The sequence below is a fragment of the Pinus tabuliformis genome, chromosome 1_1, assembly GCF_031772625.1.
Source record: "Pinus tabuliformis cultivar Carrire ecotype Pingquan chromosome 1_1, CPIR1, whole genome shotgun sequence".
Classification (NCBI taxonomy): Eukaryota; Viridiplantae; Streptophyta; class Pinopsida; order Pinales; family Pinaceae; genus Pinus; species Pinus tabuliformis.
Window position 1 is genome coordinate 230,349,695 of NC_142297.1, and position 72,089 is coordinate 230,421,783.

A 72,089-nucleotide genomic window follows, 5' to 3' on the forward strand; every position below is an offset into this window, starting at 1 on the left:
AACATTTTATAGGTTGCATATTAGGGACTATTAAGATTCACCAAGGTTTATAAACTTTTAGAGAACTTTCCATCCCTAAAATTTTCCCTGGTTCAAATTTTTGCAAAGATTTGTTGGAATTGCAAGTTTGAGCTATATAGTGTATACACTTTAACTACTCCAAGAACTTTCCAAAGCTTTAAATCCATTTATACATTCCAACATTAAATCCATTTATACATTCAAAACTACAAATTAAACATTAAAAAATAAAAGGGGCATTGAATCCATTTATGCATTCAAAAACACAATTTAAACAACAAAAAATTACAATGTCATAAAAAACTTATTGTATGCAAGTTAGAAAGACAAAAACATAGAACAAATAGACTAAATATTACAAATGGTTTCCATATTATAGATTATGCCCTTCATAATAACTAAAATGAAGACGATTACATTCGTACATAATAGATAAGGCTCATAACTAAAATGAAAATGACTACATACATACATGGCACATACAGTTTGACAAAGGGCATAGCTAAAATGAAGATGACCGCATTGTAACTCTTTAAAAGTGGGGATAAACACATCCCCTCTAATTATAAGACCATATGATTAACCCATTTTAGCCAAGGGATTATTTCGAAAAAGAGGATTAGGCTATGGCTAGAAAGTCATGATAAAAGAGGTAAAGGCCAAGATGGATTTAGGAGATATCAATCAACTACGAATCACCTTGTTACTCTTGAGATTATTGTGGAGGAGTGTTGATATAATAAAATTGATCACTTATGTTGTTTCATTGACTTTAGAAAAGATTTTGACACTATTCCCATGACAAACCTATGAAAGAGGCTCAAAGAGATAATGGTTCTTCTTGAGTTGAGGGGTTATATGAGAACATTATTGCTAATCTCAGGACCATTGGGGGTTCGTTAAAAGAAATTAATTGTAATATCAGAGTCGAGCAAGGGTGTCGCTTGTCCCCTACCCTTTTTGGCAAACACGTTATTAAAGCTAGAAGAGTGTTTGGAAGATACAGGTTGTGGTAGCCCCACACGCATTAGTATATAATCATAATTCTTTTCCTTTATGCTAATGATATTTTTCTTTTGGAAAGGAAACATTATGATCTTGACAAACAACTAAGAATCCTCCAATATTTTGTTCCAATAAAGGTGTGACTATTAATATTGACAAAACAAAAGTCATGATAATAAAATCCAAAAGATCACATATAATATGGCAAATGAAAATGTGGTATAAGTTCATATAAATATCTTGGAATTGATATCCATCACAAGCTCAACTAGAATTATAGAATTCAGAAAAGGATAAATGGAGGATGGAAAGCTTATTATGAAATTGAAAACTATTGTGAGTCAACAAATTTTGAGATATGTGATAAAGAGAAACTCTTCTTTGAGACTCTTGTCACTCTTGTTATATTATATGGATGTGAGCTTTGGGGATATAGTAAATCCAGTGAGTTGTGGAGGAAGATAGAACAAATTCAAAAGTAGTTTATAACCAACAAGATAAAGATCAAAACAAATACACCCTATCCTATTCTTCCGATCAAAGCAATAATTTCCCATATTTAAAGCACAACTATGATCTAGGTATCTTATGTATAAGAAGAGGTTAAAGAACATGGAAGACAAGAAGTTTCCTAAAATTGCTTCTAACTCTAGCCAAAAACACCACCTTTGCCTCAAGTGGGGATGGAATAAGGATTCACTGGCTAGAAAATTTGGGGATAAAGGAGGAAATCATTTTACAGAATAAGGATACAATTAAAAATAATATACAACAAATTTTAAGGAGAAATTGTGGGGTGATAAAGAGTTATATGGAAAAATAAAACTACGATATTATAATGATGTGATCAACCCAAATCTTGAAAATCTAAAATATCTCTATGTCTTGGCTAGTGTAAAGAAGAAACTAAGCATTGCTAAAATAAGAGAAAATTATCATGAGCTCCATCATGAAATTGGGCACTAGTCAATTTTGAAAACACAATGGGTTGAAAGGGTTTGTCACTTTGCGACATTAGGAGTGTTGAAGATGGAAATCATTTCTCTTAGATTTTTCAACTTATACTCACATTAGTTCAAAATTCCAAAATATTTGTCACACCACCAACCTTCTTGACCTTCTAACTCAACAAAACCTATGGTGATGTTGGAACACTTTTTCTAATGTTTTTTGAGCATTGAAATAAAATTCTAAAGGATTTTAAGTAATATCTTACTTTCTAGGTCCAATAGACAATTTTGTCTTAGTGGGCATTATTAATCATATATGTATGTATATATATATATATATATATATATATATATATATATATATATATATATATATATATATATATATATATATATATATATATATATAGATATGGAAATATTAACGCAATGATTAATTCAAAAAAGGGTGCGATTGTATCTCTCATGTGAGAATTAAAGTTGATATAATAAAATTAATTTACATAGTAATATAATATTATGAATTAGATCCCAACATGTAATTGAATATCTAACCTAGTCCATTACTAACCTTAACTCTAGTTTTTCCTAGTCATTTCCTCTCAAGCCCTTCCAATCATTGATCTAGATTCAAGAGTGGGCAATTCCCCCCAACCCCTCTTCTTAATGTCAACAAAGTTGCTTTCCAAACTTACTTGATTTCCTTGTGGAAATCCACTCATAAGTCACAACCTTTTATACTTCAAATCAATAAAATCCTTTAAGTAAAGCTTCCCACTACTTCTTCTCATCATATGGCATTGTCTTCGATTGACAAAAGTCTCATTCAATGGTTCACTAGTCTTTCGCTCTCCCTAAGAATAATGGATAACAAAATTTCAAGAAAAAATGATGCCCATGATCAAAAGAATTCTCACATATTACTTATGTGGACAACAATTCTACGCCTTTTTTATTGAAAAGGTAGAATATTGAGATCTCATATTTCAAGATGTATTGTCTTTTATGGGAACATGGGTAACAGACATACTACAAAATTTGATCCAAAATTGTATGTGCCCTCAATTATTTTAGTATCGTTTAAATTGTATTGTTTTCCTTTACACTTTTAAAATAAATATCCATTGTGTGTCATTGGAAATTATTTAGGGAAATATATAAATAAATCTAAGCCAAAAGCTAGTATGTTTGCATGTGCAAGAATTTATTTTTGGAAAATAGAGTATTGTTGTAGCAGTTGTAACACCCTCCAAAATTTTGGCCTACACTAAAATTTTGGAGCCTACTTTGGATCATGTGATCGATATTTCCTTATTCACTTATTGGTAAGCTGATCATTTCAAGCTCTCTTCTTCAATATCAAGAGTCGTTCATGCTTCTATCTTTATATAGCAAGTGCCATCTTCGGGCATGGGAGTTATCGCTTGTCATGCAAAGGGAAGTTTTGGTTTGCATAAAGGGGAAATATTTCTGAAAATGAGTTTTTCCCATGATGTAGACATGTTTCACACTCATTTCCAAAGTTTCATACATTATTACACAAGTGTCATCATTATCCTCACAAAGCCTATCGTTGGAGCCGCACTTGTCGTAAGATGCCACAAAGGTTGTTGCATTAAGAGAAGTATGTTTTCATATTTTCTGGACTATGTTATATCACTAAGTTTCCAAATGTGTTGTCACATTCAAGTTCTATCACTGTTCACATCAGTTCCATTGATCCCACACTTAGCCAAATTCTAAAGAATTCCTAGCAACCTAGCCTCATTGAACCTTCCTAAACTACGCACTTCACATATACAACCCTCAAGCTTTTTCCTTGCCTACTGAACTGCGAAATGTGCAGAAAGCCCAACATCCTTTATCCAAAACTGCGTGGAGGCTACCTCTAGTGACCTTCCCTCAGCCGGATCTCACCACCCTCAAGAACTGCGCAGATTTTTCCCCCAAGCCTCTCTACTGCCCAATCCCCCTTTGCCTCTGAAAACTACACAGATTTGTCCTCGAGGGCCTCATCCCGTAGAAGCCACTGCTTGCTTGAACTGTGCAATTTTTTCCTTCAGTGGGCACTGAGCAGTCTTATCCCTCAGTCCAGCCCAATCACTAATCATTCTCCCCCCTGACCTTATACCAGTTCCAACCCAGTTAGTGTATTATCATGCAACATCTTTGACTAGGGGTTTATCAGACTTATGTCATCTTGTCACGAGTGGATTACAGATACATGAATTCTACCAGCCTATGGAAATATGGTTAAGAAGGATATGAAGAAGGAGAACATGTTAGATGATACTTAAGGAGCTGAGGAGAAAAGATAATTATTAGATAAGAATACCAAGGAACCCAGGGTATGGTAGAAGAACTAGACCGAATGACGAATCCATCTGATTCACAACCTTTTGGAGGGTAGATATGAAAAACAAAGCACCTCTTTCACGAAGTTAAAATACACCTCTTAGCGTAGGATGAATGGCAACTTATCATTTTGTCATATCATTATGTCTTCAATGACATGTATGGTTGCAAACACTCAAATTCATTCCATGTGTTTCCTCAAAGTGTTTTGGTCCCTTTCACTTGTTAGATCAATTGTCGTCTTTGGAATGTTTGACTATTATGTCATGTTTGCGAGTCTTTTCTAGCGGTTTCAAATGTCAATATCTATGTATATGATTTGTCTTAATCATGTAAACATTCATCACACTCATGCACAAAGTCTTGAACACTATCGCACAAGTGTCGTCATGACTATCCTAAAGTCTATCTCAACTGTCGCACTTTTCGCTTCTTGTTATGAGACAATCACATAGAGGGAAATGATTTCTTTTTGCTCCAGTGGTCTATGTTGTCGTGTCGTCGAATTATGCTAAGTGTGTAATCACAAGTTCAAGTTCATCACAAGTCTATCTTCCTCCCACGCTTAGCCATTTTTTTGAAAATCTTCCTGACCAAGAAACTCAGCTACACCGGACCCTAAATGAATTGCGCAATCTCATCCCTCATTGTTGTGACCTTTCTTCCTGAAACTACGTAGTGCACTTCTACTGTCCTCTAGGGTAGTTGCACTACGCAATTCCAGAGCTCAACAACCTTCCTTGATCCTCAAAATCTCGTAATAGTTCCTCCCAGTCTGATTTGAACTGCACACTTTGCACTGTCAGTCCTTAATCTTCTCCCATTTCCTACTGGAACCCCGTAATGTGAAAAGAAACCAGCCTCCCTTAGCCTCCATAATTGCGCAAAGGTGTCTCATAGTGTCGTGCCTCATCCGGAGTTCACTGCCCTCAAGAACTGTGCATATTTTTCCTCTAGGCCTCTCTACTGCCCAAGCCTCCTTTCCTTTGAAAACTGTGTAGAATTGACCCCTAATGGCCTCATCCTACATCAATCACTATTGGATTCTACGCAATTCTGACTCCTATTGGGCATTGCACAATTTTTCTCCCCAGTGGGGACTGTGCTGAAAAGTTCCTCAAGCAAGCCTAAGTTGCGCTCTACGCAGTCTCAGTGATCAAGCCCTCTCCCTGTCACTTGGAGCTGTGCAATGCGCTGTTACTGGGCCCTCTCTCCCAACCTGTCACTTGTCTCAGACTCAGTTCATGGATAATACTACATCATCTTAGACTAGGGAGTTTTCAGATTGATGTCATCCCGTCATGAGTGAATTACAGGAACATGTATACTATCAAGGCACAACAAGATGATGAAGGAGAAGAAGGAGGGAGGCATTCCTAGAGACCCACTTGTAAGCAAATTGACAAGAGAACCTACCAAGTGCAAGTGAAGGAACACAAGTGTAACCACTTGGCAAGATTGAAGATCATTGTAGACCCCACATTATCAAGCTATGTAGAGGAGAAAATAAAGCATATTTAAGAACACATCTATCACTCAACAACAACAACGTCTTGAAATTTCCACATCAACAAGCCAGTCCATGTCAGCAGTGTCATGTGAAGTCGTGTAATGAGTTTTCATATGCCTCATCACTACTTTGGGCGATGTATATTTTGGATCAAATGTGTTGTAAAGTGAAAGTCCAATGGACACATGAGAATATGAAGAGTCATGTAAGTTGAAAATTCATAGGAAGTTGAACAATCCTAAGGGTAGTAAAAAATTCACAAGGGGAAGCATCACCCTTTGTTATATATACCCCCTAATTGTATGAGCAAGGGACTTTCACCTTGGCTCCTCCCACAAAGAATTACAGAGACCAACTAGTTCTTTGAGGAGCAAGGAGTAGCTCTAATGTCCCACTGGGCTAGTGATGTAAAATGTAAATATGTGTCTTAGAACTTTTGCTTAGTAACAGAAGCCTTTCAAGGCCAACACATTATTCATGCATGAATTATGAATGTTTGTAAGACTATTCTGTGGACATATGTATTTCTTGTTTTCTTTCACATGTGCTAAGATAGTTGAACTATTTCGGTTATTTTAGTTCTTATCTTGTTGAGAATGTGCTATAATGGTTTTTTATTTGTCCCATCCCTATGGACTATTCCACAGGATACTAGACAAACCTTTCCTCACTTATTCATTATAATTATCGTCACGTCCGTTGTCGATTATTCTGTTGGATGTTAGATAGTTCCTTTTGGTTCATGTGTGTCTCTTCCTGGGTGGTACTATTACCTCTCATTTAGAGGCTCACTTTTCTCCCCCCTTTTTAGTAAGAGAACCTAGACATAGTTGCACTGCACACTCACCAGGGACACTCACCTTGCTTTTCGAAGATACCATTGCATCACTCTCCTATGCTGACAACTAGAGCTAAGACAGATCTTTGAGGATTTGGAAATCAGTCCTTTATACCGGATGGGACTCCTACAACAAACAATGTGAGGTATGATTGGGACTTCATATCAGGGAGATCCCCTTTGTTGACAAATTTCTAGCACAGTCAACAAAATAGTGTTAGAAGGAGGGCCATATGACAACCTATGCCCATTGAGTCTGGTTTGAATCTCTTATTTAAAATGGCTCTTCCCCAAATCATAATCTTGAGATGTTTTTCTAAAGAGCTTAATTTTACCATCCCTGCAGAAGTTATTCATAACTTGTCCGAGTTTAAGTTCGATGGTGAGGGTTAATCAACTTTTTCGAACATTTGTTTCAAGTTTTCCATCTTTGTATTTCTCATATAATATGTTCCAAACATGTCATGGCTATATTACTCACCCTAACATTCGAAGGTCGTGTTAGTCAATGGTGTCATACATTACCCATTGCTTCTATCCATTCATTCAACCAGCTTGCTAGGAAGCTTCACAAACCATTCGATAAGTATAATTGCTAAGATGTTTGTGGAAGAATCAATCGTTTAAGAATGGAGCCTGTTGAATCAGTTGAGGATTTTTCTTATTGATTCCTTCACCTCTGTTGTGAAATTCCTGAAAACATTTGAATTGGTATTTCTTGAAACAAGAGTTTGTACACTTGGTTCATGTCTCTTCATACGTTGAGCCTGAACCTCCTGATTTTCCTTCTTCTCTAACTCTTGTGAATCATGAGGCACCTCAAATTTCATAGGAGGAGCTTAGTAACCCTTTTGTTCTTTGTCCTCCTCCTTTTCTGGTCTCGATGAGGGTGCCTCCTAATGTTGATTGTAAAATTGGGAAATCTGTTAATCAAATCTCCAGTCCATCTTCTCATTCTTCTTCCACTTCAGTGGCGGAAATTACATAATGGCTCATGAAGTCTATATTGAAGACTCACTCCTCCATTCTGCAATATGTTGTCACCATTCACAACTCTAGTCACAAAAGCTAATCCAGATTTTTTTGCCCTCTATCATCTACATATTCTGACTCTGTGTACCATGAACCGCTTGACCAATCTGCTCCATCAACTGGTTCTTCACATTCTTTTGATTCTCAAGCTGCTGGCTCAAATTGCAATCAGGTACAAGGAAGTCATAGTACACGGGTAGAGGAGAAGGAAGGTGAAGATGATTATAATCTTTCCTCTATGTTTTAGAATCTCCCATGTCAAAATAATGAGTCCCCATTCTTGAATGATTCTCAATCTGCTAATCTCGACAAAAAATCCAATACGATTATTTCTTTCAATCAACCCCCAACCTTGGGTAGTGATCATTCTAATGATGATAAATCTATTTCCTTATGTCGTGATGAATGCCCAAGCCCACCATATGATATTTTGGTTTCTCATGAAGATTTTAATTTATATCTAGAATCTGGTTCGGTCAAAGAAGATGTCCATATATAAACTTCCTCTTCACCTCACTATCCCTTGTGTCTTATCGTTCAAAATGCATCTAATTGTGACAAAGATACTCCGCACTCTCTAGTTTCTTCATCCAATGAGTTATCCCCTTGATTGATGCAAGGTAGTGAGGTTGTCCATGATGAAATTGCAAACAATCAAATCATAGAGTACCCTTCCCATTCCCCGTCATCTCTTATCCCGCATGAAGAAAACTCTTCAAATCATCTTGCTCATGAGATCTCACCAATTCATTTATCTTTGAATTTGCAGTTAGAAGAGCCTCTCCAGTTGAACAATCTAGTTGTTGAAATTGAAAAATATGAGAAAAATCTATGACAAAGATGGCTTCTATCCAATGAGAAATGGTCTTACTGAAACCAATAATAACAACTATCCTCAAGCCATGCATGATCTAGTTCAAGCTTCAAAATATGATTCTACAATCCTGGGAAGTTCCAGGACTTGCCAGGGAGTTGAGGCACTTCAATTTCCATTGATGGTTATGTTAGGATCTCGCAACTATGGTAAGCCCCCCGGACTAAATCAAATCTGGTTTCTCTCACACAATCTGTCAATCTGGATGGTTTCACTCAATATGAATTCCCATGTGAAAAATGTTTGGTATTCCAGGTGTGATGTTTCAAATTTTCAAGATTTTACTTATGATCAAATTCAAGAATCTATTGCAGTTCATTCGTCTTCATGCAAATCTATCACATCAAACTCAGGTTGGGAATGTGCATCTCTCATAGAGTCATGGATTTGTGAAGTTGATTATCTCAAGGACTATCTTTGCCCGAAGGAATCATACTTATCTAATTTATCGCTTAATGGTTAGTGTTAGGTCCCTATAATACTATTGATTCCCCCATTACTATTTTCATTGTAGCCCTTATTGTTATTATTGTGCCCCATAGAAGCCCACTATTGTTTTTGTTGTTCCCTTATATTATTATTGTTATGTCAACTTTGATTATACTGTGACCCCTTAGACTCCTATATATAGAAAGGAGGTTTTGTCATTTGCATCATCCAAGAATTGTTCATTCGTGTAATGTAAAGGAGGTTTCCCCCTCGAAGAGGTTGATTTTGAAGTCGTTGATCTATCTTTTCTATCTTTTTGTGAGCTAGTTTCATAACATTTGCTATCAGAGGTTTGGATTCTAGGGTTTCGCTGCTCCAAACCAGGTCATCGTGGCATTTTCGCTATAAATGTTTTCTGCAACATTTTAGAAGCTAAAAAAAACCATTTAAGCTTAAATCTCAATGATCCTCGTGTCCAAATTTCAGATCTTGTCTCGCTATATTTTTGGAGATACGATCCAAGGAAGTTAGGGATTTTGCAGGCTCCCGAATTACATTCCAAACAAATGAGCTTGGGAAAATCATCATAACTTTCTCTTTGAGTATCAGATTCAAATTTCATAAGACGTTATAGAAAGAGGATGGACTGTAGTTTTCTGTGCATTATTTTCATGTCTGAAGGTTGAAACAATGACATGTGGTACTGCATACAAGTTCGCTTTACTGAAAAAGTGTATAATCAGGTCATCTTGGGAGATTGGGCATAACGCTTTCTTGGAGAATCCAATTTTGATTAGACTAGGAGGGATACCACATTTCGTAATTTCAGACCTTGGAGATCCGAAATTTCAGAGATAAATCAGATTCAATATCGAGCTCCTACAGAGCGAAAAAAGGTGTGTAGGTTTTTTAAAATTTTGCATAAGTTTGGTCTTAAAAATTAGTTTGAAGGAATTCAAAGGGCATAGTGAAGAATAATTATCATTAATTGATGCCTCGAAGAAATAAAATGGAAACACATAGTAAGAAAACTGAAATCTCTTGCATGGCTCATGAAGAAGAGGAAGAAATGCAGCATGATATATCAAAATTACGAGACCAAGTGCAACAAATTTCACTCTCACAAAAAATAATAGAAGGTAAGATGGATGGTTTAAAGAAAGGCGTGGAAGATAAGATGGACGGTTTAAATAAAGGCATGGAAGATAAGATGGATGGTTTAAAGAAAGGCGTGGAAGCTAAGATGGATGGTATGAAAGACAACATTGAATATTGGAAGAAGGACATGGAAGGTTGGAAGGAAGGTTTGAAAAATTTGCTACAAGAAAGACTTCCTAATGGAAAAAAGGTAGTAGAGAAAACTCAAAATGAGAAAAAAATAAATGTTAATCATGAGTCAAAGAATGAAAACATTGAAGATTTGAAGAAAGATGTGGAAGGTTTGAAGGAAGGTTTGACAAAGTTTGATCCAAAATGGATCCTAAAAACCCTCTAAGTCTTCTAAGGTCAAAAACTATCACAAAGGATGAGCTTTGAGAAATGGCAGATTACACTATCGGGCCTAAAAAACATGAAGAAATAGTGAAATAACAGAGCTATCGGAAGCTTGAACAACAATGCACAGGAGTCGTCAGATCTGACTGATCAATGGTCTAGATCCAATCGGCATATCACAATCGAAGATAGCAAGCGGAGGCTATCGAAGGCTACTGTTAGCACTCCAGGAAACTCTCCTAGGTTGCAGCTCGGAGATGCCTGGTAACATATAATCTTCAATATTGTTCTCAGAACTATTGGAATGGATGATGGTTTGGATCAAGTTAGATAACCATTTCAGCTCTGTTTTCACTCAATGCATGCATGAACGCTCTCACCAATACAAGGCTTTAGACCACTATTGCTCAATAAGTTATAAATTCAATGGATAGATGGAGAATATTGACTATACTAGTGGATTGCATACATAAACATACATCAATGGCTAGCTACAGGTAGCAAAAGAGAATATTGACTGTACTGGCAGATGCATATATGACCACATATGGATGGCTAGCTACAGGCAGCAAGGAAGCTTGCAAACCTAATATATCAAAGAAAAGATAAGATGACAGTTATCTGGCCTTAGACACAAAGAAAACATGAAAAAATTGTTCAAGTGAAAGCCTAGAACAACAAAGAGAATGGACATTGAACATATAATGGCAAAAGAAGCTTATATTGCTAGAATGAATATGAGAAGTTTGAATGAACAGAGGAGGAATAATCTCCAAAAGTTGAACCTATCATCCTCAAAGCTCCAGCTCATGAAATAAGAGGCCTTGACAAGTCTCCTTCTCCTTTCAATTTTCAATCAGAAATTCAGAAGCTAAGAATACCTATGCCTCTAATTGAACCAGTGAAGAATGAGTCCTTCAAGAAATCTATCCTTGAGGCTCTTGAGCCTAATGCCATCCAAGCCTCCATTGACTATGTAAATCTACAAAATGACCAACCAGTTGTTATTCTCAGCCCAATGATTGAAAATTATGAAGACATCTCCCCATCATTCTATGTTTCTCTGTCTATTCATGATGAAATCCTTCATAATTTCCTTCTGGACACTGGAGCCAACCATAATTCAATGCCCAAGGCTATCATGGATAAGCTCAGTCTTGACATTACCAAGCCTTATCAGTTGGCCTCTATGCAGCTTAAAAAACCAGTTTGCCAGATCACAGAGGAAGGAGGTCCACATATTTGGGACATGTTCTCTGATGGGACTTGCTCTAAGGAAGCTGCAGGAACAGGTGAAGTCCTTTTGTCCCCCACACAAGAATGCATTGATTCATCTTTTATATTAACTTTTTAGGTCACAAATGACACAACAGAGTATAACGCAGACCTTATTATTAAGCAAGTGTACAAAACCTTCCAAGCAAAACATCCAAGGCTGAATGCATACAGACATGAGGCGAAATATAGATCATCTTTGCCTGATAATATCAAGTGCTATAAATTTTTTGAAGTAGGTGATCAAATCAATAGGCTTTTGTATGTCTTTGATGAATTGGATGATATACACATTGACCAAGAGAAAGAATCCTTTCATAGAAAGGTAAAAAGGGTCAAGTTTCAGTTTGGTGACTATTTTCTCAAAAGGAATGCATCAAAGGAAGGAGGAGATGTTTTTGATGGCCCATTCAATGGGCTATTCTTTGAACTTTATTTCGTTTAAGGCTTTCAAGCCTTGGTATTGTAAATATGTTGTTTTCAAGTTTTTATTTCATGTTAAATAGACTCCATGCCCAATGCAACACTAGAAAGAAGATTTAATTTTTGTTTTACAGGAAAGGCATTGATCTGAGATCCTTGAAATCTCACAGAGAGGATTTCATCTCCAGAAGGAGCCAATGTTAGCTTTGCTGACAAAAGGCCTAAAAATGGATCCATGTAGGCTCCTAGAGTCCCTAAAGTTGCTTGAAATCATGCCAATGGATCCATTAGTGCTCTTGAAATCTTCAATTTTCGCTCAAAGATCATCCAATGATCAAAATCAGCGCAAGAGGAAAGCCCTTGGAAGGCCAGAACTACACTATTGGAAGGCAAAAATGCTTGAAAAACCATGAAAAACCCATTATCGTAGGCTTACAATGGGAATGCATAGCTACCATTAGATCTGGACGATCAACGACCCAGATCTAAGCGGCAAATCGCAGTCGGCAGTTGCAATCGGCGGTCGCGGGCAGTGGAAATCGGCATTGGACACCATCGATCAGCGATCGCAGATGATCGCTATCGGTGGGTCACATCTGCGGAAGTATTGGTAGAGGTATTGTGGAATGAGCGATAACGATTTTCGATTCAATGTGGACCATCGATCGCGCGCGCAGATTGATGGCCCACATCGCATCGATGGATCGCTATCGGTGGAAGCCAAAGGGGCGGGGCCTTTACATATACATAGGTGCGACCTGATGGCCGGAATTGACAGAATTATATGCGACAGTTGATAAATTTTGAAGTCTACGTGAAGGCCTATTTTTAATGTATTTAAATATATTTCGCATATTTTCGTATTTCAAAGTAATACAAAGGGAACCAAGGAGTGGCGTTGATGCGATAAGGCCCAGACCCGAAAGGGTCCGGGAAGGGAAATATATAAAGTTTGAAGTCCGGAGGGAGCCATTTTTTAATATATTTCCCGTGTTTTTTACGTATTTCCAAATACAAAGGAAACACGGGACCCGGCCACTTGCGACTTACAACAGCGACCCTAAGGGTGGACCCAATAGATAATTAAACCATTTTTGAGGAATTTTAAAGTCCGAAATACACGGAGATGGCGAGATTTATCAATGATTGCAGTGTTTTCTGTGTAAAAACAGAAAACAGTCATTGGGGCCATTTAAAGGGATTATAAAGGCCCGAAGACCCATTCCACCATATAACAGAGCCCGGGAGAGAGTTTGCCGGGATACAGGGGTTAGAAAGGGAAAGAGAGGGGCCACAACACGCTGCTCGCCCAAAATAGAAACATCATGGGCATCAACAACACAGCTCAGCCAAAGACAACAGAGATCATGGAGCAGACAACGCAGCTGTCCAAAACAAATAGAAATATCAAAGGCCACAATGCAGCTCATCAAAACAAGCATCATGGGGCATTTCTAACACGAGAGAGCTCCCAGACAGCACAGAAAATCACCCAAAATATCTGAAAGCGGTTACTCTGCTGTCAGAAGTAGAAAAATCCGATCCCATGCTTTCCTAGAGGGCATCAAATAATTTAACAATACAGATCAGATAGATTAAGACTCCGAGCCTCTTAGAGCTCAGGAGCATTGTAAACATGTTATAAATAGCTATTAGTAAGATGTAATAGAGGTTCAACTTTTGGGGACTATTCCTCCTCTGTTCATTCAAGTTTATGATATTCATTCTAGCAATATAAGCTTCTTTTGTCATTATATGTTCAATGTCCATTCTCTTTGCTATTCTAGGCTTGCACTTGAACAGTTTGTTCATGTTTTCTTTGTGTCTAAGGCCAGATAACTGTCATCTTATCTCTACTTTGATATATTAGATTTGCAAGCTTCCTTGCTGCCTATAGCTAGCCATCCATATGTGGTCATATATGCTTCTGCCAGTACAGTCAGTATTCTCGTTTGCTACATGTAGCTAGCATTGAGAGGTGTACTTCAAAACATGTTCTTTACTTACCATACTTACCCTCAAGATGTCCATGCATTCTACGGAGTTTGAATGCGGTCCTGATCTTTTCCATTACTCGGTTCCTTTGTCCTTCTCCTCAACTCCTTGGGAGAGATTTCAGCATGTCACATTTTCCTGTAGTCACTGAGAGGTAGACTTGCATAATTTCAACAGACAATGACTACTGCCGGAATGAGGCCCTAGGAGGCCCATCTGTGCAGTTTCTGCATGCAAGACAGACAAGACAACTTGGACAACATTGTGCAGTTTTTAGGCTCAGGGAACTGCTATGGGACAAGGGTCATAGGAAGACACCTCTGTGCAATTTTTGAGTGTAGTGCAGCTGTACTGCTCTACACATTTCTAGAGAGCAGTGTTGGTTGGGGCCTCTACGGGCTACAGGGTTTCAGCTGGCAAAGAAGGCTGGTGTCTCTGTGCACTGCGAGGTTTCAACAAGCAAGGGAGTAAGCTTGATGGTTGCAGAAGCAAAGCGCACATTTTCGGGAAGAGGCTAGTTTTCTTGGAAAAATGGCTAAGTGTGATATCAGTGAAACATATGTAAACATTGATAGGACTTGATTGTGATCGCACACGGACACTTAGTGACACAACGTAGACCATCCACAATGCATAAGACATGTTTTTCTTGATGCAAAAACCTTCGTGACAAAAGTGCGTGAGGTGAGTGTGAAACATGTCTATGTGATGACAACCACTCATACACACATAATTCCCTTGAAGCAAGACAACATTCCCTTTGCACGACAAACAACAACCCCTATGCCCAAAGATGGCTCATGCTGCATAAAGATGAGAATGCAGACAACCCTTAAGATCAAGGAGGGGAGCTTGAAATCATCATCTTACCAACAAGTGACCAAGGGTGATCAATCACAGGATCCAAGGTAGGCTCCAAAATTTTCATGTGAGCCAAAATTTTGGAGGGTGTTGTAGCCGCTACAACACTTGGCGACACACTAGTAGGACTCCAACTCTCTGAATGGACCTTGTTTCGTGAAAATCAAGTCTAACCCTTCCGGAAGTATTGTTCGATTCTTTGATCATCGTGGTTTCCACACTAGCTTGATTGAAAGATGTAGCACCTGTCATGCTCTTGATCGGTCAACACACATTCCAAACCAAGTCAACCCAGTTGTTTCAATTGGGGATGAGGGGTATATTAGTGCACAAGTAATATAACTGTCATAGTTTAAGTTTCATCTTTGGTGTTGTTCCGCTACCAGCAGGCCTAGATAGTACCTTACTGGAGTCACGCAAGAAAACAAGCATCGCTCCACTTCCAACGAGCCTAGTTAGTACCCTAGAGGAGTTACTTGCATCACCTCTCTATGAAGGAATCCTTTCTCTTCTTTTGCCTTATTCATTTTTCATTTTTTTTTTCGAGAACTATGCATAGGCACTTATTTATTTCAGAGGTCAATGAGGTATCCCAACTTATTGAGAGCAGAAGAGGTTGTACCTTCATAGAAGTATGTTATGTATACCTCTGACATACTTGTTAAGGTTTTCCCCCTCACTTTACTCTACTTGACTGAGCTAACAAGGGTTAACCCAAAACAACCAACTAGAGTAGGTGGTGATAGTTAGAGTGCAAGAATTGTGGTTTCATTAAGACTCACTCTGAACAGAACGTATTTTCCATCAAGGCATCATCGACTGAAGACAACAAGCTCTTCATAAAAAGAGATGACACCAGATAACCAAGTGTTGAGAGTTGTACAAGTCCTCGTAGATTTTCCCAGCTTGTTGCAAGAGCCAAACATAGTTTCATGTGAGGCTAACCTACGGGTACAAGCAAGCAAAGAAAGAGAAAATAAAAAAGGAGAAGTAAAGCGAAAGAAAAACAGGTAAGAGAATCAAGAAAGTAAGCAAACCAAACCGAGTAAGCAAGCGCAAAAACATGTGAACAAAAAAACAAAAGCAAAGCAAGAAACAAAGACTACTCCTACTCCTACGCTAACCAGTGCATGGGCCTACTCACGGGAAGTGATATTTCCAATGCAGCCACTGGCGCATTGGATGCCCCATGTTGGTGAAGGCATGGTTCACGAGAAGCACAGTCAAGCGAACCAAAAAACATAAAAGATACAACAATGAAGACCAACACGCTCCGAGTTTTAAAACATCCACATAAAAGAAAAGAGTGAATACACAAGACTGACATTCTGCGGACTTAACATGGTGTTGTGACACACTGCGTGTAGATGATAAACTTGCAAACTCTTTGTACTGTGACATACGAGCGAACATGAGAAAGACCAACAACTTATGCTTTGCAAGCGCGCTCGTTTTGTAAGATTCCTCCAAAGCTTGAGTGATGGGATCATGTGATTCGAGTGGAGGAAGTGAAATCTGGGTTTGGTTGATCTTCAATACGAAGCAGAGAGTGATGAGGAGCCTTGGGTGTTTTGAAAATTTTCTGATCAGAAATGGAACAAACCTCAGGACAGAGAGGGCCTGACATAACAATCAGCCCAGCCTGATGTGCCTCAATAGCTTGCAAGGTTTGCACTCCGTCAATAGGTAGATCATCAGAGACCAATGTCCTAGACATATTAACAACGAGTGAATCAACATCGTGATCAAATGAAGAAGTACAAAGATCACGACAGCCACGATTAGAAAATTTGGGATGTTCATCGGCATCCTCATGATTTGATAAATCTTGCAGAGGGGTAGATGAGAAGCAAGGATGTTCATCCTCTGTGTTTTCAGAAGAGATAGATGACATATGGGATGGATTTTCAGAGGAATATGTGTCCTCTCCGCAATGTAATGACAGACTGACATTCGGTGTGTCATGTGAATGGTCTAAAGTAGAAACATACAGAAATGAGTTTTCACATGGGAAATCAACAGTGGAAGAATCACAAGGTATGCTAGGATAGAGAAGATGAGGCACGGATGGAAGGGAGTCATCCTTCACTACGGATTCTTCTTTAGATTCCCACACACACTCATCATGAATGATAGGGCAAGTTGGCTGCAAAACACCAACTTCGTCAACGACTTTATCCTCATTCACAGCAAGTGTGGAGTCTGAACGGAAGAACACAAGACAATACAGTCCAGAGGATTAGCAAAACGCTTGGATAAAGGTTAAGGTAACAAGTCCACAAGACAACCAACAGGATTTCAAGCCAAATCTGCGTAGATATCAAGAGCAAGAGGGTAGGAGGATGTGACAGTTCAATTGATGTGTGTGGATGTTCTCTCGCATCTGCGGTGGTGGAGTTGTTTGATGTTGGGAAGGTAGACAATCACTTGTGACAACAACTGCGTCCAATTGTGATTGTGTAGCTCCATCATCGAAGTATACTGAGCGGGGTTTGAATGATTCTGAGAATTGCGGATTTTTATATATGTAAAGAAGATACTTAAATATTCCATCGAGAAATTCCAAATCAATTTCATCTTCAGGAAATCTCCATGCGAGATTACAAAAGTGTGTGTGAAACTATTCAATGGATTCATTAGGTGCTTTCCGTAATTTCATAATTTCTTTGTTGAGTGCTTTATGGTTAAAATGATTGAAAGCACGGTCTATCTCTGCGACCAGATGAGGGAGAGATTGAATAGAATTTTTGGGCAGAGTGGCACACCAATGTAGTGGGTGCCCTCGAAGCGTGTATGCAAACAACGCGTAAGTTATGCAACCTTCAAAAATTTGATGCCTTTCACATGAGCCTACTATGCCAACCGCGTGTCTAACTAAGGCTACTTGGCCTCGACCATCGTATGTTTTACTTGACAAGTTATTCTAGAACTCTTCCGATATTTCAAAGTCGTTTCCATAAGACATACACTCCGGAAGGGAAATTATGTGTTTAGTCATGATAAGTATGCAGATATTCAAAACAGATTGTGAGGACTCAGCTTGTCATCTGGCCCTCCTTCTTGTTGGGTGTGGAGCATGATTATTTAGAGGTCTTTGTTTCAGTCGGATGTATACCCCAGGAAGTTTGTACACCCCTCCACGCGGGGGGGGGGGGGGGGGGGTGCGAGGGGGATTTGTCCCCCCCGCGAGGGTTCGAGGGGGTGGATCCCCCCCGTTTGGGGCTCCGGGGGCCAGCGGTCCGCTGGCGGGGGTTTTGGGGGTAGCGCCCTGAAGCTAAAAACAGATGTAAAATTGCCTTGTAAAAGTATAGTAATTTCTAGTCAATCTGGGCCGTTCATTAGGCAGATGATCTGATGGTAGAACTTATGTTTAGTTTAGGGTTTTTTGCCCTAGAAGGCAACCCCTCTCTTTGTATGAGGGCATTGTATTGAGGCTGTGTAATAGATGTGTATTCTCCGTTCGAGAAACAGAGAGGCAAGATTGTGAGAGAAAACAGAGGATATTACAGCGGATCTGTTGTAGGTTGTGTCTCTTCATTTTGCTGGATAATAAAAAGGAAGGACTGGCTATTTGGGGTGGAAGTAGCCCAAACTGGTTGAACCACGTATATCTGTGTCTCTCTGGCTTTATGTGTTTGTGTTTTTCCGCATATTATATGTCTTGCATTTCTCTGTCATATATAATATTTTTCTAACACTTCTAGCGCCAAAAATGTTGAGGGTGCTAGACCCGCTGACATTCAGGGGATCTCCCCGGTATGAAGTGCCATTTAGACGTCACACCATTTGGTGTAGGATTCCCATTCGGTACAATGTTCCAGTTGCCATTATCTTAAGGATATTCCTGAGCTCTTGCTTGTAAGCACGCGAGAGTGGTCTGGTTTGTCTTCAAACAACGAGGTTCGCGTGCCTGGTGAGTGCTAGTGTTACTTGTGTTAAGGTTATTTCACCGCAGAGGGAGAGGTGGAAGTGAGTCTCTAGTAGAAAGGGAAGAGTTCCAACTCTATCAGAGACACACAAAACAACAAGACATGCGTAGCTTCTGGTGGAGTAGTCGACACGGATGCGACGGTCACAAACACACAATGAATCGATAACACGTACAACACCCAACATAATAGTCCACGTGAGTGTGACAGTCGTTATAACAAGTTTATGGGAATGGTTCTGTCTAGTGTTCGGCGAGGTAGCCCACACAGGCAAGACAATGTTAACAACTTATACAACACATTTTCATAAGCATATGTATTATAACAACCAAAATAGTTCAATTGTATTAACACATGTTAAAGCAACATGCATTACAAGTGTTCAAAGAATAGTCTTACAAAAAATTATAATACATGTGTGAAAACGTGTTGGCCTGTTAACATGCTTATGAATTAAGAGAAAGTTCCAGGACACATCGGTACACCATACATCACTAACCCCGTAAGTTGGGCGTTGGAGCCACTGATCGCTCCCAAAAGAAAATATTACAGACTCTCAAGGCTATGTGGGAGGAGCCAAGGTGAAAAGTATTTTGCATGTACAAATGAGGGGTATTTATAGCAAAGGGTAAAATTGGCCCTTGTGACTGCTCAACTTCCTTCATGACTATTTGACTTACATGACTCTTCAACTTTACATGACTCTTCACATTTACATGTGGGTCTCTTGGACTTCCACGTTACATTACATTGATTACAATCGTAAGGCCCACAATAGTGATGTGGCCGAGATGACTCATGACATGACTAGACATGACAGATTTGGTATTTTCATGCTTGTGGTGGTGTCCATGTCGAGCTGTAGTGTTGCTGAGTGATGAATGTGCTCTTGGTGTATCATAGCTTCATCTCCATGTGGCAAGGTGTGTGAAGTATTTTATGGTCATGGTGTTCGCTTGATGTTTGCACGTGCATGTTCCTCCTTCGCTTGTACTTTGACATGCTTCATGTGTTCGTCCGTTCACGAAAAAATCTCCTTGCATGGATTCCTCGTTCATTCGTTTGTGAAACAATCTCCTTGCATGCATTCCTTGTTTGTCTGTTCGGGAACAAATATCCTTGCATGTGCTCTCCTTATTCATCTTGTTCATCGTCACATCATGTCTCATCCATGTACATGTATCTAAAATCATTCATGAAGAGACGACATCAAATCCATAAATTTCCTAGTCTACCATGATGAATTATTCTTCACTTTCGTATGTATGTGACCAGAAGAGAGGACAAGGCTCTTAAAATTGCACAAGGCAGATTTCAAGCCGGGATGCGGGCTTTGGGTACTGCCGGTGAAAATTGCGCAGATTTCAATGGGAGACTGAGATGGGCAATTCGGATGACTGTGCGCGGGATCTGGCTCGGCTAGAGGGCAGATATGCGCAATATTTTGAAGGAAGTAGTGCAGGAAACAGAGGGGTTGGTAGCAAAAACTGTCGAATTTCTTCGGGGAGCTGGCAACGGGATGTAGGAGTCTTGCTTGGAAAAATTGTGCAATTTTTCTAGGGAGATGGTAGCGGGCTGTGGGAGTCTGCTAGGAAAAAAAATGCGCAATTTCTTGGAGGTTGGCCTGCTGAACATCCTTGTGTAGTTTCTGAGCTGAGTGGGATGCTAGGAAGCTGGGTGACTGCTCATGAAAAATCTGCAGTTTTCTGGGTGAGCAGCAGGCCGACTGACTAGGTGACTAGCTGGAAAAACTGAGCAATTTTTTGAGGGAGAGAGTGACGGACACAGTGTGTCTGTTTGGCATATATGCGTAGATTCCTCAGTCAGTGGAGCGGAAAAGCTTTGCAACTTTTGCACAAATTTTTGGGTGAGTGAGTCTTGGGGTCACTGCCCGGTCAAACTCTCCAGTTGACTAGCTAGAGGCTTGGTTGATGTGCTTGCGGGAAGCTCAGATTGAAATGGCTTGCTAAGAAACTTCTATGTTGTTCTGGGTGACAGTCAGTTCTGTCGATTCCAGGATTGCGCAATGCAGGCTGCCTGGGAGACAAACTCAAGATCTGCGCAATTATGTGCAGTAGTACATGATCACTAAGGGCTGAAACTGCGCAATGCAGCTCAGCGAAGGTTCGACTGTTGGAGGGTGATCCGATTGTCAAAATTTCAGCAAAATGACTAAGTGTGTGGGCGAGTGAACTTGTGCATACATGACCTTGCGAATACACACTCCACGTGACTCGATGACAAGAAACCTCAAACCATCAAGCCAACATATACTTAGTGTGACTAACCGACGGTGCGAGCGACAAGCATGACAATTGTAGATCGTTGAACGACCGTGACGACGCTTGTGCGACAGTGCATACAACATCGTGTGTGAGTGTGATAGATGTGTACATGGTGAACACAACTCAAACACAACCTTCAACATCACCAGAAAGAGATCGCAAACATGACATAACAATCACCATGCGGAAACGACAGTTGGTCGAACAAGTGAAAAAGAAGTAAGACATGTAGAAGAAACACATAAGATGACTTTTCACGTTTGTGCACATTTATGTTACTGAGGAAATGGTGATATGACAATGACTAGCAGTCCTGCAAACTCAACTAAGAGGTGTAGTTTGAAAGATGTTCTTTACTTACCATACTTACCCTCAAGATGATCATGCATCCGACAGAGCTTTCATGTGGTCCTGATCTTTTTCATTACTCAGTTCCTTGGTCCTTCTCCTCAACTCCTTGGGAGCGATTTCAACGTCACCTTTTCCTATAGTCACTAAGAGATAGATTTACGCAATTTCAGTGGACAGTGACTGCTACTAGAATGAAGCCCTGGGAGGCCCGTTTGTGCAGTTTCTAAATGCAAAACAAACAGGACAAATTGGACAACACTGTGCAGTTTTGAGGCTTAGGGCACTGTTGCGGGACATGTGTCCTGGGAGGACACCTCCGTGCAATTTCTGAGTGCAGTGCAGCTGGACTGCTCTTCACATTTTTGGAGAGTAGTGTTGGCTGGGGCCTTTGCGGGCTGTGGGGTTTTAGCAGGCAAGGGAGGCTGGTGTCTCTGCGCACTGCGGGGTTTCAGCAGGCAAGGGAGGAAGCTTGATGGTTGCAAAAGAAAAACACACATTTTCAGGAAGCTGGATGAGGCTAGGTTGCTTGGGAAAATGGCTAAGTGTGAGATCAATGAAACATATGTAAACATTGATAGGAATTGATTGTGATCACTCACAGACACTTAGTGACACAACGTAGACCATCCAGAATGCATAAGACATACTTTTCTTGATGTAACAACCTTTGTGACAAGAGTGCATGAAGTGAGTGTGAAACATGTGTATGTGATAACAACCACTCATGCGCACACAATTCCCTTGAAGCAAGACATCATTCCCTTTGCATGACAAACAACAACCCCTATGCCCAAAGATGACACACTCTGCATAAATATGAAAACTCGGACAACTCTTAAGATCAAGGAGGGGAGCTTGAAATCATCATCTTACCAACAAGTGGCCAAGGGTGATCGATCACAGGATCCAAGGTAGGCTTTGAAATTTGCATGCAAGCCAAAATTTTGGAGGGTGTTGTAGCCGCTACAATAGACCCCAAAGCACCAAAATATGAACTGCCCCTAAAATGGATCTTACAAGCCAATATCTCTTTTTTTTCTTAGAAAGGTATGATCATAAATTATATAGTAATCCATTTCAGTTCATACCTACTCGTTTTGGAGATCTTTTGGTCCCCAAATATTTTAATAGAACATTAGGGGAAATTTTCCTCTACATCTCTCTACAGTATGTACCATTGAGCTTGCCTATAACTTGTTCTTTCAACTAAGCCTGCCAGATTTCATGTTGCCCCGCATCTGGTTATTTATGATGTCTTTTGTAAATTTGTATCCATTGGTAACTATACTTGAGCTTTTGGTTCTACATCCTCTTTTCTAAGTAAGACTTATTTGTTAGTTTCCTAGTCTAACATGGAAGACTCATAGATTTGGATTTTTCACACACTACTGAGAGGGAGAACCTCAATCGAGCTAGCTCAAAAGAAACTTAAAATATAATTACAATATATGGAGGTACATAGAGTGTGTAACCATTATCACCTACCTTCTCCAACACTTAAACATGACCATAACATAGAACCTAATATTTCACAAGGACCCAGTAGCTTTTCTTTATTAAGATGTAACCAATCCATGTCTCCTACAAGGAAAATTTCAAGAATGGAAATTCATCTTAAAGTTTAGAATCCTTGACGAATCTCACTAGTCCATGATATGAAATTTGTAAAATGTTTGGTGATATTTATGTAAAAATATTCAAATTTCTAATAATTTAATATAGTCTCTACATAAAATTTTGACAAATTTTAAGGTAAAATAATTTTATACTATAAAATTTGGGCTAAACGATTTTAGAAAAAATGGAAATTAACAAATATTTTTACAAAAAAACATGGAAAATTAGTCCACCTGCGAATATTAACCACTAAAATTTTCCATGGTCTCCTACTTCAAATGTCTTCTCAAAGTTTTAGTGGCTATGTTAGGCCTTATCTTTTTCTTGTGACTTTCTTGATGTCTCGTAGACTTTCAAATGGATTTGTTCAATCTTATCAATGAATTTTTCATCATAGGTCTTCCCAATCCTCCATATTGTCCATATAGTATCTAGCTGTGAAGAGGAGAGGATTCATTAATAAAAATATTGACTATATTAAAAATAAATTAAATTTTCATCATAAATAAATTCTTAAATGCTTTTGATTATAATCTCTAAAAAAATTCAACCAATATCTTATTCAACAGTTCATTTTAAACATTTATTTAAATAAATGAAAAACTTTGTATAAATTAAAAATTATAAATATATTCAACTAAAAAAATCTAAAATCTCTATTTAAAACAATATCTCAAGTATCATTAAATGCATACAAACTCTTTTAATATAATTATTAATTAATTAAATACACATAAATGCGTGTACAAACATCCCCTTTCAACAACTCGATAGAGTGTTTAATCTCAATCACTAACTGGTTAAAATTCTATAAATTCTTAAATTAACATTGGTTTTTTTCAAACTAAATCCAACATGATATTATTATTTTTATTGTATAATAAAAATGACTTGTTTTTAGTGAGATTTTTAAAGGTTTTTTTTTTTTTTTTTTTGGTATTTTAGTTTAATTTTTTTAAAATTAAATACGAATTTATTGAAACCATAAATTTGATGAGTAACTCTTGCACAATTAAAATGTCCCAAAAGTTTTTCAGACCATCATCGGCCTCCTGAGATATGTAGCAGTAAATCTTATGCACACTTAGGACAATCAACCCTTTCAGTCAGTCATGTATGGAAACCGACCAATAAAATAAAACGATTTCCTGCCGCTCTCAGTGATGTCTGCGTGGTGAGATGTTTCTCTCGGCGCACCATCAATCGCGTCCGCGTACGGAGACATGTACCATTAAACCCTATTCGCACTGTATTAAACTCACCTTTTTGACTCTGGATTCGTCTTTGTTGAAATTCCACACCATCAATGAGCCAATTATTATCAGGCCTTTTTAACATGGCGCGCAGAGACGGACCATCAACCGCGTAAGGGAACCCCATTTCCACACATATTCTGTGTTTGTGTGGGGTCAATGCACATTTTGATTTCCACACATATTCTGTGTGGGGTCGAAACCTGTCGACGACAACAGGTTTCGAATTTCCATTTCACTTCCACTCCCACCCGTTACCTGGAAAATCGATCGTACTTCCTATAAATTTGCAGCTCTTTTTCACACTATAAATTTGCAGGTCTTTTTCGAAATCACTTACTAAAACTACTGCACACTTGACCCATCAAACCAAAGTGAAAATTGAAACCATATTCCAATGCTTTAATTAGTATTGGAATTTTTCGTTTCAATAATTTTCACCCGTCGAACTAATTTTTAATGGATGTTTTGGTTTTCTTCACTAAGGTAAAAACGCTGAGATTTGTATTATAAAGTTATCAGTGCATATTTTATGAGATCCAATGCAAAACACATCTACTAAATATGTTTTTTAGTCCCAAAAAACAACCTATAATCCAATATATATCCATGTTGCAGATAGCAGGAATATATGAAGTAAATCTAAGATATTTAAACATCCATATTTAACACACCGTGAGCAAAATGGATTTCTCCATAAAAATAGCAAAAAACAATAACTAACATGAAAATAGGAAAGTAATAGTATTAAAGAGTTTGTCATTCATTTAACCATATTCGGGAAAAAGGAGAAATCCGAGAAAAAGGAGAAACCCTGCGTCTAATGCAGAGAATCTCAAAGTGAGAATCTCAAAGTGCATCTCATCCTGCCCAGCATGTATGCCCATTTCGGACATCTTGTCTACGTTTTGGTTGTACTCCCTTCCAATGTGCTAAATAGAAATGTCCCTGAATGTCCTCCAAAGGAGCATAATTTGTGTGAGCCCTTATAGATGTGGATGCCAGACACACAAGATGCCACGTATATGGTTGATAATACATTGTGAATCCCCATATATATGGACGGAGGGAATTCTTAGGAAAGAAGCAAACCAAAGAATCTCCTACAATGCCATGGCCTCCGCTTTCATATTTGTTCCATTGCTCGCTGCCCAGTGTACCCAGTATTGCTATTCTAATGAGAGAACAATCCAGAAACCACATTTTCATTTGCCCCTTGTGTGGCTCCATAAAAAAATGCGGTCGGATAGTTGATCCTAGGTCCAGCAGCTGAGAGAGAAGATCGATTAGGTATGAGTGGAGTTGACAAAATTGGAGTTATCCACCCCAGAATCTAGTTAACCACTAGTGTCATGTCCCTCATCGATCCTTCAAAAATAATATGATTCCAACATCTCCAGATTTCCCAAAAGTAAGCTAGGGGTATAACACGCCATTGGGATGGTTTGCAACTCCACCAAGACAAACAAGATGTGATAGAGTCAAAAGGAACCAAAGGGAATTTTAACTGGCCTGATAGCTCCATCCAAATCTGATATGAAATAGGCATTTAAGAAATAAATGAAGGTTGTCTTCCACCTCCTCCCTGCACAACAAATGAGCCAAACAAATAATATGATTTTGATTGGAATCTTAATTTTCCAAAACTTTATGAACTAGCATACTTCATTTCTATTGTGATAGCAGTCGCATATGGCTTTGTAGGTGTCAGCAACCAATATATCCCCTCACTTCATCTCCCCATTCCATCCCATTGATCTCCATCCTCCCCCCTATATATACTAGACATGCGCATGTCTCTTCTGATTTGTTCCCATTCCAATGCTTCAGTACCCCTAAGGCCCATCTCCCCCGCCTCCTTCCAGATTGGGATATTCCTATTCCAAGTTCTAATGGCCCAGATCCAAAAAAGTATCCCGAGTTATTTATACAATGAATGAGCCTGTCCGAAATGTGAAATTCCAGTGTCACTCCCAATATGCGATCCGAACCAATGAGTATCTCATTGCCAAGTTCAAAAGACAACATGACACCTGCAGGAATGAGCGTTCTATTTTGTTTAGGCTAAGCCAAATGGTCGATCCCATTTGAACACCAACTAGCTCCCTGCGCATCCAGTGTTAATTTTTTTTGCCTTAAAGATATTTTGTTCTAATAATGTCGGTCCAGATACCATTTTTGAAAATTTCATGCCATAATGTTTTTGATCAATAGGACCCATCCAAAATGTCACAAATCCAGAATGCCCCATCCCCCCATGCATTTAGGAAAAGTTATAGAATCCAGTCTAGTTAAATGATATTTTTTCCCAGCCCCCGATCCAAACCATATGAAATTGGTCATGCTTCTGTTTAGCTTCATGATGATAATGCTTGACAGACAATAGAGATGCGCCCAGTAAACCACCAACTGGATGATGATAGACTGTGTGAGAGTGTTGCTGCCACCCAAAAATAGACATTTATGCTCCCACCCCGTGATCTTGCTATAGAAATGATCCACCAGCCACATCCAATCATTAACCCTATAATTGTTGGGTTTGATATGAAAACCCATATATTTCATTCCCTCCTTAATTCTTTTTTATTCCACTCCAAATCAAGATTTAATGTATACAATGTCCTCCTCGTCACCCTGGCCATAAATAAAAATATATTTCTGTTGGTTCATATGAAGTTCTGTAGCATTCCCAAACTTGAAGAAAATATGGTAAAACATGAGCCACACACATCTTGTAATCATGCCCATGATTAGAACATGGTCCACTAAAAAACTGTGTGAGATCTTAATGCCCCTCCCTAGATTGAGGGCCAGAAATTCTCTCGTCCTAACAATTTGTTTAATGTGCAGACTGAGACCATCCATGGCCAAGATAAATAACAAAGGAGATAGAGAACACCCTTGTCTCAAACCTTGGCCTGCCCCAAAATATCGAGTGGGATAACAATTAATGATAACAAAAAATATTGCATTGGAAACACACAACATGTTCCATTCTATGTTCCTAGGATGGAGCCAAATTTTATGCAAGACCATCTGCAGGTAGCCCCAGTCGAGACAGTCATATGACTTTTGCAAGGAAAGTCAACCTCCATGAATGCTGCCTCTAATTTTTTGGAATGGATGTGTAGAATTTCCTGCAAATTCTCTACAAATATACCTTTGAGATCTATGTAGAAAATTTGACTGTAGATTAACTCGATAATGCAATATACCAAAGCAAAATACCATAATTTACTTCTACTATCAAACTTGCGGAAGCTTAATAGATTTGAGAAAGATCAATCAGAACACATAACAGAGAAGAAGAATCAATACACATGAAACACAGAAGAATACTTAGGGGAAAGCCTCAGCTAAAAACCCCACTATCTGTATTATCATACAAGGTGGAAATACATCAAGATTACACAAAGCATTAGCTCCCACAGCTAACCAGCTCTAAGTACAATCCTTGTGGATGATCATAGGCAAACAAGGCTTTTCAAAAACCTTCTCCTCTGCCCTCCAAGCCTCCTATTTTCTTGCGTTGTTTCTCCTGGGTGATTCTATTGTTACCAAGTGTAACACTGATCACTCGCAGTGATCTCACACCCTGTAAAACTGCGCAATCCTCAAGGAACCTTGTTCCTTCTACATGGATGAGTTTCCTTTATAGGAAAATTCCTCCAACTGATAGTAAAGTGTCCTTGTCTTTAATCTCAACTGGGTCTTTGTCTGAACTGACATGCATGAGCTATTTATGAGAGAATCTTCAGTTATCTGGAGTACACTAGTTTCATGCATGCATGCATTAACTAATTGAATTCACAATTAGTTCCTCAAACTTTTTGGAACTAATTTAACTGGACTTAACTTAGTTAACTGAGCTAACTAATTACAACTCATCCTTATCTCCTTAATTAAGGGATAATCTCCTTAATTTAAGGGATCACTATTGCATGACTTCACAAAGACTGGTAGCTTGAATTTCTCCAACTAATTAATCCAAGATGAATTAATTAATTATTTTTCAAGCAACTCGTGAGATTAAATTCAAATTTTAATTCTCAATTTTAATTCAAGGACAAATTAAAATTGGAATATTCTGAATGCTATTTTTAGCATTTCTTGTTGCTATTTTCAACACTCCCTCTCAACAATAAAGGAATTCAACTCGATCCCGATCCTGAACCTTTGGAATGTTCTGCATGCAACACTTCTCTCTAGTGTTGTTGCTCCAGTAACTCCAAAAAAAAAAAAAAACATCCAACCTGAATCAGAATGATGCCTCTGTCATCAAAATCTTTGACTGCTATTGCCTCTGTCGACTAAAAACTTTGCGCTTCTATTGACTCTACCTTTCTGAACTGTTGTCAATCCTTCTTTGCGCTCTTCAGTATCTGACTGCTCTAGCCTATATCCCTTTGATCTCTGACTGCATCAATCCCACTGATTCCTCCTACTGCATCCATTCTGCTTCTGGTCCTTTCTCCCAACGTTACATCTGCACTGCACCTCCTCTCATCATGTTGCATTGTGCTGCCCACTGCTGCATTGCAACTCAGTTACTGAGAAGTAAGTAACTGATCTCCGAATTGACCTCCCCGTTGGACTAGAAACACCCTATGATGCTGAAGCTCCCTCTGACGCTCCATCCGCATCCGTCTCTACCCACTCAGCCAGTCCTGCTTCTCCTCGTCGGGGCTCTCGTAGCAAGGTCTAATCAAAGAGGCTGGTTACCTAAAGGATCCTGCCCCTATTTCAGCCTTCTTGGGACTATCATTTCACATTGCCCCACCTCACACCTGGAGGTATGGCTGCATGTGCTCCCTCTGCCCACTTGGCTCAAAATTTCCCCCTACTGGAGGTCTTTGCATTGGTGGATGCCTCCACTTGGTCTCCTATCAGCATCTCCAATTTTGGCTCCTCCACAATTGTTTGAGACTTCTTCTGGGACAACATGTTGAGAGGTAATTTACTCTCCCTCTCAACCACCAAGTATCTAACCTTTGCCTTGCTCCTAAAGGATTTGCATGCATATTGAACCTCAAGAGCATACAGGTTCTGTACCCGTGAACCGATCTGTTTCACCAGTCCCGTGGTGATGTGTCTAAGGAAAACCTTTCCCTTACTGAAGACAACATGGTAGCCTTTGTCCTCCAACATCGCAATCGATGCCAAGTTCTTCTTCAGTCCAGGCACATACTTCACATTTGTCAAGGTGATAGGAGCTCCATGCTCCCTCTGAAAAGCAACCGTGCCCACTCCTGAAACACTAAACCTTTTGTCGTCACCCATCTCTATGCGCATCTTGAGGTCTTTCTCCTCCAAGGTACTGAATAAAATTTTATCGTCGGTCATGTGTAATGAGGCTCCACTGTCAAGATAGCAACCACAACCCATCATAGATGACACCATGCATGCGATGATGGTGAAGTCCATTTCGAATTGAGAGGCTAATTCCTCACCTTCCGATCCTTCTGAGGATCCCTTCTTGGACTTCTTCGATAGGCAATTAGTCGCATAATGTCCTTTCTCAATATATATATATATATATATTTTTTTTTTTATTTTTTTTAAATTATGATATGAATTCGATTTGCACCTGCAACCTCGAACTTCAAACTTCGAATTCTCTTCTCCGTATACTATTCACAGCTTTGATACCATTTGCTCTGATACCATGTAGAATTTCTTGCAAATTCTCTAGAAATCTACCTCTGAGATCTATGTAGAAAATCTGACTGTAGATTAACTCGATAATGCAATATACCAATGCAAAATACTATAATATACTTCTACTATCAAACTTGCGAAAGCTTAATAGATTTGAGCAAGATCAAGTGGAACACATATAATAGAGAAGAAGAATCAATACACATGAAACACAGAAGAATACTCAGGGGAAAGCCTCAGCTAAAAACCCCACTATCTGTATTATCATACAAGGTGGAAATACATCAAGATTACACAAAGCATTAGCTCCCACAGCTACCCAGCTCTTAGTACAATCCTCCTGGATGTTCCCAGGAAAACAAGGCTTCTCACAAACCTTCTCCTCTGCCATCCAAGCTTCCTATTTCCTTGCGCTCTTTCTCCTGGGTGATCCTACTATTACCAAGTGTAACACTGATCACTCACATTGATCTCACAACCTGTAAAACTGCGCAATCCTCAAGGAACCTTGTTCCTTCTGCATGGATGAGTTTCTGTTATGCTCTTAACCTGCAAAGCGATACCCAAACATAGAATTTGCGAAGAAAAGATACCGAGAACGCAGAATATGCAAAAAATATACCCAGAGCATAGAATAGCAATGATTTTATTATTCAGAGAGAAATGTTCACAGGCCTCTTTGAGGGGGCAACCTCCAATAGAGCAGAGCTCGATTACACAACAAGACACAATGCTCCTCGCAGGGAGTCCCTATCCTTTATATATGACTCATACATGCAATACCACGAGCCAATATCGTGGGTTTTATTAATACCATCTATCTAATACTACCGCCCATTTACCATCTAACTAATACTACCGCCCATTTGCAACTAACTGTGGTCCCGTAATTAATTGCGGGTTAACCACTTACAAATATTAATATGGGCTTTATTGACTCTTGACTATGACGTGATCCCATGACATAAATAAGGGGGTTAGGGTGGGACCCTAACATGCCCTCCCCCTTAAGACTAGCCTTGTCCTCAAGGCTGAAGCTGCGGAAACTGCTGAAGAATAGCGGCTGGTTCCCAAGTTGCATCTTCCGGCGAGGTATCTTTCCATTTGACGAGGACCTCCTTAATCATGCGGCCGCGCAGGTGCTTGTCTCGAGTGTCTAGAACCTGTTCAGGTTGAAGCCAGATTGATCCTTCTTCATCCAACTCAGGTAGACTGGTTTGAACTCGGCAATTGTTCCCAATCACTTTCTTGAGACACGATACATGGAAAACTGGGTGGATTTTTGCTGTAGGTGGCAAAGCCAACTTGTAAGCCACTTCTCCAATGCGCTGAAGTACTTGATATGGTCCGTAGAATTTTGGAGAGAGCTTTTGACAGCCCTTGTCTTTGAGTGATGTTTGCTTATATGGTTGCAGCTTCAAAAAGACCTGATCCCCTTCTTGAAATTGGCGCTCTGAGCGATGTTGGTCAGCCTGTTGCTTCATACGGTTATGAGCTTGATGAAGATTCTCGCGCAGGTGGGCAAGCATGGTTGCACGGTGTTGTAGGAGTTGATCCACGGCTTGTACTTTGGAGCACCCTGTGAGATAAGAAGTGGGGGACGGCGGAAGTTGTCCATAGACTGCTTCATAGGGAGTCATTTTGGTGGTGGCATGATAGTTGGTGTTATACCACCATTCCGCCAGAGGTAACCACTGTACCCAAAGTTGTTGTTTTTCTGAAGTGAAACACCTAAGGTAGGTTTCTAGACATTTGTTGACGGCTTCGGTTTGACCATCTGTTTGCGGATGATATGAAGTACTGAGTTTGAGTTGAGTGCCTTGTATTCTGAAGAGCTCCTGCCAAAAATTACTGGTGAAGATTGGATCGCGATCGGACACAATAGAAGTGGGCATGCCATGCAATTTGAAGATTTGATCCATGAAAGTTTGAGCAACCAAAGTGGGTGTGAATGGTTGGGGTAGGGCGCAGAAATGAGCATACTTCGACAGTCGGTCCACAACCACCATGATGACTGATTTGTTCCCGGACTTTGGAAGACCTGTAATGAAATCCATGGAGACCTCCATCCAAATTGACGCCGGAATGGGCAATGGTTGTAATGTGCCTGGTGTGTTGACGGTTTCCCCTTTGTGGCGTTGACAGACGTCACATTCTGCTACAAAAGTAAGGATGTCCTGTTTCATGCCGGTCCAAAAAAATGATCTTCTGGTGCGAGCGTATGTCTTCTGAAAGCCCGAATGTCCTGCAATGGGGGATGAATGCAATTCTGCCAAAATGTGACTTTTGAGGGTGGATGTTGGTGATATGACGACTCTGTCCTTGTAGCGAAGAATATCATTCTGCCACGAGTAGCCCTTGCTGGAATTAGGATCTGCCTGTAATTGAGAAATTAGTTGGGAGAGCCCGGGATGTGAAAACCATTCCCTGCGAGCCTCTTCAATCCAGTCTGGAATGGGGAGGGATATTGCGAGCAGAGTACTTTCCTCCTCAAATTGGCGCGACAATGCATCTGCTACCCTGTTGTCTTTCCCTTTCTTGTAAATGATCTCATAATCATATCCCAGCATTTTGGCTAACCATGTATTCTGTTGGGGGGACGATAGGCGTTGCTCCAAAAAATATTTAAGACTGTGATGATCTGTGCGGATTTGGAAACGTCGCCTCAACAAGTAGGGTCGCCAGGTCTCAACTGCATGTAAGATGGCCATCATTTCCTTCTCATAGGTAGATTGGCCCAAGTTCTTCCCACTTAGTTGTTGGCTGGTGAAGGCCAATGGTCGCCCTTCCTGCATTAAGACTGCTCCAATACCTGTTCCCGAAGCATCAGATTCAATGACAAATGTTTTGGTGAAGTCCGGTAGTGCTAAGACTGGAGTGGAACACATGGCGGTTTTGAGAGCGGTAAATGCCTGTTGTGCTTCTTCGTTCCAAAAGAAGGAATTTTTCTTTAGAAGTTGCGTCAGGGGCTTCGCTATGCGGCCATAGTTGCGAACAAATTTACGATAATAGCCTGTGAGACCCAAAAATCCTCTCAAGCTTTTCAAGGTCTTAGGTTGAGGCCATTCTTGCATTGCCTGGATCTTTTTGGGATCCACCTTGACACCTTCACGCCCCACAATGTGGCCTAAATACTCAACTTCTTCCATGCCAAACGCACACTTAGACATTTTGACAAATAGTTTATGCGTGCGGAGCAGTTGCAAGAGGATATCTACATGCTGAAGATGTGCTGCCCAAGTGCCACTATAGATGAGTATGTCATCGAAGAAGACCAGTACAAATTTTCTGAGATATGGTTTGAGGAGGTGATTCATAAGGCTCTGAAAAGTAGAGGGGGCATTACAGAGACCAAATGGCATGACCAAGAACTCATAATGGCCTTCATGAGTTCTGAAAGTTGTCTTGGGAATGTCGACTTCCTTCATGCGATTTTGATGGTAGCCTGAGCGAAGATCCAATTTAGTGAAGAATTGAGCCCCATTGAGTTCGTCCAGCAAATCGTCAACCACTGGGATGGGAGATTTATCTTTGACTGTTAACTTATTGAGGGCCCTGAAGTCTGGACACATCCGCCACTCCCCATCTTTCTTGAGGACCATGACGACTGGAGATGAATAAGGACTAATGCTAGGACGAATGACACCTGCTTCCAACAATTCCTTGATGATTTTTTCTATTTCATTCTTTTGGGTGAACGGATGTTTGTATGGCCGCACATTTGGGGGTTGGGCCCCTGGAACCAATGTGATGCTATGATCATGTTCCCCTCGCGAGGGTGGAAGTTCATGAGGTTTGTCAAAGACCATCCGATGTTTATTCAAAATCTGTTGCATCTCAGGATGAATTGGCGAAGACATGGTGTCTACTACCTGGATGGCATTAAATTGGGCTACCACTCCATGATGGCCCTTTTTTAACAATTTTTCCATCCTATGCGAGCTTATGATAGAGGAGGCTCCCGCCTGTAGTCCACAGAGGGTATGTGTGAAGTCGTTCTGCTTAAAACTCATATATAACTCCTGGAAATCGATTGTGATTGGCCCAAGAGTGCGGAGCCATTCCGCACCGAGGACAATGTCGCAACCCCCCATGTGTATTGCAAACATGTGGGTTTTCAAATGATAATCCCCCATTTGAATTTTGACATTTTCACAGCGACCTTCACATTTCATTGTGCCCCCATCTGCAATCTAGACTTGGAAGTTAGAAACTGCCCGGACAAAACAATGTGCTGCTTCAGCGATCTTTTGGTGGATGAAATTATGGGTACTTCCACTATCAATCAAGACTACTACTGGGCGATGTTTAAGAAAACCCCTGATTTTGAGAGTTTGAGGGGAAGAAATTCCTGCCAATGCATGTAGCGAAATCATTGGTTCATCAGATACCATCTCCTGTTGGTTATCTTCTTCGGTGGCCTCTGGTTCCTCAAGTGGTGGATCTTCCTCGGTGGAGCTGTAGTCAGTGGCATCTATTTGAAAAAACTTGTGCTCTTTGCATTTATGACCCGGGGAATATTTTTCATCACAGTAGTAACATAGTCCTTGCTTCCTTCTTTCGGCCATTTCTGCCGGTGACACCCTTTGAATCTTAAGTGTTTGGGTCATATTGGGAGCCTGTGAGGGACGACCTTTAGCGGGGAAGTTGGGGCGGCTGGATTGGGCTGTTAATGCACGTTCCACCTTACGGGCTACCTGGCAAGCCTCGGTCCATGTGGGGGGGTGGTGGAGTAGAACCTGAGCTTTGATGGCTTCTTTAAGACCGCTGATAAAGCATTCCATGTAGAACTCATCTGTGAGACCCTTAGTGCGGAAGGCTAAAGCTTCAAAAGCAGTCATATATTCCTCCACTGTACCCGTCTGTCGAAGCTTAGTGAGACGCCCCAAAAAAGAGTCTTCCTGTTCAAAGCGACTGCGGAGAGTTTTGGCAAATTGGGCCCAATTCTGAAAATGTCCATTGCAGCGTTGATGCCATTCCTTCCATTGCCATCTTTCATTGTCCAAGTACATGGTGCCCACCATAAGCTTAGTTCCCTCATCTGTGATATGATTCAATTGGAAATACTGCTCCATTTGTGCTAGCCATGTTGACGTGTGAGAACCATCAAATTTCTGCATATCCAACTTGGGAGGACGCTGACTGGGTGGTGGACGGGAGTGCCAAATGTGAGGAGAGTGGCTAGACTCACCCTCATGGTAGTTATGGCCGTTATACCCCTCCTCGTGGGCTGGCTCCTTGCCTTCTGGGAATGCCTGCTGTATCTGGTTACTCATTCCTTTAAGCTGAAGTTGTACGAAGTTACTCATTTCTTGAAGCTCATGTGCGATCTTGGACATAGCCGTTTCGAGGGTCTCCATATGGTTTTCAATTTTGTCGATCCGTTCATTGGCCATCGCTTGGGTGCGAGTTTCTACCATACACCAACCTGATGAAAATTTGGGACCGCCTAAAAATTTTTACTAAGAAATTGAATGGTACCACCTTGCTCAGCTCGTCGTCCTGATACTGATGGGCTAGGTCACCAATAAGCGTCCCGGAAGATCTCAGACTTTTTTTTTTTTTTTGGAAAACTCCTAACGGAGTTTTACTCCTTCCTGATCAATACTGCAGTCGCCAAATCCTCAAAATGTCAATGCCGCCAAAAGTCCTGCGAAAATTATATCCAGGTACAGGAACCCTTCCCAACTACTCCGATCTGGTGAATTTGAGAGATCTGAATGGTGGAACAACTGCTGCTGCTGATCTGAAATATCCGATCTGGTGGATCTGAGAGATCTGAATGGTGGAACCACTGCTGCTGCTGATCTGGAATAGATGATGTGTGATCCCCCGATAGAAAGGGAACTATGGTCTTGGGGAGTGTCAGGTGCTACAGATCGCAATATACATAAGGGTCTGACAGTAGTACTCGGCCCAATGTTTCAGGGCTCTAACTAAGGAGGATCGACCGTACCCTTAGCCGTACAACCCGACTACCCTATCGTACGGGCGAGTAATCTCTCCGAGTGCTGTTCTCGGTGTACTGTAGCCACAAGACGGCCGAAGGTTTATCTATGGCGAGGTTTCAAGGGAGCTAAGGGGATTCCTATATACCCAGAGGGTACGTGGAAGACAGTCCGTGCGCGGTTCTGTCTAATGCGCTACTACTCGAAGGGGTACCCACAGGGGTTACAAGGGAGTCCAACAGACATGACCACCTCTTGTATTTCCTACGTGCATGCCTCCCCAAATCCGCAGGTTTATGCGCTTAACGACAGATCCCGTGGTTTAAAGACGCCGGAACACGTCTCTAGCCTAAAAAATTTTTGCTAAAATTTGGAGATCCCACCGAGCCCTGGAAAGTGCTCTGATACCACTTGTTATGCTCTTAACCTGCAAAGCGATACCCAAACATAGAATTTGCGAAGAAAAGATACCGAGAACGCAGAATATGCAAAAAATATACCCAGAGCACAGAATAGCAATGATTTTATTATTCATAGAGAAATGTTCACAGGCCTCTTCGAGGGGGCAACCTCCAATAGAGCAGAGCTCGATTACACAACAAGACACAATGCTCCTCGCAGGGAGTCTCTATCCTTTATATATGACTCATACATGCAATACCACGAGCCAATATCGTGGGTTTTATTAATACCATCTATCTAATACTACCGCCCATTTACCATCTAACTAATACTACCGCCCATTTGCAACTAACTGTGGTCCTGTAATTAATTGCGGGTTAACCACTTACAAATATTAATATGGGCTTTATTGACTCTTGACTATGACGTGATCCCATGACATAAATAAGGGGGTTAGGGTGGGACCCTAACAGTTTCCTTTATAGGAAAATTCCTCCAACTGATAGTACAATGTCCCTATCTTTAATCTCAATTGGGTCTTTGTCTGAACTGACATGCATGAGTTATTTATGAGAGAATCTTCAGTTATCTGGAGTACACTAGTTTCATACATGCATGCATTAACTAGTTGAACTCACAATTAGTTCCTCAAACTGTTTGGAACTAATTTAACTGGACTTAACTTAGTTAACTGAGCTAACTAATAACAAATCAAATACAACTCATCCTTATCTTCTTAATTAAGGGATAATCTCCTTAATTTAAGGGGTAACTGTTGTATGACTTCACAAACACTTCTAACTTGAATTTCTCCAACTAATTAATCCAAGATGAATTAATTAATTATTTTTCAAGCAGCTGATGAGACTAAATTCAAAATTTAATTCTCAATTTTAGTTCAAGGACAAATTAAAATTGGAATATTCTGAATGCTATTTTTAGCATTTCTTGTTGCTATTTTCAACAGGATGGAGTGGAGGCACTCTAGTGCGGTAGCCACTGCATCATGTATCTGCCTATCCCGTCGAAAATCATATTTCTCGGGTGATATATACTTTGAAAAAATATTATTGACCCGAAGAGCACTGACGTTGGAAATTAACTTATATATTAGATTGCACAATGATATGGGCCTATAGTCAAGAAAATACCTAGTGGGCTTCCACTTGGGAATGAGAGAGATATAGGTGGAATTGATGTGGCAGTGTATGAATCCATGTAATCGAGATTCCTCAACCATCTTCAACAAATCACCATACATGACATCGTAGAATTGTATAAATAGCTCCACATTCTACCCATCCGGGCCCAGGCATTTGTCCCTTTTAAGTGATTTTAGTACCTCTTGTATTTCCTCCTTAGTGACGCACTTGTATAGTGCATCATTTGAGGCCTCATCAAACATAGTAGGATATAACTCCACCCCCCAGATCGGATCCTCTATGAAATCCGCCTCCCTGCTCTTGTATGCCTTTTCAAAGAATGAGATTGCCTCCTGTTGAATGTCCGGGAGAGTCTGAACCAGGTTTTCGCTTGAGTCCTTCATTTCCCAAATGGTGTTAATCTTCCTTCTGTGGCTTGCATATCAGTGCAAAAAATTTGTGTTCCTGCCCCCCTCCTGAATCCATAACGCCCTGCTTTTTAAGCGCCATGTGACCTCTTAGATGTTCAACAATTTTTGTTTTTTTTTCTTCCAGCATCCTGATGGAAGACAACAGGTCCCGAGTTGGCTTCCCCTTTTGCAGTTGTAAACCCAGTTTGTCCAATTCGTCTGAGATATCCTTGAGGTCTTTATGAATTAAGTTTTTCTTCTTTCTCTCCCATCTTTTCACCACCGATTTTAGAACATGAAGCTTCTTAATGGTCGCCCCAATGGGAGATGCCTCCTTGGCCAAATATTGTTACCAAAAATCCTTGACAACTGTGTTAAATTTTAGGTCCTCTAGCCACACCTAATTGAATTTAAATGGCATGCCCATTATGAGGTCATCCCTATTCCATTTTAAGTAAATGGGCCAGTGGTCAGATATAAAAGAATTGATGATCCCCGAGTGAATCAAACCCAACCTATCAATTAAATTCTCGTGTAATAGAAATCTATCCAGTCTCTTTGCGACATGTTGGTCACCCGACCTGCCATTATGCCTGGTAGGTGCCAGTTTGGGAGGGAGGATATCCACAAGATTATAGTCATTGATGATATCTTTCAATTGATCTGTTATAGGATCTAGCCTACAAGTCTGCCCCCAAATTTCATCCAGCCCAATAGTGAAGTTGAGATCCCCTGCCATCAAGAGAGAGTCCAGGCCAAAAATTCCTGTATCCACTAATTTATCCCAGAAACAAGACTTGTCTCGATATGGTGCATAAATGTTGAGAATTTGGATATGCCCCGTGAGTCCTCTAATCTTTCCTACTAATAAAATACTAGCAAAACAAGAGTAAGCCTTAAAATTCGCCCATCTTGGATTCCATAGTGCAGCTAAACCCCTAGATAGGCCACTAGAGTCTGTAGCCACAATGTGCCATTCGGGAAAAATTTTCCTAAAGTATGCCACCACGTGTTGAGCAGGATGCATAGATTCTTGAAGAAGAATAATATAAGGGTTTAACGAAAAGAAGATCTCTTTGAGGGCAAGAAATTTGTGTGCGGCTCCTAATTCTTGAATATTCAGAGATAGGACAAGATTCATGATGCCCCCAGAAAGAGCTCATTTTCTCTAAGTGCCCTCGAGTGCTTGCTATCTTGATCATGTGTTCGCCGGACCGTGATATTACCAACCGAGGTGGGATTGATACAGGGTGACAAAAATGGACAAGGTTTGTGAATAATAAGGGTACATAGATCCAAAGTCTTTTTATGGAGCAAGTAGTCAATATCGCTATCAACAGAGTTTTTGGGAGAGGAGACAGGTGAATTCGATGATTGCAAGGGAGCACCCGTAGCAGGAGATGCATAGGGATGTAGTGAGGGGCGGGGTGGGGGGGCGTGGATGATACATAATATGAACATGAGTATTATCATCAAATTGCGTCAGTGTCGAGAACAGGGTCGACCCATAATGGAGAGGGTCACTGCATGGAGGAAGATTGCCCATATTAGAGGATGTGAGGGTCATATCACCAGCAATTGGAGAAACAGCCTCATTGGATGTCCATGGGGAAGAAGGAACCTCAACAAAGGAATTAATAATCATATTGTCATGGTTATTATCATAAGAAAGGTAAGTGAAATGAAAAGGAGGAATACCTGTAGTATTATTCTTCACACCTGCTTCCAAACCATTTTCCTTTTCATAGCTGATCAAATCATCATGTCCCACCATAATACCCATCGACCAATGAAGTGCCTTCTTGTGTGAGTGTCTATGCCCCCCCCAGTCTGCACGGACACTGGGCCATGAGATTGTTAGTGTGATGACAAATAAGGCATTTGAAAGGAATGCCCCAAAAATCCAATCTCTATAGTAAATATGTAGTATCCCAGTTCCATTCAATGTGGTCTGGGAAACCCCCCATATACTCTTTCTCGATCAGAATCTAGGCTATTCTCTTATCCCTCAGTCCCAGACACTGAGGATCAACATAGAAAAATTTACCAATAACATTCCCATTATCAATAAAGACTTGCCTCGTCCATAATTCAATCGGTAGTCCAAGAAGATTAACCTAGACTAGTCTACTTCAGGGCATTTCCTTTAGCAGGTTGAAGACGATATACCATGTGTGTAAAGGCAGAAAACCCTAACCCCGAATCCATGGTAAACACCTTATCTTTTCCAAATCTTCCTGACACAAGAAATGAAAGATATACTAAGCGTTCATTAGTCTGACCACTATGGGCATTTATCCCAGAAGAGATTTCCACTTAGTTTCTACCCAGGAACGCATCTCATCCTCCTTAAGTTCAACAAAGTGCCATCTACCAATTAGAGCCCATTTCTGTAAACTATTAACATGGTCAATCAGAACATTGCGATGAAAACTCAGAAATGGCATCTGGGTGGTGATATCAACTGCTTGTCTACTATGCTCGTGTCTTGAGCCTCTAGGAATACCACGTTGAGCATCAGGTGATCGAGGTATTGCATGTGCACCACATGGAAGAATGCTGGTGGGCCCCAGTATTGCAGCAATAATGCTGCAACTCCTGGAACTCCCTTCTTTAATTTTATCAACCCAGTAGTTCGTAACAAACTTGGAAGCGACGGTGCTGTATGCACAAGTACTAGCTCTTGCCGCGGCTATCACTTGGTCAGCTGGCACAAGTCCGCTAGGGGCTTAAGTCAACTTCTATGAGCTCTTAGAAGAAGCTTTTTAACTTATGGATGAAAGCTAACTCAAAGAAGGCTAATCTAATTGCAGAAAGAAACTGAAAGGTTGAAAGAAAATGCAAACCCTAATCTTACCAGCTAGCCCAAGAGGATGCAAGCTACTGGGAGAAACCCATTGACTCTCTGAAATAGGGTAAAGGAATCCAACTTGCAACAATTTTTGTAACTCATCTTTCACTATTTCCTTCATCATTGGATTCATTCGTCTTTGAGGTTGTCTTACAGGTTTAAGCTGGTCATCTGTGTAGATGTGGTGGATACATGTGCTAGGATGAATTCCCTGCATATCAGTATAATCCCAAGCAAAAGCTTTTGAATATTTCTGTAATAGTGCAATTACTTCTTGCTCTTGTGCTGATTGCAATTGATTTCCAATGTTTAATTGCTTTCCAGGATATACCTCAATTGTTTTTGTTGTAGGTGTGGAGACAGTGTTTACAGGAAAGATTTCCGTAAAAGATTTCTGCAAGGTTTGAATAGTACAGGTTTCCTGAAAACATTGATTCAAAAGTTCGTTTGCAGCTTCATATTGAGCTTCTCTAAGCTGCTCTGAGATACTTGGTTCTGAGATAAAAAGGTCCATCAAATCTTCATTCGCTTCTTCTTCTCTAAAATCAAAGAATTGATTGATACTTAAAACTGCTTTTGTTTGCTGCTTTTCCTGAGTTTCAAGTATTGATTCTAAAGAAGTGGTTTGTGCAGGTGAATAAAGAGTGATATGTTTCCTTTCATCTCCATGTGAAATTATCATACTTCCAGATCTGCATCCTATGAAGGCATCAGCAGTGGCTAACCATGGTCTGCCTAAAATCAGAGGATGTCCTCCCAAGTTTGTCTTTGGTTGCAAAATCAAGAAGTCAACAGGATACTCCCATGAATCCAAGGAGACTATGATATCTTCTAACATTCCTTTAGGAACAACTTTAGATCTATCTGCTAATTCCAATACTGTTGAAGTTGATCTAATGTTGTTCAATTGCAAAGTTTTCATTGTCTCCATTGTCATTACATTTATAGCTGCTCCCAAGTCTATTAGTGTGTTTGGTACAGAGAAATTATTTATTGATATGGTAACCATTGGGATACCAGGATCAATATATTTTTCTACTATAGTTTGAGTAGACATGAGACTTGCTAATTTACCAATGACTTGGATGGTTGTAGGATCCTTTTTCTTTCTTTCTTTCCGAATGCACAATTCCTTTATTGTTTTTGCATATATTGGTATTTCTTTAATTGCTTTTAATAAAGGAATTTTGACATATGCATTTTTTAACTCATCTAAGATATCAAATTCAGGAAGGGTTATTTGGTTTTGTTGCTCCACCAACCTTTCAGGATAAGGTGGTGTTTGTGTTGTAACATTTGTTCCTTTCTGATTTTGTACCTCAGCTTGTGATGTTTCAGATGATTCTCCCTGTTCAGTTGGTTCTTCTATAATTGGAGGAGAATCCTTCTTAAGTACTTTTCCAGACCTTAGATGGACATCATCAAGAGGAAGGATCGAATATGTAGGATAACATGCTGCTTCCTCTACAGTGTATGCAGATTTGTCCACCCTGTTATTTGGATTGGCCATTGGTTGTGCTGGCAGTTGAGTTGGTCTGGGTTGATTTGCAGGTAGCTGTAATTGTTGTGGTTGGGTCAACAACGGTGGAGGATTCTGTTGTGGAAATGGGATGGATGGCAGATATACAGAATGCTATTGTTGAAAGGGTATGGATTGCGGATATTGTGGATATGCAAATGGTTGTTGATTTTGTTGTTGGTATTGTTGTTGATACTGTTGAGGTTGCTGGTTTCCATAACTATATCCTCTCCAACCTTGTGCAGGTTGTTGTGAATATTGTTGTGGAGGCCAAGCTTGCCATGGCATTGGAGGGGTCCAAGGATTATAAGGTGGATAAGCATAATTTTGCTGAGGGAATTGTGGCTGATTTGGTGGAGGCATTCTAGGTGGTCATGGTCTCCGCGGTGCAACATAATAGAAACCTTCTGTTCCTGGCACTTCTTCCATTGATTTTATTTGTAACTCTTTCAATTTTACACAACTCTCTGTGGAATGATTGCCTGTACAAAGACCACAAACTTGAATACTATCCAAAGGACAGTCTCTCAAAGGATGTTTCTTTTTACATTTTGAACAAAATATTGCTAAGGCTTGCTCTTGTTCTTCTTTCTTCTTGTTTGCCTTTAGCACATCTACTTCTGTCCCTAATGTACTCAAAAGATCTGTTTTGAAATTTTCCAATAGACTTCCTATTTCAGCTCTTGTTATCCCTCCTGCAGCTGACTTTGCTGCTTTGGAACTCACTTCCCTTCTTCCGGTTTTTGATCTTCCTCTAGAATATTTCTGACATAACTCGACAATTTCATCGAATGGAAGGTTTGAAATATCTCCTTTACCCATCACATTCAAAATGTCAAGGTATTCATCTCTTACACCTTTGAGGAAGATTGTACGAACAGTTTCTTGATTTAAAGAATGTTGTTTAGACTTCTGAAGATTATATGCGAATCTTTCTAAATATTCGTCTAAATTTTCATCTTCTTGTTGTGTCATTCTAAACACATCTTCCTTTGAATCTCTAGATCTACAATAAGCTTGATATTTCTTAAGGAAGACGGTTCGCATATCATCCCAGGAGGCTATTGTTTGTTCTCCTAAACCCATAAACCATTTTAAAGATGCTGCTTTTAATGTTGCAGGAAAAAGATGAAGCTTATGAACATCATCAGTATAGCCATATGTTCTGCATAAGATATCAAATTCAAACATGAATGAATCAGGATCTTCTGTAGACATTCCATAGAAGTTTGGCAACACAGAAGGTGGAATGTTTTTCATTTTTACTTCTTCTCCCAGTATTGCACTTATATCTACTATCGGAAAACCAAAAGTAGTTTCTTGGTCAAGTCCATCTTCTTGTCTTTTCCGGCCGTTTTCTAGCTTCCTATCATTTTCGTGTTTTGCCTCTTCCTCTCTCTTCCTTCTCCATTCTCGCTGTTGTCTTTCAAATTCAGCTCTTTGTTGTTCAGGAGTAAGAATAACGGATCCATGTCCCTCTTCTGCCATTGTTTGATTTATTTCAATTTCAAGCGGAATTTCAAATTGTTGGAAGATAGGAGGATCGATGGATGGAAAAACAGGTTGTTTTCCTTTCTCTTTTTGTTTTCCGGAAGTGGAGAATTTTTGTTTTTCTTCCCAAGCTAACAAAGTTTGCCTTTCAATCAAGGTTAATCTTTGGCCAGTTCTTTGCTTTTCTACCAACTCCTCAATTGTTGGATTACCAGTAAGAGGAGTGTGTGATGATCCTATTTCTATTGTTGGGGGGTTTTTAATAAATCTACCTTGAGGATCTCTATATCTAGGCATAGAGAAACATAACTAAAATGGAATGTAACTAATGTTTTTGTGATTTTGATTTTTTTTATCTTTCTATTGACTATGTCGATATTTGCCTCCCCGGCAATGGTGCCAAAATGTTGAGCTCATTTATGGTCATAAATTAACACAATTATTTCTTATCAATCCGGGTTGTTTATGCTTTGAGGCAAGTTCACTATATGTGAAGATCAGATATAACCAAACCTTGAAAGATAAGTTTATTCAAAAACTAAAGATAATACATCTTATAATTCTAATTCAATCAGCTCAAAAAGAGAAAAACATTGAAAGGGTTCTTGACCTCAAGAAGTCCACCTTCACCTCAATTATCACTTAATGAATCAGAGATTGAAACCAAAAGCTCAAGATGCATAAATTATAAATGAAAGAAGCTCTTAACTTAAGAGACACATAAGATATTCCATCATAATTCATCCATCTCAATATCTAAATCTAAGTGGAAATAAAATTGCTTGCATGTAAACAAAAAGAAACTAGTTTTGATTCATCATTTAGCAGAAGGGATGTCCAACTTGAACATCTATTTTTCCAACTCAATAAAGTGATGAATAAGCTATTAACAAATGAAATCAATTACTATGCATAAACCATAAAACAAACTGAAATAAAGCTTTGAAAAACTAGTGCTACAATCAACCAAATTGCAATGAAATAAAACTAGTTTATCAGGGAAGTGTACTTAGCTTGGAGTGGGGGCCCTCCACCCTTGTCTTGCACACTTTGAGAGGTGATATCAGAAGCTTAGATCAGTCACACATCCATAGAATTGCATAGAAAAATAATAATAACACAAGTCTTCAAATTACTTCTCAATCCAAAATATGTCTCAGCATAAAAGTATATCAAAAATCAATACATAAGCCATCAAAGTTTTGGCTTTAAATAAGAAGTCTCATGAACAAACTGATCTATAATCACTCAAACAAACCCATCTACTCTCATCCACCTATCCAAGTCGAATTCATTATCCCCAGCCAAAGAAAGATGACCATTCCTATGAAAACTCAAAACAGCCCTATTGCTATGGGATTCCTGCATGACTAGTCATGGTTGACTAGCACCAAATGGGCCTAATAAAGCTTGTTCAGTTCGAACTAAGAATTGCTGGCTTAGTCCTAGTTCCCAAGCTGTCCATCCATGCATTCCATTCGTGCCCAAGTGTCCTGCAATCATATCAACCATAGAGCTATTACGGGAATTTCTGAATTTGCCAATTTTGCACTAAAAACCAAATTTTCATAAAAACTTTAGAAATTGCAAAATTAAAATTAAATACCTAAATGGATATCAAATATACATCAAAATGGGATAAATGAAGGGAAAATGGATGGAAAATAGATGAATAAGTAAGTTTCTTTGAGCAAAAATAAGACCAAAACTAAGGCTCAACATCCCCGGCAACGGCGCCAAAATGTTGGGCAATTTATTGGGCTTAAATTGCTGCATTAAATTATCAACCAGGGAAACTCGTAAGCTTGTGATGATGCTAGCACAATATATGCAGGAGTAGGCAACTAACTCTATGTCTAACTAAATTATTTAAGATTCAATACAATATGTAAGGGAAGAGGCTCCTAACTAAGGAGGTCCTGGTTGTCCTTCCCTACAGTATCATAAAGAAATCATTGATTACATGAAACTAAAAACTTGAAATGAAGACAAGAGAATGAACTTAATTATTGTTCGGATTCAGGTAGAGAGAGAGACTAACTTAGTCTCTTGATTGTCCTCTCATGTACTAATCCAAACTAAACTAAGATTCATTCATAAGCATAAGAAATGAAATGACTTGAAACATAAAAGCACAAAAGAATGAATTTCAATTACCATATAAATCAATGGAGAGAGAGCCTAACTTAGACTCTTGGTTATCTCCTCATATGATACTTGAAACATAAAAGCAAAAGAATGAATTTCAATTATCATGCAAATCAAATAGAGAGAGAGCCTAACTTAGACCCTTGGTTGTTCTCTCATATGCTGATAAGATTCTAATTTAAAACTCATTCATCAATCTCAAACAAATCCTCAAACATCAAACATCTAAGCAATTAAATGAAATAAGATCTAATATGAAATAACATGTTTCTCTCATCCTTTTAGAGTGAGCTCAATTCTCTTAAGAACAAGACAAATTATTCCATATACTACATTAAGGAAACTTATATCTAAAAACTACATAATGGAAATAAAACTACATAATGGAAATGTATGAAAAATGAAGCTTTATTCTATGCCATCATAAGTTGGATACAATGCTCCAAGAGTCCTCCCCTTTGGAATGGAGGAGGTACTCCTATTTATACAATGAGATGAGATAACAAACTCATAATGATGATCCACTAATCTCTCTTTAGTTCCATACATTTTTCAACCATCTAGACACATAACCCTATCCTCCATGAGGTCCATGATTTTCTCCATGATATTTTCCATGAGGCTTATCTTATCAAATTCGAATTTGATCATTCAAGGCCACATAAAGATGCCCTGGAAGCTTCCTTTGTACCTACACATGTCAATAAACTCATTCTAATTGTTAGGTATAAGTATAAGCATCTTATTTTCTAAAGTTTAGCCATAAATTCACTTAAAAATGTTAAGAATTAATAAACTTTGGAAAAGCATTGTTATAACCCAATAATGAGGTAAATGTAATGATATGGAGGTGGAATGGAGGTGACATGAAGGTAAAATGTGAAGATATTGGTGAATAATGGAGTGAAAATAGGGACTATTTTGAGGCCCAACATCTCCCCCAAACTCAAGGTATTGCATGTCCTCATGCAATCTATGGTATTGCATGTCCTCATGCAATCTATTACATTACTTTTTGAGCTTTGGCTTAAACTCTGCATGATATCATTTACTTAACTTTTGCAAAGCGTTATTTTGATGAACTACAACTTGGTTGGTTCTTGTGTTTCAACCATATTTTGTTTGTTGCATTCAATGTATGATCTTTGCATATTGATAATGTGATTTTTATTGCAGAGTATTTTTGTTGGAATGCATCATGGTTGGTTCTTGTGTAACAACCATGATTGTATTGGCATCCAATTAACTTTCAAATACTTTTGTCAAAGCCATTTGTATGCTCATGTAATAGTGGCAGAGTATTTTTGTTGGAATGCGTCATGGTTGGTTCTTGTGTAACAACCATGAGTGTGTTGGCATCCAATTAACTTTTAAATACTTTTGACAAAGCCATTTGTATGCTCATGTAATAGTGAATATATTTTGAAGGTAAGTGGGGTTAAGAATGTGATATATGAATGTGGATGTTATATGAATGTGATATATGAATGTGGATGTATCCTTCCCCTTAAACGGATGATTTGGGCAATTATGTGAAATGGGGAAAGCAAGGAAAAAGGAAGTGAAGTTTTTCCAAAAATTATTATTCTAACTTTTCAAGGAATTTAATGGTTAAAAGTTAGAAAATATCATACCTTAACTTACCCTTCCAAAATGGATGAGAGTTGTGCACGTGTGGCTGCAAAAACTTTCGTTCATGGTCTTCTTTACTTGGTTGGGAAAATGGTGGATGAATCATGCATGTTTAGCTGCCACAATTTTGCTCTGAAGCTGCTTCTTCAAGTTGTGGATGAAAGATGGATCTGTATTATCGTATCGGCTGTTAGATCCTCTGCTACTAGATGATGAATCTGAGGATTCAGCAGCGGATACAATTTTCAAGCCATGTTGAATTTCATTGGACAAATGACTGTCAAAATGCATTTCAAATTTTGAAAGAGAAATTGTCTGTCGCCCCCATTCTTCGTGGACCAAATTGGTCTTTACCATTCCATATCTCAACTTATGCATCTGATACAGCAATAGGTGCCTCTTTAGGACAGAAAGAAAACTTGTCTACTTATGCAATATACTTCATCAGCAAAAATCTAACACCTGCAGAAATGAACTACACAGTCACAAAACGAGAAATGTTAGCTGTTATACATGCAGTCAATAAATTCCGGCACTATATAACAGGATATCAAGTTTTCATCCATACTAATCATTCAGCAATCAAATATTTGATGAACAAACCAATCACTAATGGACGAATAACAAGATGGTTACTGTTACTACAAGAATTCGATATCACAATACAAGACCGGCCAGGAAGAGAAAACCAAGTGGCTGACTTTCTGTCCCACATACACTCACCCTCTGATCCAAATCCAGTTGTAGATAACTTTCCTGATGAACACCTGTTTTCCATCACAGTTAAAACACCATGGTTTGTAGATATTGCAAACTATTTGTCATCTGGAAGGTTTCCAGCTCAATTCACTAAAAAGAAAAAACACAAAATTGTTAGAGCAAGCGCTAGATATACATGGGTCAATGGTGATCTATTTTATACTGGTTCAGATATAATAATTAGAAAATGCGTACGAGAAGATGAAATATTAGACATTCTAAGAGCATGTCATGATGAACCCTGTGGTGGCCATTTTGCAGATAAACGAATGGCATATAAGGTGCTGCAGATAGGCTATTACTGGCCATCCATCTTCAGAGACTCTAAGAAGTATGTCAAGCAATGTGATAGCTGCCAGAGAACAGGATGACCAATAACATCAGATGAAATGCCACTGAAGCCACAGGTTCTCATAGAACCATTTGAGCAGTGGGCACTTGACTTTGTTGGACCTATCAATCCACCATCAAATGGGAAGAGGTACATCTTAGTTTTTGTTAAAGTTGGAATTAGTACCTGAAGATATTCATTATCATTTACATCCTATATTCCTATAACCCCTATACATATAACCCTATTACCTTTTATTTCCATACATTCCCCTCTTTTCACTAACCCTAATACCCCTAAGTAGTTTTCTTTGCAAGCTTAAAAAGGCCAAACTAGGACAAATTTCAACCTGCACATACAAGTTCATGCAACTCAGAGCATTAGTAATGGGAATAATTTTAAACATGACCCCAATGGTCATTTTAAAATTATAAAACTATGTTATATCAAACATATATACCTACGCGCTATATGGAAATCAAAACATATATATATATACCATAATATATATGGACATAACAAATAATACATAGACCGAAGGTTGACAAAGGGAACGAATGCATTATCAAATGCACACAAGGTATATGGTAAAGGGTATGTATTTATGTTGCATATATAATTTTTTTTTTTTTCATATAATGCGCATATGGTATATGGAAAGGCTGCGCATATGGTATATGGAAAGGCATATAACATGGTTACAAAGCAAAGGTTGATGAACGATAATGAGACATGGTGGAAGGCCGAGCATGAACAAACGATGGAACGGTGGGCATCCAAACATCATAGCACGAAATCATTACACAGTGGGCAAAGGAATACGGGGTAGTGGAGCATACGACGGTAGGTGTAACAATGAACCATGGTAATCAACCACATACGACAACCGGTCAGTAATTTACACGGTGGCATGGTGATTTATGCACCCATTTTTTGACACAATACGCAGGGATCGTGCGTACCAAGCCACGACTCGGCGCCCTCATGACACAGTCGGGTGATTGGTCAAGAGGACGTCCATGTAAGCCATGACCATTCAACCACCAATAAAACACATTACGGTACAGTCGAAAATGGTCATGAACACCAACCGAGCCATGAATAGTTTAAACTATAACCCTGTGTTGTGTTCAACCGAATTCCTCATCGCTGCATAAGCTCAGAAATGGTGTTTGAGGCTGCCGCCTAGTGAAAAAGAGAAGCGCATTGAGTCGGGGAAATTTAAAGAGGAGAGCTGTTCCGAAATTAACGTGTGCATAACGGATTTCCAGGGATCTATTGAGGTAAGGTATGATTGTTTTACAAGCTCGGCACAGTGAACCAAAGCTGAACTCGCAGTTGTTTTTAATAACAATCGTTTGTCTTGCCACCAGTCCATTTGAAACGGTTAAACTGAAGTTTGGAGCGCCGATATCCCTCCAGGTGCTCGGTGATCAAAGGTAAGCCGCAACCGTAGCCCCCAACTTGGTGATTTGCTGCATAGAAAGAGGAATGAATCCTTAGTGGATCAGTGTTCATTTAAATGTGACGGATTTGCATGGTTAACACGTAGGCTTTGGCAATAAATATGGACTTGTATGACTGAGCCGTGTCAAACATAGCCCATAAACTAAGGAAAAATACAGTGCCGTATTGTTAAATGTGGAATGGCGGTGAATGATAATAGGAATACTGTAGAATGCCATTATCAAATGCGCGCTGTTCATTTGTATTGATATATAGAAGCGCTGTGTGTTGACATATAGTTGTGCGCCGAATGAAAACAAACAGTCAAGCACCACATACATCCCTTGCTGCGCGCTAATTCATATCAAAACAGAGGATTAATAATCAAAACAGAGGGTTGTTATGAAGGGAATGTATATCAAATCGTTTGCATATGCTGTGTACGTTTTTTTTTGAGCCGAGACAGACGAGAGCGATGTTGCAAATTTTTCAGAAGCTCAAGATTGTATTTGCCAAAAAAAATTTGTGATTTGTTTTTAAGGCCATGAGCATGATTTCAAATGCAATTATGTTTATTTTCAAAGGCTGAGCGTATGTGAATAGCCCTTTTTGTTGCCATGCTAAGACTGAATTGCCCTCGTGCTCATAGCCCTGATTGCACCTGAGTTAAGGCCGAGGCCGTGCGCATCATTGTTGCATAATACACAGTCAATGTTTTTTAAAAAATGATGATATATTGGGTTAGGCCGAGAGCATTTTTGCACATCTGTTAGTGAGGCCGAGAGCCAAATATAGGTGCATTACACAGTTTTCATTGTTAAAACGTAAACAGTCATCAATGATTTGAATTTTGGCAAAATAAAAAGATCAGGAGCATGAATAAACATCGTTTCCATGTATATTTTTGTTTTCAACAACAGGGGGCAGTATATTAACAGGGTATACAGATATTTCTTGCATTGAACAGGGGTTAAAACAGTGCTGTTGCAGAGGGCAGAGTCAAACAGAGGTGAATTAAGTTGATTGAAAAAGGAAGGTAAGGTTCTTCGCCTTCAAAAATTTCATTTCGAAATCATTGCATCTTTCTTTCAAAATGAAATTAGTAACAACAGAGGAATTTATTCATTGGTTTACAGAAGCAATGTCAAACAGAGTAGAGCCAAAATTCCAGATAGAGAGTTGGGGGAAGGAAACAATAGAAAAACTTTATCAAGCAGGGATGATCAGTTTCCTACAAAAATTTGATGGCCACTCTAAACAAATAACCAGAGAATTTATAAACAATTTCAATCAAGACAAGACACGGGTGGGAGATGTCATCATTCCAGTAACCCAGGAATATCTTTCCCAAGCCTTAGATCTACCCATGATAGGTGAGAAGTATTATAAAGGCCTGCACTTTAAAGAGAAAGCTTGGACTTTCTTTCTAGAGAAGAACCGAAAGGGGACATTTGACAGGACAAAAGGGATACCCAGGGAATGGTTTAATGAACCATGGGGTGAGTTGGTTTTGGTTATCCAAAAATTCTTGACCTGTGATAGGGGGTATAGCATGGCTCACTTGTATCATGTCAGACTTTTGCAACATATAAAAGGGGATGATAGGATAAACATGCCTTATTTCTTATATAGGAGCCTCTTGAGAATGATAGAAACAGTCAAACATGAAAACAGGCCTAAAGCAGGACAGATGTACCATCAAGGATTAATCAAAATCCTAGTTGAGTATCAGGTGAGATCACAGGGCATAGTGTGGCGAGAATTCATAGCTAAAAATAAATTCATTGAACAGGTTCATGAGGTACATGACAAAATAGAGCAGGAAAATAGAGGAGTAATGAACTCACCCTTATATCCTAGAACAAGAGCCAAACAACAGAACAGCATGGCCATGCAAGAAAATGAAACATCTGTTATGTCTATTCCTAGGAAATTCAGGAGTAAGAGTCCTATTGACTTAGAGAAGGAAGTAGAAACATATTCCCCAAGACAACAAGAATAAAATGATCTTGCACAAGAGGCATTTGAGAAGGATTCTTCCTATAATGATGCATCAACATCACTTATGAAAACAACACAGGATTTTGAGAGAGAACTTAACTTAGGAAGAATCAAAGATGTAACTGACCAATTGGAAATTAGCAAAATATTAGAGAAGCAATTAAAGGAAGAAAATAAGGCAAATAAGAAAGATAATGCTAAATTGGTCAAAGCAAATGAGAAACTGAATGAAGAATTGGGGAGGCTAAAGAGGAAAAATGATCTAATCTCTAAGCAAGCATTTAAGTGGCTAAAGGAAAAGAACATGTGGCAGGAAAAATATGAAAAACAAAAGGTCAAAGCAGCATTGTTTAGGGAGAGACATGATACAGGTTTGGACTGTTTGGCCAAGGCAGCACAGCAGGAGGCATCTACAGGTACAACATCTACTTCAGAAAGGCGAAGGTCAAAGAGGAACAAGCAAGCATGGGGACATGCTTGATGATAAGCAAGGGAGAGATCTTGAGCCTTAGTTTTGGTCTTATTTTTGCTCAAAGAAACTTACTTATTCATCTATTTTCCATCCATTTTCCCTTCATTTATCCCATTTTGATGTATATTTGATATCCATTTAGGTATTTAATTTTAATTTTGCAATTTCTAAAGTGTTTATGAAAATTTGGTTTTTAGTGCAAAATTGGCAAATTCAGAAATTCCCGTAATAGCTCTATGGTTGATATGGTTGCAGGACACTTGGGCACGAATGGAATGCATGGATGGATAGCTTGGGAACTAGAACTAAGCCATCAATGCTTAGTTCGAACTGAACAAGCTTTATTAGGCCCATTTGGTGCTAGTCAACCATGACTAGTCATGCAGGAATTCCATAGAAATAGCGCTGTTTTGAGTTTTCATAGGAATGGTCATCTTTCTTGGGTTTGGGATAATTAATTCGACTTGGATAGGTGGATGAGAGTAGATGGGTTTGTTTGAGTGATTATAGATCAGTTTGTTCATGAGACTTCTTATTTAAAGCCAAAACTTTGATGGCTTATGTATTGATTTTTGATATACTTTTATGCTGAGACATATTTTGGATTGAGAAGTAATTTGAAGACTTGTGTTATTATTATTTTGCTGTGCAATGCTATGGATGTGTGACTGATCTAAGCTTCTGATATCACCTCTCAAAGTGTGCAAGGCAAGGGTGGAGGGCCCCCACTCCAAGCTAAGTACACTTCCCTGATAAACTAGTTTTATTTCATTGCAATTTGGTTGATTGTAGCACTAGTTTTTCAAAGCTTTATTTCAGTTTGTTTTATGGTTTATGCATAGTGATTGATTTCATTTGTTAATAGCTTATTCATCACTTTATTGAGTTGGAAAAACAGATGTTCAAGTTGGACATCCCTTCTGCTAAATGATGAATCAAAACTAGTTTCTTTTTGTTTACATGCAAGCAGTTTTATTTCCACTTAGATTTAGATATTGAGATGGATGAATTATGATGGAATATCTTATGTGTCTCTTAAGTTAAGAGCTTCTTTCATTTATAATTTATGCATCTTGAGCTTTTGGTTTCAATCTCTGATTCATTAAGTGATAATTGAGGTGAAGGTAGACTTCTTGAGGTCAAGAACCCTTTCAATGTTTTTCTCTTTTTGAGCTGATTGAATTAGAGTTATAAGATGTATTATCTTTAGTTTTTGAATAAACTTATCTTTCAAGGTTTGGTTATATCTGATCTTCACATATAGTGAACTTGCCTCAAAGCATAAACAACCCGGATTGATAAGAAATAATTGTGTTAATTTAGGACCATAAATTAGCTCAACACTCGTGTCTTGAGCCTCTAGGAATACCACGTTGAGCATCAGGTGATCGAGGTATTGCATGTGCACCACATGGAAGAATTCTGGTGGGCCCCAGTATTGCAGCAATAATGCTGCAACTCCTAGAACTCCCTTCTTTAATGTTATCAACCCAGTAGTTCGTAACAAACTTGGAAGCGACGGTGCTGTATGCACAAGTACTAGCTCTTGCCGCGGCTGTCACTTGGTCAGCTGGAACAAGCCTGCTAGGGGCTTAAGTCAACTTCTATGAGCTCTTAGAAGAAGCTTTTTAACTGATGGATGAAAGCTAACTCAAAGAAGGCTAATCTACTTGCAGAAAGAAACTGAAAGGCTGAAAGAAAACACAAACCCTAATCTTACCAGCTAGCCCAAGAGGATGCAAGCTACTGGGAGAGATGCCATTGACTTCTAAGAAGATGAGATGCAGGTGTCTAAGCTACTTCAACATTAAAATCTGAAAGAACCATCTTTTTGTATTTTTGAATAAAGTTGTCAGAGTTATCATGCATGCGATTTAACTGTTTTTGTCTGTGCAGAGGTGGATTGGTGAGAGGAAATGCTTGGCGGAGGTCGGGAAGGTTCAGAGAGGGCCTAAGGGGTCCCTAACACCCTTCCAAAGAGTTTCACAGAGTTTGGCTACTAAGAAACCTCATTCATGAGCTTCTACAGGAAGTTTGCAGGGGTTCTACAGGATGTTCTCGAATTTCTACAGGATGTCTGTAATTTTCTACAGGATGTTCAGAAATGGGATTTTGGAGGATGGATGGAGGAAGAAAGATGAAGGAGTGGGTATGGAGGTGAGATAAGGGTGTGAGGAGGTCCAGGACTTGGGGAATGGAGCTGAGAAGTGGCGAGGATGGTTGGATTTGTTCAAGGAGAGGTAGAACAATGTTGCACAACAATATGGGAAGTTAGGGCAGAGTGAGCAAATGGAAAACATAAGGCAAGGATTCTAAGTAGAGGATGAAGCAGGTTGGATTGATGGAGAATGGGCAGATAAAGAAGGATAACAGGTGCTCTGCAAGTTGTTTTTCAAACGAAACAAACAAGGATTTGGAAAATCAAGGACCTAGTTACGTTAGTCTATTCTGACCTAGATAACAGCAAAGAAATGGAACAGAAGTTTATTTGCACTGAAACCATGTGAAATAACTTATGCAACGAAGCAATCAAGAATCTGAACATGTAACCAACTTCTGCAAATAAGAATCGAACACTAATGATTGCATGGCGAAGCAAAGAAAGTGTTTTTGGTGGCAGCAAGGTCACCTTGATCCCAGCTCCTGATCCCACTGAGGGAGAGGTGAAATCAGAGGTGCTTGATGGCCCTTTTTCTGAAGATCTTCCCTGTTATTAACCTATCAACTAAATCTAAACATGAAAAGCCTTTTTAATCATCAAAAGAAACCTAAACAACAAAACAAGATTTAAATCTAAATAGCAGATTTTATTCTAAGAATGCAACAAAAACACATAAAAGTAAACAAAGGAGGTACTGGGCACTTGAGATGGGCCCAACCCCAAGAGCTACAGCCTCCTAAGAGAGATTTAGAGCTGGTGCAAAGCTGGATTCATCTTTATTGATCAAAAGAATAGTTACATTCCAAAAACTGTCCACAAGGAAAGCTCGAAAATGTGCTGAAATGCAGAGCTAATCTACTACCTAAAAAATGACTAAAAGAATGACTAAAATTGAACTACAAACTAGCTAACTTCTGCCTACAAAGTGACTAACTGAAATGAGGCCTAAGCATTCTTATTTATACAAATTGAGGACCCCAACAGCCCTCCTAAACTTTAGGAACTCGGCTGCCAAAACTTGTAGTTAACAACACTTTTACTAGCCCTTGCTCGGCTGCCCTTGTGATAATCGATTTGGTGGCCCTTGAACTCCGAGCTGATGGTGGATAATTCAAGGTAAGGGCCCATAAATGAAGGGGACACCTTCCTACAAATCCTCTCCCTTGTTCTTCCACGAATTTGGCTGCCAAGTGCTCATTAAAACCTTTGATTTTGTCTCAAAATTGACTAAAAATCTGCACAAAGCACCCATTAGACTTGTTGGCATAATGACTAACCCAATTCACTCTATTAGCATAAATATAATCACAAACATACAACAAAATAATGAGAATTGTGGATTAAGTCGAATTAGGAGGTTGAATGAGCCCATATAATTATCCATTTTTGGGGCTCATCATCACCCCCCTACTGAAAGTGTTGCTCATCCTCTGAGCAACTAATCTATCTCCTCATCTTTGATGGCCCTGGTGGCCTCCCTATCATGCCAAGCTTCTGAAGTGATGTCCTCTTCTCGGTCATGAAACCATGCTTTTCTCTCTGCTTCTTCCCACTGCCTGTGCTCCTTTTCCTAGAGAATTCTCAGCTTCCTGTAGAACTGTCTCAACATCCTGTAGAGAGGCCTTTATGTCCAACATTTCCATTCTTTCTCTCCAGGTGGATGTCTTCGGGCTTCCCCGTTCATAGGTGATGGATGCCTTTGAGGGAGACCTCTCCTTTTGTGTAGCTGGGGTGTCTACCATTGTAATTGGCTCTTTTGACTGTGGTTGGGGTCTGCCAATTTTTATCCTCACGCTCCTTCTTGCTTTAATATACAGGGAAGGCTCCCTCTTTTGCTTCCCCTTCTGCTTGGGAGATGTGCTTAGGGTGGCTAGCATAGCTGCTGCCTCCCTGGCTAAAATCTCAGGCGATTTTTCCTTCTGTTGCCCTGTTTCCAGACTTCCTGTAGAAAGTCCTGTGTTGACTGTTTTCTGGCTTCCTGTAGAAACGGTTTTCTGGCTTCCTGTAGAAACGGTTTTCACTGTTTTGGCTTGCTTGGCTGGGGGTGCCTTCTCTTTTAATTTTGCTGTGGTTGCCTTGGGTGTGCCCTCACTTGCTTGGACTTTTTCAGTCCTCTCTGCCCTGATTTGCAACCATTTCTCCCTTGGCGTTTGTGCCTTTATTCCACCCACAGTTTTGGGCTCAGCAGCTTGGCCTTTCTCTTGTTTCTCTTCTTTCTCTTTCTGTGGTGGTCTGTCCTGGGTTTCCTTACCCTTAGCTTTCTCTTCCGCCTCAATGTGTTCCCTGTCTTCACTGCTGGATGAAGTGTAAGTTCACACAACAACCTGAAATGATAACCATGGATAATGCTGAATTATGAATCCCCCTGGCATGGTGAGAGTGCTCCCTTTTTCTTATGCTTTGGTCAGAAACGGAAATGTTGTTTATAGTTTCCCCCTGGACTCAAGGAAGAATTCCTCGGCTGTTTGATATCAATGAACAACAATTCCCTGGTTATAATGCTGTTGCTGCCCAAAACTCGACTGTCAAAAGGGAATTAGGCTCTCACAGACAGAGTGCAGAGCTTAATTTTCATCCCCAACCACATAAAAGTCACATTCTTTATGCACAAGTTAGCCCTTACAGTGGTTTATCATTTCTACAGAAGGAATTTGTTAACAAGAACTGTGGAGGAGAATTTTGACACAAAATCGACTGAGAAATTCTATGCCACACACAGGCAGCTGCTATTTTTTTGACTCACAGGCAGACTTGTTTCATACTTTCTTATTCAAAACAGTTTAATTCACTGCCTTTCGAACGTATCATGCATGGAAGAGTGTTTTTTCAAGCCTACCTCTCTCAGAACTCCAAACTCGATGAAGAAAAGTCCAGGCTTCTCTGCTTCGGAAGGATATGCCGTACTTCCTGTAGAACGTCTTCCTGTAGAATGCCCCTGTGCCTCTGAGCGAGCCCGATATGCAGCAGAATCTCGAAGACAGGTAGAAAAACCGGTGGAGGATGACTAGTTAATCATTTTGTGCATACTTCAGTTGAGGATGTTGCAAGTGCAAATGAACAGCAGTTTGTGAGTTTCAGCCGAGCATTCTTTAATTGCTGCGTGATTTGTGGTGAGGGAGTGAAGTGGCCAGGTGTACGTGGCCACATGCAGACGGTAGTGTTGTTCATGAACTGTATGTTTTCCCCCTGTAATCACTGCCATCAATTGCACTGAGGTTTAAACGGCCAACACTCCCTATTGTTTTAATTTTCACGTGAGTCGACTGTCCACGTATACTGCATGACTTCCGGCTGAGCACTAGAGAAGGCAATGTCGGGTTAACCTTGCTAGATTCGTGGCTTAATCCCACCATTCCATTCGTTCATGCAGTTCTTAAATTAGATTCATGCAATAGAGGAACGAGTTTTAGTCACATACCTGGAAGTCGAATGTGGTTGTCGTGAGGTGCTGTGGCCTTTCATTTGCTGCATGCATTGGTTTCTGTGGTTGCATGATGGCTTGGTGGCTGATTCATGGCTATTTTTTCTTGTGCAGGTATCCTCTGGCCGGATCCATGCTGCAGGAGCTGGCTTCACGTTCAGATCTGCACCCTCAAGCTGCTGATGTTGAATTTTTACAAGGTAGAAACTTGTTTTCGCCATTGCTCCCGAACGATAGATCGGATCGATCTGAAACTTGCTGAGCATGTTCCTATCATCATTATGCACCTCCCATAGAAAAATTGCGATCAATGGATGCACAAATTTCGAGAAAAATGGAAAATGGCTGAAGATTACAGAGATCAATTTCTCGGAAACCGTGCATCGGAATCGGCTGAAACTGCTTGGGTAGGCTACTATCACCCATGTGCATCTCCCCATGAAACAGGTTTTGAAACGGATGCACGGATATGGAGAAAATGCAAAAATGGCTGAAGGTGATGGAGGCTGATTTCTTGGAAACCGTGCACCGGAATTGGCTGAAATTGCTCGAGCATGTTGCCATCGTCCCTATACAACTCCCCCTGTAACAATTTTGCAAATGGATGCACGGTTTTCAAGCTAGGGAAAAAACAAATTATGTTCTATGTATTTTTTTCTTCAAAGCATTCTGCAAGTTTTTGCATGGTAAAAAAAATGAGCTTGGGTTGTGATGCAGGCATGGAGATGATGGAGGAGGAGTTTGAAGATTGCAGGAGGACTTATCAACCCTTGAGGAAGCTATCATGTTCGCCAAACTACCTTTTTGAAATCCATTTCTAGCTTCCTGTAGAAATCCTGTAATTTCTAAAGGAACTTCCTGTAGAACACGCAGTTTTGAGGAAAGAAGCACAATGAGATGGAAGAAGGGTGAGGGATGGAAACATGGATGCCTGCAGGCCTCATGGACATATTCCTAGCCTTCTGGTCCTCTTCGGAGATCAATTTTGGCTTGTTTGTAGGCTTCCTGTAGAAGACACAGAACTTCCTGTAAAAGACATAGAACTTCCTGTAGAAGGCACAAAACGTCCTCTGTCTTTGTTTTGAGCGATCCTTCTAACCTGCAGTGTCCTTCTTGCCACCTGCAATTATTCAATGGAAATTAAGCTTATTTTTCTTTTTCTTTTTCTCTTTTTTTTTTTTGAAAACAACTAGGGCGCCTCATGGAGGTTTTCACCCTAATTTCCTGCCGTGGGCGCCTCCAAGGGAGGTTTTCACCCAGGGATCTTATTCTCTTTTTATTTTCTCTTCTTTCCAACCCATTGACCACCTCATGGAGGTTTTCAATCAATGAGCCAATCTAAGGCGCCTCCGAGGAGGTTTTCACCTTGGATTTTTTTTCCTCTTATTTTCATTTTTTTTTTCCTACCCTACCCTACTTGAAAAACAAAATCACTTTCAAGTATAAGAATACTTCCAATGGAGCCATGTGCACATTGAGATGATAGACAAAATGATGTGGAGGCTTGAAATGCATGCTTTGACAGCTATCCGGATTTCAGAGACCAAATGATCTGACTTTAAAGGGATCAAACATAGCTGAAGAAGAGAGTACTGCTGCAACTTAGTGACCGTCTGGAACCATGTCTCAATATAGCTTTGATATCCTTGGTCCTTTTGCTGATCTGGATCATTCTCCATATCTTCTTCTATCATGACCTTCACATCTTCCTCTTTTTGCTGATTTTTCTCTTGACTACATGGAGGGTTTGATGGTAACCATGAGGGAGATTTTTTTATCTCTGCTTCTGATGTCTTCTCTTCATCAAGTGTAGCCCATGGTGCTTTGATCTCCTCTTTTGAATCTTCTTTTGCCTTTGGTCCTTCAATGTTGTCAATATAATCTCTATTTTGCACTACTCTTCCTGAGCTATGGTGAAGATCATTGAGCTCAAGAGGAGTCATTTGGACATGTTGTGCCTCATTGCAATTGGGTTGAGCTATTCCAATGTGCGAGTTTGGATATGGTGGTACGGGTAGTTGAGTGGGGGTGTATTTTTGAGATGGATGTGGATGGGGCTGTGGTTGGGTAGGTGGTGGAGGAAAAGGAGTGGGATGAGTGTTGTACTGGGGCCTCCACCCTTGATGAGGTGCATTCCACTAAGGCTGTGGCTGAGCATAAGAGTGAAATGGATGAGCAGCTGGTTGGGCATAATATGGAGATGTGAAGGACCAAGGAGGAGGTGTGGATCAGGAAGGATGAGCAGGGGGACCCCATGAAGGCATGGAAGTGGCTTGATAGGGGTCATAATAGGTCTCGGATGTCCCTTGCAGTTCTTGCTGGTAAGGTCTAGGTCCATGTGGCCTCCTTTGGTTCAGATAATAGAGTGGTTCAGTGGCTCCTTTTGCCCTCTGATATGCAGCTTTGATTCTGGGTAAGGAAGGGCAATGATCTGTAGGATGGTATTTTTCACAGACAAACACACTTTATGGAGTGCAATGGACATCCATTCCTAGGATGCTTTCTAGTGCACCTGGGACAAAAGATGGCCCAAGCCCTCTTGGCTTCCTCTTGCTCCCTTTGGATCCGTAAGGTATCCAGTTGCATGGCAAGAAACTGCCTCATCTCGCTCTTGAAATCTTCCATCTAATTTGAAAATTCGTTTTTGGATAAGATACTGCTCCCAACATTTCTGTTTGTATCCATTTGCTCTAGAAGAATGTTTTCTCCTTCTTCTTCCCTTGAGGTTCTTCAAATATGTCTTTTTATCCACCTAAGGGTTCTTTAATCACAGCCATCGAAGAAGAGAGAAGGCTGGCTGTGTGAAGCAGTGGGGGTGTTGTGCAATCATTTTTCTGAATTATCTCTACTCCTACAAGGCATGAAAGAAAATCCTTTTGGTTGATTTTTTTGCTTCTTTTTTTTTTTTTTTTTTTTTTTTTTTTTTCTGCTTGTACCTGCAATACTAAAATAGATTGAACTGCAACTAACTATCTTGCTGAAATGAAAATGCGGAATTGAAATGAAAGCAGGAAAGGACTAATATATTTTGTTGAAATGAAATTGCAGGAATGAAATGCTAGGCTACGCTTGCGGAATTGAAATGCTAATCTACGCTTGCAGAATTGAAATGCTAATATATGAAAGCAAGAAATGCTAATCTACTTTTGCATAAACGAAATTGCATAATGGAAATGAAATAAACTACTTAGCAGAAGGTTGTAGTGGAAAACAAAAGAAAAGCAGCAATCGCCAATACTTTGACGCTTCCCCGGCAACGACGCCAAAAAGGATGGTGGGCCCTAGTATTGCAGCAATAATGCTGCAACTCCTGGAACTCCCTTCTTTAATTTTATCAACCCAGTAGTTCGTAACAAACTTGGAAGCGACGGTGCTGTATTCACAAGTACTAGCTCTTGCTACGGCTGTCACTTGGTCAGCTGGCACAAGTCCGCTAGGGGTTTAAGCCAACTTCTATGAGCTCTTAGAAGAAGCTTTTTAACTGATGGATGAAAGTTAACTCAAAGAAGGCTAATCTACTTGCAGAAAGAAACTGAAAGGCTGAAAGAAAACGCAAACCCTAGCAAACCCTAATCTTACCAGCTAGCCCTACTGATGCAAGAAAGAGGATGCAAGCTACTGGGAGAGATGCCATTGACTTCTAAGAAGATGAGATGCAAGTGTCTAAGCTACTTCAACATTAAAATCTGAAAGAACCATCTTTTTGTATTTTTGAATGAAGTTGTCAGAGTTATCATGCATGCGATTTAACTGTTTTTGTCTGTGCAGAGGTGGATTGGCGAAAGGAAATGCTTGGTGGAGGTCGGGAAGGTTTGGAGAGGGCCTAAGGGGTCCCTAACACCCTTCCAAAGAGTTTCACAGAGTTTGGCTATCAAGAAACCTCATTCGTGAGCTTCTACAGGAAGTCTGCAGGGGTTCTACAGGATGTTTTGGAATTTCTACAGGATGTCTGTAATTTTCTACAGGATGTTCAGAAATGGGATTTTGAAGGATGGATGGAGATAGAAAGATGAAGGAGTGGGTATGGAGGTGAGATAAGGGTGTGAGGAGGTCCAGGACTTGGGGAATGGAGCTGAGAAGTGGCGAGGATGGTTGGATTTGTTCAAGGAGAGGTTGAACAATGTTGCACAATAATATGGGAAGTTAGGGTAGAGTGGGAAAATGGCAAACATAAGGCAAGGATTCTAAGTAGAGGATGAAGCAGGTTGGATTGATGGAGAATGGGCAGATAAAGAAGGATAACAGGTGCTCTGCAAGTTGTTTTTCAAACGAAACAAACAAGGATTTGGAAAATCAAGGACCTAGTTACGTTAGTCTATTCTAACCTAGATAACAACAAAGAAATGGAACATAAGTTTATTTGCACTGAAACCATGTGAAATAACTTATGCAACAAAGCAATCAAGAATCTGAACATGTAACCAACTTCTGCAAATAAGAATCGAACACTAATGATTACATGGCGAAGCAAAGAAAGTGTTTTTGTTGGCAGCAAGGTCACCTTGATCCCAGCTCCTGACCCCATTGAGGGAGAGGTGAAATCAGAGGTGCTTGATGGCCCTTTTTCTGAAGATCTTTCCTGTTATTAACCTATCAACTAAATCTGAACATGAAAAGCCTTTTTAATCATCAAAAGCAACCTAAACAACAAAACAAGATTTAAATCTAAATAGCAGATTTTATTCTAAGAATGCAACAAAAACACATAAAAGTAAACAAAGGAGGTACTGGGAACTTGAGATGGGCCCAACCCCAAGAGCTACAGCCTCCTAAGAGAGATTTAGAGCTGGTGCAAAGTTGGACTCATATTTATTGATCAAAAGAATAGTTACATTCCAAAAATTGTCCACAAGGAAAGCTCGAAAATGTGCTGAAATATAGAGCTAATCTACTGCCTAAAAAATGACTAAAGAATGACTAAAATCGAACTACAAACTAGCTAAATTCTGCCTACAAAGTGACTAACTGAAATGAGGCCCTAAGCCTTCTTATTTATACAAATTGAGGACCCCAACAACCCTCCTAAACTTTAGGAACTCAGCTGCCAAAACTTGTAGTTAACAACACTTTTACTAGCCCTTGCTTGGCTGCCCTTGTGATAATCGATTTGGTGGCCCTTGAACTCCGAGCTGGTGGTGGAGAATTCAAGGTAATGGACCATAAATGAAGGGGACACCTTCCTACAAATCCTCTCCCTTGTTCTTCCACGAATTTGGCTGCCAAGTGCTCATTAAGACCTTTGATTTTGTCTCAAAATTGACTAAAAATCTGCATAAAGCACCCATTAGACTTGTTGGCATAATGACTAACCCAATTCACTCTATTAGCATAAATATAATCAAAAACATGCAATAAACTAATGAGAATGGTGGATTGAGTCGAATTAGGAGGTTGAATGAGCCCATATAATTATCCATTTTTGGGGCTCATCAAATGCCAGTCAAGCCAATCATGTTCTTTGTGTCCCACCTGGATGGCCCACCGCTAATACCATCCACTCGTCCACCAGAGTGATTCTATTCAGCCTCCATCATGGCTATGATATATGCTTCATGGGCCGAAGTTTCTGATACAAAGGGGTCCAAGTAGGCCATGATAAGGCAGTGATAGGGGTAGGTAATATTTATAGCTCGGTCCGCATACCAATCCGTGGTAGGAAGGTAATGTGATCCTCTAGTAATTACAAATAATAAATATAGTAGGTCTACAGCTAGAGTAGAAGTCTCGGTCCGTGCGATTTAGCCAAATGGATGTTTTGGTTTTATCTTCCTTGTACCTGTCAATAATTACATTTTTCTCAATAATTTAAATTTCAAAGTTTTTTTTGTTAATGTATTTTATTTTTTAAAATTTAAGAAAAGTTATTTAAATTGTTCTATATTTGTGTTTTTTTTGGTATACTTATAAAATAATTTTATTTAAATTAGGGAACATTTTAGGGGTTAACATTCAGAAGTGCACTAATTTTCCATGTTTTTTCCATAAAAAAAGATTAGCCAACTTCCATTTTTTCTAAAAATGATTTTCCCAAAATTTTATGGTTTAAAATTATTTTATCTTGAAAATCCCCAAAAATTTATAGAGACTATATAAAACCATTATAAATTTGAATATTCTTACAAGAATATCGCCAAACATTTTATAGCTTGCACATTAGGGACTATTAAGATTCACCAAGGTTTATAAACTTTTAGAGAACTTTCCATCCCTAAAATTTTCCGTGGTTCAAATTTTTACAAAGATTTGTTGGAATTGCAAGTTTGAGCTATATAGTGTATACACTTTAACTACTTCAACAACTTTCCAAAGCTTTAAATCCATTTATACATTCCAACATTAAATCCATTTATACATTCAAAACTACAAATTAAACATTAAAAAATAAAAGGGGCATTGAATCCATTTATGCATTCAAAAACACAATTTCAACAACAAAAAATTACAATGCCATAAAAAACTTATTGTATGCAAGTTAGAAAGACAAAAACATAGAACAATTAGACTAAATATTACAAATGGTTTCCATATTATGGATTATGCCCTTCATAATAACTAAAATGAAGACGATTACATTCGTACATAATAGATAAGGCTCATAACTAAAATGAAAATGACTACATACATACATGGCACATATAGTTTGACAAAGGGCATAGCTAAAATGAAGATGACCGCATTGTACCTCTTTAAAAGTGGGGATAAACACATCCCCTCTAATTATAAGACCATATGATTAACCCATTTTAGCCAAGCGGTTATTTCAAAAAAGAGGATTAGGCTATGGCTATAAAGTCATGATAAAGGAGGTAAAGGCCAAGATGGATTTAGGAGATATCAATCAACTATGAATCAGCTTGTTACTTTTGAGATCATTGTGGAGGAGTGTTGATATAATACAATTGATCACTTATGTTGTTTCATTGACTTTAGAAAATATTTTGACACTATTCCCATGATAAACCTATGAAAGAGGCTCAAAGAGATAATGGTTCTTCTTGAGTTGAGGGGTTATATGAGAACATTATTGCTAATCTCAGGACCATTGGGGGTTCATTAAAAGAAATTAATTGTAATATCAGAGTCGAGCAAGGGTGTCCCTTGTCCCCTACCCTTTTTGGCATACACGTTATTAAAGCTAGAAGAGTGTTTGGAAGATACAGGTTGTGGTAGCCTGCCAGGCGGAAAGAGTCGATAGTGCGGACACAACCAACCTCCCTAGGAGCCTAAGACTCTCTAGTGACAAACAAGACAAACAAGAGCAATCCTTCTCTAAACATGCATTTACCATACAAGAAATCAAGTGTTTAGATCCTACCTGTAGTCCAACGCTGTTGTAGCAGTCCAGCCTCGCTGATCCGGATGAGCTCCTCCTTCACTTCGAAACCTGCATTCACTAAAAATCAAACGATTAAATAGCACTTGATAATCTCATAAAATAAAACATATTTAACATATAGACCAAGGAGTACATGAAACAACTCATAAATAACAAGTTATTGAGAAGAATGGACTCATTTGCATTAATAGGAAACAAAAGGAACAATTACAACCCGAGCCTTGGTGTTGTGCAAGTCCCTCCCAGGGTCTATCAAGAGTTCTCCTTTACTTTGACAAAGCTCATCCACTTCCAAATAGAACAAGCAAAGATGGTAATCTCTCCTCACAAGCTTCTAAATGGGAGTCCTAATTCCAGCAGCATCTACCCTTAGAAATGTTTAGCTTTCAACCTCTCCTCCTTCTGGCCGAATGCCTGTATTTATAGTGCTCTAGAGGAAGTTATTCAGGTCCACCATCAATGGGATAAGTCCCTCTTTGGATGGGATAGCTCCCTTATTGATGGGATAAGTTCCTCTTTGGTAGGGATACATGAACTATCTGGAGGCGCTTCATACACGTCAAACATACTTCTAGAAGCCTCTAGAAATGACCACAAGTAGCTTTTTTGAAGTGAAACTTGCGCCTTTTGACCTTTACAGGGGTACGCACCTGCCCCTTTACATACAGAGCGTACAAGTACGCAGTTTTTGTGAACATTAGGTGCGTATACGTAGGTAAGGTCGAGAGAATCTGCGTACCCAGAGATAAACACATTTACAAAGACTTTCTCTCTTTTTTGGAGTTTGACATGGAGAGCAGAGGCATAAGACTTGCCCAGGAGGATAGCATGACTGTTGATAGAGCCATACTAACTGTAAATAGCCATGGTGACATTTTTTAGTGTAACAGATTGCCCCCTAAAGTGCGAAGCCTGTAGTAGATTAGGGTTTTGTATTATCTAGGAAGGGTGAAGCGCTTTATCATTTCAAGGATTATCTCGTGGAGAGCCTGGTCAGAACCTGCAATTTTCAACACAAAATACATGTATAAGATTATATCATCGCTGAGGTAGGCATTCCCATACTCAGATCAAAACTTTTAACTAACAGACTAACTACTCTGATACAGGAATGATCTTGCAGTACATCATAATCATAGACTTTTGTAGACACAATATGGACGCAGCCATTTGTTTATGATTAGTCTACTAGATAATGAATACAAAACTCCTCGCAGCCTGGATGGCGGGAACTAGATCCAGGGTCTTCATTTCTACTTCCCGAATTGGTACGATTCTAGCCATGCGAATAAATGAGTTGATGTCGAACATGGTAGAAACCACTTGATTACCAGTCGATGATGTAAACTGTTAACAAGTGTGAGAGAGACCACCAGTAATGTCAATGGTTCTCAAAATACCCAGTACAATCCATGAGATGTGAATGAATGAATTGATGTCAAACATTTCACGGAATCCTTCGATCGAAAGTCAATGATGTAAACTGACGTCAAAGGCGAGAAACCTGCCATTGATGCATGCAGACTTCAAGGTACTGACGATTTCTAAGTCATCTCTCTAGATAATGTGCTGATGTCGATAGAAAGCGACCCGTTGTAGGCAAGCCCATAACACGAAATCATTGTTCAAGTTGAAGAAATGTTGCTGTAAGGACTGACTCAGGGATGGTCAAATGGATGACAAGTATTTTGCAGATGAAAGTTTTGTTTGCAGACCTCTTGAACACATAACGACACAACAGATGGCTTGGTAACGAATGACTCAAAGTTAATCCCCGGAACTCGGCTGAAGACTTTCAATGTGGTTTGATCAACTGTGAGGTAAAGGATTTCCCAACCCAGGTGAATGAAAAGTGTCGTGTTCAAGAGTGGTAATAAGGTTTCTTCTGAGACAAAGGATAACAAATAGGCTCATTCTTCTCTCTTTTCCCCCACCATTTCTGGCAAGTACCTCTTTATTTTTAACAAGCTTGAGGAGGATAACATATGCTTGATTATAAGCTCATCCTTCGGATGAGTCCAACCTAGTTTTGATTCGAACCCTAGGAAGGAGTGGTTCGTTCCTGTTTGTAATTGAACAGGTCCTTTACTGTGAAATTTTAACGAGCCCAGTATAGGAGAAACTCGGCGTTTTTCAATTTTAGAGAGTCTGAAAAACTTAAGAAGACTCCAAGTTGAACTTTTTCATAAATTTGTGTCCCCCAAGCCCGAAAAAGTATAAAATAATACCTGGGAGAACCGCTTGATCTTGCGACCAAGGAGTACTTTCATGATTAGTGTCTCTGACCTAAAAAGTAAAAAGTGATCAAGGACACGTCGTTTTATTTCCGTATCGAGTTTGAAACGACAAAAACCCGGCAATCTTTTCCTGTTTTTACGGTCAGAAAAGAGCTATAAGGGGACCGTCTTTTAATTCCGTTTTAACGAGTGTAAAAGAAACGCTCGGCAATCTTTTCATGTTTTAGGAGTCAGAAAAGGGCTTAAAAGATGACTCTGATGTTTTGGTTCGTGAAAAATGATAATTTTACTCTAAAGTCCTTCTGTCCTGCACAAAAACGACACATTACTCATACCTGTTTAAGATGGGTAAAAATACATTGAAAAATGTCCTTTCATGGTGAAAAATAAACAAACTTAGCATTCATTCATCCAAAAAACCTATAAAAAGACTTTTTACCATGTCATTTTTACCATTTTACTGTTGAGGTTGAGAAAAGGGCTTTTGACAAGAAAACTTCCTGTGGACATTGCGGAGAATCCGACCGTCAGAATCGAGCGCCGTCTCTTTCAGGTATTCCACAACATCCTCCTCTTCAATTTCATCCGTTTAAAATTCATTTTTAGGTTTTAGTTTGATTTTTTAGGGGGTTTAGGGTTTTAGGATATGTTTCTCGGGGTACGCAGGTGCCCAATGGGTGACTTGCGTACCCCGAACTTTTTTGTATATAGGAAAAAGGTTGAGGTACACAGCCCGCCTTCAGACCAGCTGCTAACCGCCGCTCTGTGTTCTGAACGCGGGGTGCGTACCCCGTGAAACACGCATTTTGAAACCCCAACCTCCAAATTCAACCAATCAAATTTCTTCTAATGAATTCTAACTATTGTTTTTTGGTGTGTAGGGCATTCACCATGCTAGATTGGAGAGAAAGAGAACACGAGGACGTTGATTTGGCCGCAATTGGTCATCAACCTTCTATTGATGCGTTAAAAGCATGCGGACTATACAAATACTGGGCCATACCTGGCATGAGGGGCCAGGTGCCATTCCTTGAGTGGCTGGTTGAAAGGTGGAACATTCAGGATCAATGCTTCTACATCGGAGAGAACCAGCTCGAGATAGAGCCCTCCGACATATATTTTCTCTCTGGCTTGCCAAATAGGGGCGAGCAACTGACTCTGTCCGGGACTAGGCCGGGTGGCCAATCCCTTGCTAGCCTCCGGCTAGAGTGGTGCAACAATCAGAACCAGGAGAAAGGGATAGAAATCAAGTACATATCCCTGCCCAATGCGGATGGCGATAGATTGCTACCGAGGCACCATTTTCAACTGGTGCGATGCTATGTTGGCCAATATGAAGGGCCAACTAACCAGGGCAAAGAACGGACAACTGAAGACCTTTGGATATGGGCCTTTAGTTGTGAGCTTTGCCTTAGAGAGAGTTCCAATGCTGATCCCCCAGCATCTTGCTGTTCCAGTTGGGGCTCCTCGGGAGCCTAAGTTGATGAGATGGGTTGCTGTAATGGCCCGGCATCCTGATGAGGGTGCGACAGTTGTTCGATTTCCTGATGGTTACTTTCACTGGCTAGAGAGCCAGGTATTTGCTATTCAGGATTTTCCTTATGCCGGAATGGATTTTTGGAATGATCCGGACATGGTTCTTCCACAGGGAGAATAGTGGGACGACAGAGGTATTTCATTTTTCACAAGTTTTTAAATTATGTATATTTTTTTGTTTTTATATATCGCCTCAAAACTGACAGCACAAATTTCCAAAATGCAGATGTAGGTCCACGGCATTTGGCCAACCTCCGGGCTTTTGAGAGGAGATTACCAGCTGTACCAGCACCAGCCCCACAGGATGCGGCCGCAGAGACCTTAGCCGAGCTGGAACAGGATCTAGAGTGTCTGACGGCGGGTATACTAGAGACCACCATAGATGACATTCCCATTCGACTTCAGCGCTATGTGGTCGCAGTCCCAGGACCTTTTAGGAGGTTCCTGTGTAGGGTAGCGCGGGCAGTGGTCTCATATAGAGAGCACCACCAGTGATTGGCTAGTAACTTTTGTAGACACATATGACATTTTTGGTTTTTTGTACTTATCATTTTTGCCGATCATAAGGTGTTTTTCAACCTATGATCGAAGACGATGTATATTTTTGACACACTCCTATCTATATATATATATATCATTATTACCGGCTTATCTTGTTTAACATATGTGATGAAATGTTTTTAAATTTACTTGCATGATTATCGTAAATGTCTGTCTAACATTTGAGAAGCAATTGCATCTGCTAATGTATTTAAAGACCTTGGAATATGCTGATATTCAATGTAATCAAATTCACGTTCCAAGAGATGCACTCTCAAAAACAACCTTAATAACACAGGATTTCTAATGGCATATACTCTATTAAGCTGTAATACAACGAGTTCAGAATCTAACCTCACTATCAAACGTCGAATTCCAAATGAAATAGATTCAGACAATAATTCAACCACTGCACTGTATTCTGCAATGTTGTTCGTCGTTTGACCGAGGCTCACCCCATGCATAGAAACTAACTCGTCAGAGGGCGAATAGATAACCCAAGCTGCGGAAGAGATATTCCGTGTACTACAACAAGCACCATCGGCAAATCCAATGTACGTTTGGAGAGGCGTCGACATTTGCAATATCAAGAGTAAAACCAAGATAAGCCAGAATAACGACGAAAAACACACTTTCTAAGCTAAGCACACTATCTAAACTAACAAACATACTAGCTAGAAAGAAAACCTAACCTAACTAAAAGTTCTCCATACCCATCATTTAAGCATAATACCTCTTTAGGTAAAGTCCATTTCTGGGTTTACCCAAAGAGTCCCCATCAAAATCTACCAGCTCATAGGCCCCTTTTGCTAGCTTTCGCTTTACAATGTAGGGTCCATGCCACATAGGAACGAATTTTCCAGCACCTAGCTTATCGTTAGCTTGATCATATAATAGCACTAGGTCTCCCTCCGAAAAACTTCGAGGGGTCACATTTCTATCATACTGAGCTTTCATTCGCTTTGCGTGAGTCTCGATTGCCAATGCAGTGTCATGTCGAGTCTCATCTAATTGAGTTAAGTATAATAAACGTTTCTCCTCTTCGGAAGTAGCTGGGAGTAATTCGACAGCCATTTGAAGTGATGGGATTTCGCATTCAATGGGTAACACAGCTTCCAAGCCATAAACTAGCTGGAAAGGAGTGAACCCTGTTGAAGTTTACACTGAAGTTCGGTATGCCCATAGTGCTGAAAATAACATGTTGTGCCAATTCGACCGATGAATACCAATGATTCGTCGGATCATGATAACCAGAACTTTGTTGATAGACTCAACCAAACCGTTGGCTTGCGGATAATAAGGAGTAGAGCTATCGTGGCGTAAACCAAGCTGGCTGGTAAGCTCAGTCATCATGATGTTTCGAAAATGGCTCCCATGGTCAGTGATGATTGCTTGCGGGACACCAAACCTAGTTATAATGTGATTGAATACGAAAACTGCAGCTGTTTTTCCGCTTGCGTCGAATGTAGGCATCGCCTCGACCCATTTAGTAAAATAATCAACCGCGAGGATGATATACGCATGCCCCCCGGCCGAGTGAGGGTTACAAGTAATAAAATCGATACCCCATTTGGCGAAAGGACCAACGGCAATTATAGGATGGAGAGGAGCAGGTGGTGCGTGCATCTTGCGATCAAACACTTGATAGTTGTGGCACTTTCGGACTGCAACGATACAATATTTAAACATGGACGGCCAGAAATAGCCAGCACGCAACACCTTCTGAGCTGTGGCATACCCAAACATATGACCGCCACACGCTCCAGAGTGACAATCATTCAAAACCCTCTCAGCCTCTTCGTGAGTTAAACAACGTTGAAAAACTAAGTCTGCCCCCCGGCGATAAAGTGTATCTCTAATAATTCTGTATTGCTGGGATTGAAACCGAATTTTTCGACGCTCCGACTTTGAAGCTTTAGGCCGAAAGGTTTGGGTTTGGAGATAGATGATTATATCCCCATACCACGGATCTAAAGTACTGATAAGAAACAAAGATTCGTCCACAATGGACTCCTCTGCCATAGTTTCTGTGTCAACATGCGGGAAATCACACATCAATTCCACAAAAACTAAGGATTTCTTAGACTTGGACTTCTCGAACTCCAAGTCGAACTCTTGCAGGATAACAATCCATTTAGAGTACTTGCCCCC